General features: G+C 42.7%; 4 protein-coding genes and 1 long non-coding RNA gene across 7 annotated transcripts; 3 read left to right on the forward strand and 2 right to left on the reverse strand.

Moving 5' to 3' along the window:
* Positions 1-6564: 6564 nt before the first annotated feature.
* LOC130371053 (uncharacterized) lies at positions 6565-8347 on the forward strand. The gene is made up of 2 exons (XM_056576680.1): positions 6565-7822; positions 7935-8347. The coding sequence occupies exons 1-2, from the start codon at positions 7159-7161 to the stop codon at positions 8345-8347; spliced, it is 1077 nt and encodes a 358-aa protein (XP_056432655.1). The 5' UTR covers positions 6565-7158.
* A 1305-nt stretch (positions 8348-9652) lies between these two features.
* On the reverse strand, positions 9653-11882 carry LOC130371277 (uncharacterized). The gene is made up of 4 exons (XR_008893167.1): positions 11707-11882; positions 11106-11171; positions 10933-10969; positions 9653-9870 (listed from the first exon to the last, which is right to left on the reverse strand). It is a non-coding gene; the product is annotated as an uncharacterized LOC130371277 (long non-coding RNA).
* A 17089-nt stretch (positions 11883-28971) lies between these two features.
* Positions 28972-31963, forward strand: LOC130371271 (uncharacterized). 2 transcript variants are annotated; one of them, XM_056576992.1, is made up of 3 exons: positions 28972-29156; positions 29756-29818; positions 30339-31963. In XM_056576992.1, exon 3 carries the CDS (start codon positions 30863-30865, stop codon positions 31706-31708), a length of 846 nt encoding a protein of 281 aa, XP_056432967.1. In that variant the 5' UTR covers positions 28972-29156; positions 29756-29818; positions 30339-30862; the 3' UTR covers positions 31709-31963. The 2 variants fall into 2 exon arrangements, with proteins under 2 accessions (XP_056432967.1, XP_056432966.1); XM_056576991.1 differs by having other exon boundaries at positions 29756-31963.
* A 12375-nt stretch (positions 31964-44338) lies between these two features.
* LOC130371262 (UDP-glucuronosyltransferase 2B15-like) lies at positions 44339-47460 on the forward strand. 2 transcript variants are annotated; one of them, XM_056576980.1, is made up of 2 exons: positions 44339-44441; positions 45332-47460. In XM_056576980.1, exon 2 carries the CDS (start codon positions 45341-45343, stop codon positions 46940-46942), a length of 1602 nt encoding a protein of 533 aa, XP_056432955.1. In that variant the 5' UTR covers positions 44339-44441; positions 45332-45340; the 3' UTR covers positions 46943-47460. The 2 variants fall into 2 exon arrangements, with proteins under 2 accessions (XP_056432955.1, XP_056432956.1); XM_056576981.1 differs by lacking the exon at positions 44339-44441 and adding an exon at positions 44502-44648.
* Positions 47461-49026: 1566 nt separating this feature from the next.
* On the reverse strand, positions 49027-52193 carry LOC130371054 (asialoglycoprotein receptor 1-like). Its single transcript, XM_056576681.1, has 4 exons — positions 51329-52193; positions 51006-51157; positions 50138-50265; positions 49027-49741 (listed from the first exon to the last, which is right to left on the reverse strand). The coding sequence occupies exons 1-4, from the start codon at positions 52191-52193 to the stop codon at positions 49573-49575; spliced, it is 1314 nt and encodes a 437-aa protein (XP_056432656.1). The 3' UTR covers positions 49027-49572.
* Between the last annotated feature and the right edge of the window lie 3667 nt (positions 52194-55860).

Genomic DNA, 55860 nt, shown 5'->3' on the forward strand with positions numbered 1-55860 from the left:
CTCGGAGTCGGACGACTTGTTAGTCACAAGTTTGCTCATTATTTCAACAATCTCGTTTTGTATCTGTGGGCTGATATAGCGTGCATTCTGTGGGATTGTTTTCGTTATCCTTGTCAGTTCTGGATCTTTGAGCATTGTGTACTCGAAGAGAGAAAAGAACAGCCCCATGGAACTATTTTCATCTAGCATTATCTCCACGTAATGGCAATTGATTCAACACTAAATACTCCAGCATATCAATTACGGCTGACACGTAATATCTGTTGAGCGCCAGTTGCTCTGAATTTACGAGTTGAAATCTCTTTCCCTGTCTGTCTACGTTTTTCAGAATATCTCCAAATTGCTTCACATGCTAAATGTTCTTTTGAAGCTGCATGCTTTTTAAGCCCTTGCCTGTTTCAATTGCATGTTTCCAATCATTAAATCCCTTAATGGAGAAGGTTGCGTCCAATGATACCAATTTGAATTTCCTGCAGGCATAACAAAATGCAGCGTCCTTTTCCACCGAATACTCAAGACAGTCCCTGTTTAAATACCAGCTAGAGGAAAATGATAGTTTTTTTGCACCAAACATTTTGACTGGATATTTCTTCAACACAACCTGTTTTGGTTTGTCCGTGCCAAGTTCACTCACACCCACTGTTCCGGCAGTTGTGGCCCAAATACTGCCCCAGTCGCGGTCGCACTTGACCGGCTGCTGGTAGCCTCCGCACCGTGGCCGCTGCGGCTGCAGGTCCTGCCAGGCCCAGGATCGGGCTCCACGACGGAGCTACTAGCAACGGGCTCAGGCTCAGATTGTCGTCCAGGATCTACTCCAACGACAACATCAGGAGACGTCGGTGTTATATCCGATTTGGCAGAGGAGACTGTTGGTGGGCTTTTCAACCACTTATGAGTATCCATGATGATGAACTAGAAATTAAAGTAAGCTAGCGAAAACTCATCCAGCTTCACTTTTCAAAAATGCGCGGTAACTGTTAGCGGCTACATTGACGTAGTTACGTAGGCCTACGTAGAATATATCAGGAGATTTAATAGTCCGCCAAAGATGTTGACATCGCTTAGCAACCGAAGACGCTGGAGTTGACAAGTTACCGGACTACTTGCGGAGTGATACCAAAGACGCCATTAGAGGCAAAAAATCCTCTGTTTACTTTGACAGTGATCAATTATGCTTGGCAACGGCGAATTATCAAATATAATTCACCGCTGGAAGTTGTGAAGGGCCCATGCAAGTGAACGGAGCGTTAATAATATAAATAATAACAATTTTCTCTTTTTGAGATCTGTACCACAAGCATTGTGGGGGGCGGGCCCAGCCCCCTATGGCCTGCCCATAGCGACGGGCCTGGCCCTGACCCATCATTGTGAATTGTATTCTTAAGTGGGATGGCCTTCTTTGTCCACCAAGGGCCTCATTACAGAAAATTCCTAATTCTGAAATCCTATCCTATCTTGAGATAGGAAGGCATTTAGGGGTTTTGATATTACAGAAGGAGGTTTTCTAACTTAACTTCAGAAGAAATCCTATCTTATCTTAAGATAGGAATTTAGCCATTACAGAACTATCCTAAGTTAGGAATTTCTTAAGTAAGGATCCCTAAATTAGGTGGCCATACACCCTGTCCTAAATTCAAAATAACTGTCAATAACAGAAGAAAATTGTAGCAGCACTGCTAGTAGGTCTGTATGACAATGAAGACGAGGAACATCACAGCAGAAATGTGATGGCTAAAAGGCTACAGAGACCGCATAATGATTTATTATATTTGCATTTATTTCATTTTATCGCCTCCAAAGACATTTCATTTTAAATTTGGTGGAAGAATTATTTTACTACTTTATTACTACCTCTTCTTGTTCTCTGTACCAATACCCGCCATGACCGTAGTACTAGTGCTACTAGCTTGCCGTCATTAACAAAGATCCTCAACAGTCTCTGTTAACGTTAAAAGTAACTCATTCTATCAATCTCATGCACACTCTGAGAAGCAGACATAACCTGACGATTGCCGATCAAAAAATCTGATCGAAAGAACAGTTAGGATTACCTAAATTAAGATAAAATAGGAAAAAAAAAACGCATGTAGACGCTTTCTTCAGTTGGCTGTTTTTAGCCGATTCAATCAAAACGCTATAAACTTGGAACGAAGGGGGCAGTGGTTATGGTAAAAACTAAATCGCTATTTTAAACCACTTAAAAGGCTAGAAGTAGCCCGACACTTCTTTGGTAGTAAAATAAGGGTCTTAACATATAAAACGAGGATTGACGAACACAGCGATTGTGACATCCGTCAGCAACACGCAAGCTATAGTTGAAGACCCTTATTTTACTACTTCTAGCCTTTTAAGTGGTTTAAAATAGCGATTTAGTTTTTACCATAACCACTGCACCCTTCGTTTCAAGTTTATAGCGTTTTGATAGAATCGGCTAAAATCAGCCAACTGAAGAAAGCGTCTATATGCGTTTTTTATGCTCCAAAACAAACGTTTCAACTAGTTATCATACAAAACATATCCCAAATCCATTTTAGACCGGAATTACCCTTTAATAGATTCAGATGAATAAGGGCAGGCTACTGTATGTGAAAATAACATCCTTGCAAACTTGAAACCATACGAATGACTAATTTATTATTTGTAACAACTTATCTTAAAGGGATACACAGAAATGTGTCACATTATCACTTTTTCAGCTGTGTTTTGTGTTCCTTCAAAAAACAATCCCCAAGAAAGTATAACAAATAATAACAATAATAATAATAAAAAAGTGTCACATTACATGTGCAACCCTACTCAGTGAACTTTTTCCACTCTGCCATAGCCTTTTTGTAGGAAGAAGTCGTATCACAGTCGTGGATGGCGTCCAAGAGGACTTCGGTCTGCAGCACAGAAAGGAGTGTTGCGATGCATTTAGGATGCGTGATATGAAAGGCATAATAACATGCCATGAGATACATCACACAGTCATAGATGTCCTCTTTTGCGAAGACTAGAACAGGCATTGTTCCAATGGCCAGGATGCAGGTCGTTTCGCAGACAACGACGACAGGGCTGGAGAGCGGTCTGGTCTGAAGAAAGGTGTTGGGTCTTCTGTAGACTGACAAACACACAAAGAGGAAATATGCTCACCATTTTACTCTTTGTATCGTACGGTAAAATAATTTTTAAATTTTAAAATTCTTATATAGATGCACAATTTTCTTACCTCAAGGACGTGAAGCATAGCCTCACTAGCATGTCCTAACCTCTTGGGTGGAACCACAGGTGATGGGAACATGTCTGGCAAAGCCTTCAGCATGGTGAGTGACTGCTTTGCTTTTAAAAACAAAAATTGTCTCCTTGTTTTCCTGCAGCCAGTTATTAAACAAACATTAATACTTTTATGGAATTATCCATTATCAGTCGGTATTCATTTAACCTTTATTTATACTCAGAGAGAGATCAAATGAGAGGTGACCCTCATTTGTAATTATGTCGAGTCATTCACCTTTGTCCAGCAGTGGAGGCCTTATGACTTTTTTGAACACTCCATAAAACTGAGCCTTTGCATAAAAGTCCCCCCACCGGGTCTTCATTTCAGTTATGAAGTGGGAGTTCCCTCGATTGAGGATCCGCTGGAGTTCATCCATTAGCTAACACACAGACAGACATAAGATAAAGAAATAATACAAATTATAATAAAAATCTGTCTATAAAACTATCTATGACAGTGAAAATATGGGGACCAAAACTAAAAAATGTAATTGACAAATAGGTAAAAAAAACATTATAGAATCTTTCCAGACTGAGTTCTGTAAGAACAACCTGAAGGAATCAAAACATCAAACCGCTTAGCTGAACCCCCTGATATAAAAAAAAGCATGTACCAAGGACTGTCATTGACAGAGCTGGCTTCAAAGCAGAGACTATGCTCATAAATCATAATATACATCTGTAAATCTAGGCAATTTTTTTTATCTGATTCCATATTGTAACACTATTTGCGATTTGGTCTAGTGTTAACCAGGCTTAAGAAGAATATAGGGCTTTATACATTCAATAGATTTGCTTACATGATCCAGTTCTCTGAAGCAGGGATAAGCTTGAAGGATCTTGGTAGGCCTGTCCTGCTCCTTAGAGACATCAGAGTTAATAAAGGCCCGCCTTGCGTGGAATTCAAGGTCCAGGAGCTGAGAAAAATCCTTCTTGTTGGGTCTGGCCTTGGTTTTGTACATCGCCTGTAAACTTTTATAATGTCTTGCCTGGTTCTGTAGGCTCTCAGTAGTTTCTGATGCTAGAAAACATAAACCTCACCAATTAACATTTAAATGTAGACCACTATTACCATTTCTAGACATTACAGTTTAAATGGGGTATTAACAAACAAACACCCATAGTGATTAAAATAGGACAATAACATATGAGTAATCCAGAACAAAAAGGGTTCAAAACAGCATGATGACATTGTAGAATATTCCTAAAAATATGGAATTGTCCCTTGTTAAATATATAATTAGAAGTGGCATTAATACTGAAACACAATCCACTGTTTCAATTTGTGTACTTACAATGCAACTGTTCAAACTCTTGGGAGCTGGAACTGGATGGTGGTGATCTCGTCAAGATCAAAGATGGTGTCGGTGGACATCTCCTGGCTTCCTTGAAAGCAAAGGCTCCGTGGCCTCTTTCTTGAAGGAGTCGCCCCCTGCTTCTTTTTGGGGGTTTTCACATTCTGGACCCTTTTCAAAAGCTGTTTCTTCACAGATTCCTGACAAGACAGACACACAACAGTTTGTATAATAAATCACATTAAACAAAGTCGTATCTAGAAATTAAGCCAAACCAGCAGATGCACGTTGCCTACATTGAACTAGATGAAACACCTCCCATTTTAATGGCAAAATGTTTGTATATTTACTGCCATGCAGTGGAAAACAATGCTGCATCTTACCCACATGTTGGGATACCTGAATAGTGACTTACCCACTCAGCTCCAGTGATCGCAGATCGTTCCCGAAGCATTGGGTAGTAGTCAATGAGACGCTTAGCCATTACAGTGAGTTCACGGCTGCATGGATACTAAAAGCCATCACCTGCTGCTCTCTTAATATAAATCATGCTTGTTACTGTATTCCTGATTAATCGACAGCGAAGCTCTTTGGAAGCATATATTCTCCCTCTTCTCCAGTACGCTGTTTTTCAAAAAATGTGCTTCTTGCTTGCTCCAATTCTGTGTCTGTGTAAATAACATACTGTGGGCTGACAAGCTGTACAATTCTGCTTGCACCATGTTGGGGGCTTGGAGAGCGGAGGGAGGTGGAGGGAGAGGGAAAGGAAACTGATGAGGTGGGAGTGGGACTGAAATCACTGGTCCCAGAGGAGGTGCCTGATGCGCACAAGTCTGATTCCTGACCCTGTATAAAAGATGCATTTATTTTAACAGTACACTGTGACAACAACCAAACAACAACAAAAAACTCAATTGCTAAAACCATCATTACCTTATCTTCAGCATGAATGAGTCTCCAAATGGTTCTTCTTCTTAAGAAGTGCTCTGGCCCAGGAAAGAGATCACACAAGTCCTCCTTAGAGAGGCTGGGCAGCATGTCTGTACTTATATTAGCAGCTGAAAATCACATTTAACAACAAAGTAAATATTTAGCAACAAATACATAGTTTATACAGGCAAACTGATTGATATGCTGATTGACATAATCTTTCCATTCGTTATGGTCCATTATGCCGGCAGCCAGCACCCAGCTCTCGCGCTGCATCGGTTCTGATATATTTTTTCCGCAAGCAATTCGGACACATATATCACAATCGTTTTTCATTGATTTTGCGGTGGTCACTAATAGCAATGAATGCCCTTTGAGTCGGTTTTGGTGAAAAAAATATGAATATTAATGAATAATCATGACACGCAAATGTCTCACCTCTGATGGCTAACAGTGTCCATCACTGTAATAAACACAATTAAACTTCCAAAGACACAGGGGGGGAGGAGCGAGAGAGCGGGCGAGCGAGCGTTGGAGAGAGAGAGAGAGATCGATCTCTTAGCCAAGAAAGATAAGTTGAGGAAGAAATGGTTGGATTGAACATTCACTCCCGTCGTGCCCCGGCCCGGGCACCGTGACCTTGGGCACTGCGGAACAGGCACTGTCATGCCATATTTGTACCGGCTGCCAAATTTGTACCGGGCCCGTCATCCATACGTAATCCATTCCAAACCTGCCTGGCAACAGATGATCGCGTCGTCCGTTGCCCGGCAACGGACGATCGCGTCGAATGACGTGAAAGGTTCACGAACATTCGCGAACCTTCAAGCTTGTTCATTCGCACTTGTCCGTTATCTGTATTGTGCTATTTTGTCCTTGACCTGCTATAAACACTCAAGTTACTAGCTAAATTTGATTAAACAATTGAATACAATACAAATGTTATCTAGCGATCCGGTTTCTGTATTATGTTTTGGCAACATGAGCGCGAATGTTTTTTGAAACCCGCTTTAAACACTCAGTTTACTAGCTAAATTTGATTAAACATTTAAATACAATACAAATATAAAGTAAAAACAAGTGTTATCTAGCGATCCGTTATCTGTATTATGTTATTTCGTCTTTGGCAACATGAGCGCGAATGTTTTTTGAAACCTGCCCGGCAACGGACAACTCTTACGTAATCAGTTGTCCGTTGCCTGGCAACGGACAACTCTTACGTAATCAGTTGTCCGTTGCATGGCAACGGACAACTGTTGACGTGCCCGGTACAAATTTGGCAGCCGGTACAAATTTGGCATGACAGCACCGCGACCGTGGCCACGGCACTCCCGCCGTGCCCTGTGAACGAATGAAAAAATGGCCTGGGAACCGTGGGCACCGCGGCCCGGGAACCGCGTGCACCGTGAGCGCGGCCACGGCACTCCAGCTTCTCCCGCCGTGCCCCGTCAATAGGGACTTTAAGCAGCGACGGTAGAGGGACGGCTAAGGCGTCCGCGAACATTCCAACGAGTTGCCGTAGTTGTGGTAATCCACTATCACTAAGCAACATTGTAACTGTCAACGGCTACTTCTTGCAGACATCTTTCTGTATTTCGTATTCTGTATTCGTCCACCTGATCCGACGTTAAAGGTTTTTTTAAACTAAAAGTATCTAAAAGTATTGTATTAGGTCATTATGTCTCTTAAAATGGCCCGAGAGCATTTGATATTTGCGTTGGATGACAACTTAATTACGGACGAGGAGTTTGTATTACTCTACGAAGAGAACCGGTCCAGCAATTTAGACTTGCCATACAACGATTATAGACCCTTTAATCTGGTCAAAATGAAGGACGATGAATGCCTTGCGGAGTTCCGGGTAAGAAAAGCAGACATACCACTGCTGGTGGAGGCTCTCGGCATACCCACCGAGTTCGTCTGCGAGCAGAGAAGTGTGGTGGATGGCACAGAGGCGCTGTGCATGTTACTGAAGAGGTTGGCATACCCATGCCGTTACAGCGACATGATGCAGCGATTTGGGCAGCGACCAGTACCAGTCTTGTGTATGGCAACGAATTGCGTGCTGGATTTCTTATATGATATTCACCATCACAGAATTACTGAGTGGAACAACAGTATTTTGAATCCAGTTGCTTTGCAAACATATGCGGACTGCATCCAGCAGATGGGCGCACCACTGGACAATTGTTTTGGCTTTATTGACGGCACAGTACGACCTATCGCCAGACCGGGATTAAACCAACGGGTGTTGTACAATGGCCACAAAAGGGTACACATCCTAAAATTCCAGGCAGTTGCCATCCCAAATGGCCTAATCGCCAATCTGCATGGTCGAGTAGGTAAGTTAGGTCTTATGTGACAACGTGTTACATGGGGGGGGGGGGGTCACATTTAGGTCTACTCCTATTGCTGAGTTTGATGTGATACATGTTTACCTATTTTGTATTGCAGAGGGAAGGAAACATGATTCTGGCCTTTTAGCAGACTCTGGTTTGCTACCTGTGCTGGAAGAGCATGCAGTGTCCCCTGCGGGACATCCAATGTGCCTATATGGAGATCCGGCATATCCACTGCGTGTCCACCTCCAGGCCCCATTTAGAAATGTCAATCTCACTCCCCAGATGATGGCATTCAACAAAGGCATGAGTGAAGTGAGAGTGTCTGTAGAGTGGATGTTTGGAGACATCGCAAACTATTTTAAGTTCATGGACTTTAAGAAAATTTTAAAAATTGGGTTGAGTAGTGTAGGTAAACTGTACATTGTATCTGCTTTGTTACGAAATGCACTCACTTGCCTGTATGGTAATCAAACATCACATTTTTTAAAATTGGATCCTCCACACATTCGGGACTATTTTGCATGAGTATGTATGTATATAGTATGTAATGATAAGATATAGGTTACCTTAGGACAGGGTTCCCCAATTAGTTTTTCCAGAGGGCCAAATTTGGTCAAACATGCCATGCCAAGGGCCGAAATGTCGTTTCATTTTTCTAATTCGCCATTTTTATGTGCAAATTTAGCTTTAATTATAATTACTGTTTTTGCGATAATGCAGGAGGGCTAGATCAATTAGGTTTAAATAGCATCCAGCTTCGACTGGAGGGCTTCAATCGCTTCGTACATGTCAGCAACAGTGTGGTTCTTGCCTTGTAGCTGCAGGTTAAGGTGATTCAGATGAGACATGATGTCACAAAAAATTAACATCTGCCAACACCTTGGCGTCAGCCCGCCAGAAATTCGCGGGCTTTTGGGCTCTGCAGGCTGGATAAAAATGACACACGTTCATCACGCAGGTCGCACACCCTCTCCAACACACGGCCTTTACTCAGCCAGCGAACATCGTTGTGCAGCAACAGATCTTTGTGTTCAGCTGACATTTCCTCGGCACCTGCTTTCATAGCTCCACAACTTTTGTTTAGATTTTTTCCTCTTGATTTAAGATTTCACCAGCCATGTGAATTGCACATTGTTTAATGAACTCTGCATCAGCAAAGGGCTTCTTAGCTTTATCAAGCATCCAGAAAACATGCAATGAAGCAGCTGTTGCGCTCTCTTGTGCCGATGCCGTTTTGCATATGGTTAAAACTGACCGCTTGTATGATGTCAACATGCTTGCAATCTTTGGTTTGCGTTGCTCAGATTTTTCTGGGAAACTTCCATTAAAGCTGGCAGCATGCAAACAGTTTGTGTCAGGTTGTCCGATTTAATGACAGCCACCCTCTGCTTGCATATTAAGCATGTCGGCTTTGCGTTGGCATGGTCCGGTAAAGAAAAGCAATACTCATCGGTCCATTCAGTTTTAAACTGGCGGTTCTCCTGGTTGACCTTCCTTTTCATGGCAAATGACATGTTTCTTTCATCAATTTTCAATCCGTTGATTTTTGGATAGCGGGAAAGTGACGCACGAAGCACGTTATTACGTCAGCACGCAGTAACGTCAACGGTCAAGTGGATGGTGTGGGCTGAGGGGAAAATATAGCAGACCGCGCAAATAAAAAAAAAAAAAAAAAAAAAAAATTTTTTTTTTTTTTTTTTGGAGATGACATGTGACATGTGGGTCTGCGCGGGCCGGACATTTTGCTCTTGCGGGCCGGATCTGGCCCGCGGGCCGCTAATTGGGGTTCACTGCCTTAGGATATAATGTAAATAGTATGTAATGATAAAATATAGGTTACCTTAGGATATAATGTATATAGTATGTAATGATAAGGTATATGTTACCTTATCTCACCTTAAAAAAAAAAGAGCAATGTCCAGACATGTGTGTACAGTGCATTATATTCTGTTTTATTTATTCACCAGTCATCTAAAAATGATTTGCTTATATTATTATTTAATTGATGTAATTTTTTTATTTGGTGAGTATGCTCCAGTCCAGGTTCACTGCAAGAGAAAAAAAAACAAGATTTGTAAGACATGACAAGACAAAGTTTTCACAAGTAGAGTTCACATAAAATGTAATAACATTGCTTTCATTAGAAGCACAGCACAGACTCTACATAGCTAGTGCTTTAGGCATTACCTCTTAGATCATTTACTTAATTTTTCAATAACAGCAAGCAACGCTTGCCCTTGCTGCTGCTGCTGCTGCAGGAGCATGGCCTGGGTAGCCTGCATTTGAGCCTGCTGTTGCTGCATCATCTGCATCATTTCTAGCATCTGCTGCTGTGCCTGTTGTGCCCTCCTCGCTTGCTCCTCCATCTCTAGTTTTTTTTAAATCAAGCTCTTTCTCTTTTAGCGCTCTATCAATTGCGCTTCTCTCCCTCAAAAATGCAAGGGTGTCATTTCCACTTCTCCTATGCTTCCTGCAATCCTCTCCATCCTCACTCAGCCTCCTTTTCGTTTGGCCCATCCTCTCCATGGCCGTCTTCCTAGCCTCCTCTGCTTTGGCCCTGTCTGCCTCTATTTTTCCTCTGTTTTCATTCACTCCTCTTGTCTCTTCAGCTGCCTTCTCCTTCTCCGTTACCTCCTCAATTAATTGATCTATTTCTGTCATGATTATTGAGGTCCCTGAACTCCTCTCATCTCTGTTGTTCTTTTTAATGAATTTGTCCTGGATCAGGGCAAACCTCTCCCTCACAGACCTCTGAGACACCCTAAATAAAAGGTCCAGGGAACTATTCAGACGGTCTGCGATTGCAGACCAGGCCTTCCCCTTGTCCACACTCCCCTTCTTAAATCGGTATGGCTCCGACACTATCACTTCTCTGGCAAGAAAAGTGTCGTGCCTCTCTGTCCATTCCATGGGGGCACTAGATACATTTGGGCAACTAGTTAGCCAAGCTTCAACATATGACCAACTACACAGTTTTGGATATAAAATAGGTAATAGTTAAGATACCGGTGTTGTTAAATAGTTCTAATCAAAACTGTTGAGAATAGCCTATTTGTTAGCTACAACGTTCGCCAACGTTAGCCTGGCTAACTAACGTTAAGGTTACTTACTGTGTTCTAGCATCTTCTTGGGCAACGGAGGACATATCTATGAACAAACATGAAAATCTGTCAAATTAGCGGGTATCTTTAACAAATATACTAATAATCCATAAAGCTGCTAACGGTAGAATCAAATAAACACGAAATGACAGTATTACATACGATAAAAAACGTATAATTACCTGCTTGAAATGTAACGTAGTATTGAATACGGCAAACCAGTCGCTCTCCCGTAGTAGACAGTTGGGCTACAACGGCCAGAAATGTAAACATAGAATTGGCGTGCGCAAAGTGTCACTCGAACGCCGTAGCCGTCCCTTCAACCGTCGTTGCTTAAAGTCCCTAATGAATGAATGGCACGGGAACTGCAGGCCCTGCGACCCGGGCAACACGGGCCCCGCGAAAAGAGATTGCGCGCAGAGGTCTGATTAGGGCTATATATTTGTATTTGAAATGCAACGGTCTTTTCGCTCAGAGCAGCTGGAACTGAACAACAGCAAGAGGAAGGAGGAAAACGGGCTATAAAACAAAATTAGTTTTTTTTCCATCGGCCATACTCTAGCTAGCTAGTTTAGCATGCTAACTAGGGGTACGCAACTTGTTGCCCTCTCCCCCATAGTGCACTTTTTAAATAGTTAAAATGTCCGTCGTGTAACTGTTTGTAACTGTGCAATCCCTTAATAACCTTGCTATCCAACTTTCCAATTCAAATACATGTTATCTGGCTAAGGAGAGGTACAGGTTTAAACAAATATATATAATTAATATGCAAGTATACAATACCTTTCAATACTGCGGTTGTTATATGATCCATGCCCGGGTGTATAGCATCTCTTCCATCATCGTCCATGGCGTAGTTAAAACTAACAAGATTGAATCGCGGTCGCGCAGCTTGAACGGCTTCTGCTTCTGACTGGAGTCTGGCGAAAAGAAAGCCAGCCAGCCGCGTGCTAAAGCTAGCTACGTCCACCTGACCTTATTCCCGCACTTTCCCATTGGATGGTACCATTTCATAAAGGGGGGTTGCGAGACATTTGAAATATTGTTAATATAGAGAATTTGATTAACTGATGCAGTCATGGGTGAAATTACCTATATTTGAATATGCACTCGTTCCACAGGTTATTCTACTATTTTATGGCGAATATATCTATATATAGAAAACACTTGACTCACTTGCCTCCCCTATATTGCTAGATAATGTGATAAACGTCCGCATTATATAGTTGTTGCCGTAATTTTACGATGTTTTTTCCACCCTTTTCATGGTCTGCATTACGAGTGTCTCACTTTTGTTTGGGTTTGTTGAAGTACGAGATGCTTTGGCGGTGCGTTATCTGCTGCGTTTTTATTACTTTTTCACTAAAACAGTTATTGAGCCATGTCAATCGACTGCACAGTCGCAGCCCCGATTTCAGGTTGCTTTGTGGTGTCGACGGATGCAGTGAGGAATATAGAGTGTACAACTCATTTTATCATCATGTACAGAGAAGACACTCTAGCCACTAGTGATGGGCAAAATTATTCTTTCCCGGGAACTAGTTCTTTCAGTTCGGTTCACTATAACGATTCGTTCGTTTGATTCGTTCGTTTTGATTCGTTCGTTACGTCAGATTACGTCATTTGACGGGGAATCTCACAGGTGTCTCCCCCCCCGCGAGACAGCCCTGAGCTAAATTTAAGCGTCTTCTAGGCTCTACACCCCGTGAAAATAGACAAGATATACTATATAGTATATCCAAACGTCCTACCAATATTTATACCACTTGCTTTACTCTCTATGTGTCATTCATGGTTTTATATTTAAGCAATAGATCACGCCAGGCTGTGGTATGTGCTCATTATACCACTGTTAAGGGGCGTTGTCCGGCCCCGACGCGCAGCGGAGGGCCGGCGACCCCCTTCACAGTGGTATAATGAGCACATGCCACTGACTGAAGTGATCTATTGCTTTTATACAATGGTTACTGTTATGGCGAAACGAAAGTCATAGACACACTACATTTAAAAAGAAACCAAGAAAGTCAAAATAGCCGTTTTTATTAAAGAATACAAAAAAGTAGTCCCTCCTGGCTGCCGCTATGCATCGACGGTCGCTATGCAACACACTTTAGCGTCCCTCCGAGAGAAGGCTCCGATAGAGCGGTTCGCCGGCAATTTATTTATTTACGCCGATTTTAGGCTTCAGTGAACTGTGAACTGTGCTATTGCTTTTATACAACTGTTAAAATTATGGCAAAATGACTCCACACACACACTAGTAAAAATACGGTTTGACATTTTATTTACAATAATTAACATTTTAACTTCGACACTAAACAAGTTTATAGGCTACTATTTGCCTATTCGTTTATATTAATTTGTACGTTGTATTTGAGATGTATTTGAGGAGAGACGAGACGGGGCAGAGAGGGTCGCCTGGCAGTTGATACATGAACCCTCTTGTGCTCTCCCTATTTTTCCCTTGAGGATCATTGTGGTTCTTAGTATGTTCGTTGAACGTTAGTGTGGCATATTTTAGACCATTTTCGTCAGATTTCACGGTGAAAGGACGGTTTCAGCTGTCGATTGCCCTCGTTTCCCCTCCGCCCGAAGTGCAGTTGAACGTCAAACCAAACTTTGTCCACAAGCCCCTCCGCTGTGCCAGGATCAAGTGATTTCTTCATGGCTTTTAAGTCTTCTTCACAAATCGCCAAGTGGTGGACTGTGGTGTCTAGTCCCTTCTTCCTCATAGTTTTTACCACGCCAGTGAAGACATTGTTGCTGGTAGTGAAGTCTGTTTTTGATGAGACACCAGGACAAACTGAGCGGTGGGTCGTTAATGTAGCGGTTGATGCCAGCCCGGAGACCGATGAAACTGCTTAATCCGTAGGTTTGCCCTTTCCTGTTTCTGACAGTTGCATAAAAATCTCTTAAAATGCAATTTAAGCGCTCCTTTGAGATTGTGGAAAAGTTTATATCAACATCTTTGGCAGCACACCACTCTTCTAAGCATTTTACTGCCCACCTCGTTTGCTTGACAGTGTTCGACTCGTTTCGCTCTTTTTCTAATTGGTCGACTTCCTCTTTTCTTAGCTCTGCGTGCCGTGAATTATTTTGCTCTTTTTCCGGGGAAAGCTGCCGAAGCCACTCATCGGTTGTGAGGCCTTCCCGGAGGTCGAAGGATATATTTCCCCGCTGGTGAATCCCCTCCTCCATGGTCAAGTTAAATCTCTGTGTGATAGTTTCTTACGATACTTTGTAACGGTTTCCTCTTCAAGGCGCGGAGTGATACTTTCACAAAATGATCGGGCGTCATAGCAGTTGTGTATACGCTAATTATACAACAGTTGGGAACCAATCAGATCGCTGGATTTAGGTCCCCCATTGTATAATTATGTATATATTTTTTTACTATACATTTAATTCTTCATTATTCAGACATTACAGAACTATCATGGTCATAAATAAAAAATTAAACTGCAGTTTAATTTCTTTGTTTGCTCTTGAATTGACGTAGAATGGAGCAAAGAATCCTGGGATTGGGAAATGCGTTCATCCAATAAACAGATGGAGGTCAAGTCCATTTTCAGAAATGTAGGGAGATATATGAGTGGCCCCACATCGAATGGTATGACCAAAGATACATCAGACAGAGAGCCCGCAAATTTGAGCAAAATATGTTCGACAGTGGAAGGATTTACGTGGTTGCTTGCTTGTAGTGGCACTCATGGAAGGCTGAATTTTCCCGGTGGCGGTCGAAACGCCAGCCGGAATTGAGCTGCCAAGACGCACTGAATCGAACTGCACCCCGCGGTGGAAACGAGGGGGGATAAAACAAAAAAAGAGAAATTCTGTAGCATTGGCCTATACGACGCAGTTCGACCATTTCACATGCTGTAATAGCTAGCTACTAGCTACCACCAAGCTACCACCCAGACATCCTCCTGGCTCGCAGACATCAATTGCACCAAACAAAAAACGCAAGCATTAGTTTCTTTATTTTCCTTCAGTGACCCTAACATCTTGAACGATAGTTTGGAATGACTATGTCTCCCTTATTTTAACTTATTCCCCGCCGTCTTCCCGTTTTAATATTTATCCTGTAGGCCTAAATATTTAACTATCCCGTATTTTAATAGCCTAATCTCCACATTTACTCTACAATAGGACCTGCAGTGCAAGAAAATTAGGCTGGCCTAAGAGATGAGGCCGGTTCCTGCATCCCTTGCTGGTATGTCTGTTTTACAGGTCTAATTGGTTTGCTCCAAAGGCGATTTCTCTGAGACTGCAAGGGAAGCTTGGCTTCCTCTTAAATATAATAGTCAAATATGTACTGTTGTGTCAACATTTAAATTACTAAAATTGCGTTAGAAACACATTCATCTTGAAGACTAGTTAGAATCAGCTATTTTTCGACGGTATGTAATGTAAAAGTGGGCTGGTCTGGACCCCGGGCTATATGGAAAATATAAATATGTATGCTTGGAAAATATAAATATGTAATTTTTATATTTAAAAAATGTAACATAACAAACATATTGGGGAAAAAACATTTAATCGAACAATGAACTAATAAAACATAGAATCAAATTAGATTCAATCAATTTCCATTTAAAAACATTATTTGCTTGGCCTTTTCAGGCTTGAGCCTGCTCCGCCGCTGGGAGATGACCATCCCCATCTTGCTGAAGACCCTCTCGGATGGAACAGATGTTGCCAAAACGCACAACCTTGCCAGCATGAGCTGCGTCAACCGTGGGTAAACCAACTGACGGCTCTTCCACCAGGCCAGCGGGTTGGATGAGTGAGGCAACATGGGCTCCTCAAGGTAGGAGTGCATCTCCAGCGTCGCTTCAGCTTCATTTGATGAGTTCTCCCCAGACACCAGACAGGCGACTTCATCGTCGAATTCTCCCCAGAAGCTGCTCTCCTTGACTGAGGCCCCTGCTGCTGCTTCTGCAGCCTCTGCAGCCTGCTCTGGGTGGGAGTTCAACACCTGCGCAGCAGAACGAGTGAGGCGCTCTACCACCTCAGAGGCAGCTTGGCTTGTTGAAAAGGCTCTTTTCTTGAACCTTGGGTCCAGAAGTGCTGCTTCAGCTAGGTGGGCTTCCTGCTCAAGCCTGTGGAAACGGTGGGCCCAGCTCATTGTTGAGGACTCTCAACATTGCTTCCACCTCTGTTTGGCTGAACTGGTTTGACCTGAGGTGGCACTCTGTGACTCTCTGTAGCCCCTTCACCAGAAGAATGACCTTTGAGGCTGTCACATACCTGCAGTGGGGAAATGTATAGTTTTGTTAATAGTTTAATTATTTTAGTTTTTTGGTTAAAGGGACACTGTGTAAAAATTACTCCCATCTAGTGGTACAATTGTATATTGCATTCAAACTAATAGTGCTCGCTTGTCCAAAAACTACGGTGGGCAGTATGTGCCAAGAAGCTGTGACATGACACCTACTACCTCATCGAGTCATTCGAGTGATGATGATGAGGTTCGTTATTTTTAACAAACTTCAAACGGCATTGAATCATTAGTGTAAGATAGTGAATTATTTCAGTCATCATTCACGATAGTCATTATTTGAACAATGTTACGAAAACGTAACTCATTGTTCCGAAGGGCCGTTTGTCCGATAAGTCAAACAAGAGGCGCATTAGGCCGACGGTTTAATATGCCGAATAGGCCTACATATAAAGAGTTGTGTATCGCTTTCTCTCTCTGGACCGGCGGCGACATAATGGATGTCTTATCTCTATCGGGGATTTTAAATTTGATTTTAATGAAAGCACAGCAGGAGAGAGCTTTTCTCTGCCTGCTCCTTCAATTAAGAAGGAGGAGGACAGCGCAGCAACGTCAATTTCTCGTCAGATCTTTATATTTACCCTATATGCTCCGCCGCAAACAAGAGGAATTTGGATGTGAGTCCGCAGCCAAGACTGGTGGGAGAGAGTGGTCTTACGGGAATTTAGTGACCAGGAATCCTCGAAGGTCCAATTGCACACTACTGCAGCTGCCATCTCTCTAAGTTAAGAAGTATTTTAACGTTCAGCCTGCAAAAGTACTAGTAGTAGCCTACTCATTTACAGTTATCTCGGACGCGCGCGGACACCTCATTAATAAACACCCATGTCCCGTCGCTTAGCAACCGGACACGCTTACCGGACTACTTTTACGGAGTGATAACAAAGACGTGAATCAGGCAATAAATCCACTTTCCTTGACAGCGGTGAAGTTCGGTGTGCTTAAAAGTACCGACGGAGCTCAGTGAACTACTGCGGCTGCTCTAAGTTAAACCCCAATCTATGCGGAATAAGTGTATACATGGCGATTTAAAACGGACTACACCACCTATTCTATTCGGCATAGAATCTATGGTTGCGTCCCATTTCTACCCCTTACCCCTCCGCCTTACCCCTCCCCCTTGGTTTGAAGGGGTAAGGGTGTCCCAATTCTCATTTTGGTTAAGGGGTAGGGCGAAGACAAAAGGCTACGTAGCCCTTGAAACGAAGCCAAAACGTAGCTTGAAACGAAGCTATCCAATGACCACACTTCAAAGGGAGGGCTTCGAGGAAAATCCGGCCGAAAATGCATTTTTACTAGTTGTTATCATTCGGACTCATGATGTAAAGTTGACTGTATATTCAGCTCGAAGTCATACACGGACAATGCGATCTCTGAGCTCGATATAAAACATGACATAACGGTAAATAACCGTTGAACTATACATACAAGATTTTAGCGCGCTCTAGTGGCCAAGCGAAATCACGATCATCATCAACAGCATCATTATCAACAGCAGCGATGGCTCAAACAAAGGAAATGCACAAATGTAAGTATTTTCAGCACTTTAATTACGGCAGACAGGTGTAATAAAACTATTTTCGATCGGTTTTTAATTGTGAAGTTAGTTTTGAATCACTAGTGAAGTTTGTTTTGATTCACTAGTCAAGTTTGTTTTGAATCACTAGAAGCCGATGCTAATTTGTTCCGTTATCGCTATTTGTTGAGATAGATATCCGATAACCCTTGACATGACATGTTAAGGTTTCAAGTAAAATTTGTGTGCAGTGGATTTGCTTACTACTACTATTCCTTGGTTGATTATACCGGCGCACTGCTTTGATATCGGTAAAGCTGCCAGCTAGGCTACCTCGCTCGCCTGTCAAACTGAAGATTTCCTTTCCACTTTTACCTCAGGGACACCACAGGAGACCAGACACCTCATTAATTTCAGGTCGACCAGGGACAATGAGTTTCTCAAGTCAAAAATGATCGCCCGAAAACAGTGGGAGTGAGTCTTACGTTGTTCAATCTTTTCATTCTTGCGTCTGTTTTCTACTTTGGTATTTCTGTGTTGAGCTCAATAGCCCACTGAATGTCTGTGTCGTTATACTGTACGTTGGCTGTGATGTAGGCTTTTTCTGGAAGAAATGGGGATGGAGGGAAAAGTTACAACGCAACAGGCTTCTAAGAAGTGGGAAAACCTCAAAAAGAAGTACAAGGTATGTGTCTAGTTTGAAATAAACAATTACCAATTGCCTAATGAATGTATCAACCAAACGAGACCATTGTTTTTGTTGTAATTGAGTATTTGCGTGTGTGTGTGTGTGTGTGTGTGTGTGTGTGTGTGTGTGTGTGTGTGTGTGTGTGTGTCTGTTTGTTCTTTCAGGATTTGAGAACTCCCAAAACTGGGTCGGGGACGGAAAGTGGGGAGGTGACTGTGGCGACGTGGCAGTATTACGATTTGATGCATGAGGTTCTTGGTGCCCGGCCAGCAATCGACCCACCAGTCCCTGTGTCCTCGATTCAAGAAGACCCCATGGTTATCCTCATGGTGAGGGTGATGTGGTTTCATGAATTTCACTAACTGCTATTCAATCAGCACCGCTAAATCTGAGGCCATGACTTTTAGCAGGAAACCGGTGGATTGCTTACTCCGGGTAGGAAATGAGTCCTTAGCCCAAGTGAAGGAGTTCAAGTACCTCGGGGTCTTGTTCGCGAGTGAGGGTACTATGGAGCGTGAGATTGGCCGGAGAATCGGAGCAGCGGGGGCGGTATTGCGTTCGCTTTACCGCACCGTTGTAACGAAAAGAGAGCTGAGCCGCAAGGCAAAGCTCTCGATCTACCGGTCGATCTTCGTTCCTATCCTCACCTATGGTCATGAGGGCTGGGTGATGACCGAAAGGACGAGATCGCGGGTACAAGCGGCCGAGATGAGTTTTCTCAGAAGGGTGGCTGGCGTCTCCCTTAGGGATAGGGTGAGAAGCTCAGCCATCCGTGAGGAACTCGGATTAGAGCCGCTGCTCCTTTACTTAGAAAGGAGTCAGCTGAGGTGGTTCGGGCATCTGGTAAGGATGCCCACTGGGCGCCTTCCTTGGGAGGTGTTTCAGGCACGTCCAGTGGGGAGGAGACCTCGGGGAAGACCCAGGACTAGGTGGAGAGATTATATCTCAACACTGGCCTGGGAACGCCTCGGGATCCCCCCATCAGAGCTGGTCAATGTGGCCCGGGAAAGGGAAGTCTGGGGCCCCCTGCTTGAGCTGCTCCCCCCGCGACCCGACCCCGGATAAGCGGATGACGATGAGGATGAGGATGAGGGCTATTCAATCATGTTTCATGAGATATTAGCTGAACATTTCTAAAGAAAATGACTTCTAACAACTGACTTGCATTGTTTCTTTAGGAGATGGTGGAGCCCTACAACCAAGCACCCCCGACAGCAGCCAGCACCCCAGTACACCCGCCGACCACATCAATCATGCGAAGGAGGTCCAAAACAGTTGCAGAACTCCTGGCTGAGGAGGCACTTCAGGAGCAGAGGCGCCATGAAGAGAGTGAGGCCAAGACAGATCGCTTTCTTGATCTCTTTGAGAGGATGGTCAACAAATTATAATTATTGATTTTTGTTGTTCCTATGTTTTTTGTATGCTATTTATTATTCCTATTTATTATTGTATATATTTCTATTTATTGCTATTTATTATTCCTATTTATTAATGTTATGTTTCTATTTATTGCTATTTATTAATTTATTATTCCTATTTATTATTGTTATTATTGTATATATTTATTGCTATTTATAAATGTATTCTATTTATTATTCCTATTTATTATTGTTATATATATTTCTATTTATTAATTTATTATACCTATTTATTATTGTTATTATTGTATATATTTATTGCTATTTATAAATGTATGCTATTTATTATTCCTATTTATTATTGTTATATATATTTCTAATTTTAAAGTTACTTGTTGAACAATTAAATGTTCTTGTTTACAAAAGTTTTTTCTATGTGTGATAAATGCTACAAGAAGCAGATAGTTTTAAAACATTTATCAATGAGTTTTAAAACAACTATCAATCAACAAATAAATAACACAGTATGAACATAATCATCAGGATAAACTTGTAAGGGAACATAAACCAACAGGTAACTGTAGAAAAACTATTTACAAGTGATAATTCACTATTCTGTCAGTTGTAGCGTGCTGCGGGTGCTGGACTGGATGCCTGGATAACCGGCCAGAACCCCATCACCATTTTAATATGATGTACATGTATTTACCTGTATGCCAATTGTGGCACCCATTGCACTCCTGACCATCCCTGGAAGAAGGGATCCCCTACACTGCGTTTCTTCTCAAGATTTCTTCCTTGCTGATTCAAGGGAGTTTTTTCTTGCCCGTGTTGGGGCATGGGTAAAGGGGGGTGTCACAAATATTTGGCCTGTTAAGCCCTTTGAGACTGTAATGGTGATTAAGGGCTATACAAATAAAATTGAATTTAATTGAATTGATAAGTAATATAAAAACCAACAAGAAAAACTATTTACAAGTGATAAGTAAGCGTAATAAAGACCAACAAGAAAAACTATTTACAAGTGATAAGTAAGCGTAATAAAAACCAACAAGAAAAACTATTTACAAGTGATAAGTAAGCGTAATAAAAACCAACAAGAAAAACTATTTACAAGTGATAATATTAAGCGTAATAAAAACCAACAAGAAAAACTATTTACAAGTGATAAGTAGGCGTAATAAAAACCAACAGGTAACTGTAGAAAAAAATATTTACAAGTGATAACATTTAAAATTCATGAGACTTGGGCAGCCAGTGAGTCTCGGATAGCAAATCCTGGTGTTTCATTTAGTCCCATTGGTTCTTGAGGGGGATGGGGGTCAAGGTCATCCCTGGCAATGTCTGCATCAGGATCCAGTGTGTCTCCATTGTTTAAGCACACATTGTGCAAGAAGGCACAGGAAGCAATGACCTGGGGGGCAAAGGTAGGCTTGACTTCAAGCGCCCGGAAAAGGGTTGACCTCCACCTTGTCTTCATCATCCCGAAGGCCCGCTCTATTACAGAACGCGCCAGAGTGGATTGGCGGTAATTAAAGCGCTGCTGCACCCGCCCAATCACCGGCTCTTTGTAGGGAGTCAACAGACATACGGGCGTCTGGAGGCAGGGGTACCCACCATCACCCAAGAGCATGTAACCCGGCGGTGGATACCTGGCAGTCAAATAAAAGGGACTGTTTTTCATTACCCTTGTGTCATGGACAGACCCTGGGTAGCCCACAAAAATGTCCCCTTTGCATCACATATGGCCTGCATGTTAATTGAATAGAAATTCTTATAATTTAGATAGTCTAAACGATGTTGTTGTGGTGGCTTGATCCTAATATGGGTTCCGTCTATCGCCCCGACAACATTTACAAAAGCAGGGGTCCCTGATAGATCGGCAAACCCTTGCCCTACTGCTTTCAGCTCCTCATAGGCCTTTGGGAAGGAGATCACCCTGTTCAAATTGTTCCATATACTCTGTGCCACCCGGTGTATTACTCTGTGCACAGTTGCCTTTGGTACACTGAAGACACTGGATACCACCCGGTATGACAGTCCATGGGCAAGCCAATAGACGTAGATCAGGATTTCAAATTGATTCCCCCAACCATGATCTTGCCCCCTGTCCAGGAGCCTCTGCAGGCTGTTCATGGCACGTCTGGACAGGCGAAAGTCTTGCCACAGTTCAGCCCCCTCATCGCGCCATATCCGCAGGATGGGCACAGTCGCATCCACCCTGCAGTACATAGGTGGACGATCCGCCTGGAGAAACAAAAAGACTGATGTTCAAACTGGGGTCGAGATGATGCGTCATGAAATGTCAAAGCCTCGCCAGATGAACCACCAAAGTGGTTCGATCAAATAATTTGAGAATTCATAAATCATTTGTCTAAGATTTTCATATCGCGGGACAGCACAACGTAATTTCGCCTGTGAATCCTACTCGATACGGAGCTTCGCTGGGGAGGAGCCGACACCTACTTGACACACGCCCCGATGCCTCGACGCAAACCATTACATCACTATTTAAAACCACTTGATGATAACATTTCCTAACTCACCCGGCACTGACAAAAATAAATTAACACATACATGGTTAAAAAACAGATCGTATACAAACACATACGAGAGCTAGCCTACATTTCCAGCTGAGCCGGCTGGTTAACTGATAGTCCTATTTCATACAATGAAAAAATAAAGAAGTTATACGTACCATCATTTGATTCGTCAGCAGACGTATGCGTCGGTGGTACATTCGTCGCCTCCGGTGTCTTTGTTTAGCAGCAGACAGGCGTAGAAACAGAAAAATGACCAAGGCAACCGACATTATAACCGGTGAGGACGGCATCATGAATGAATAATTAATGCGACTCAATTGCCGCCTTTGAGAGGGGTCTGTGCGCGTGGAACTCAACTGTATTTCCTTCTGAACACCCACTGATCGTAACTAATATGAATTAACGTTTTAACATTATTTAGGATCTTCATGCTCTTCCACCGGCACATTTTACGTGTTTCCATTGGTAATTGTCTACTTTTAATAAAGAAACCAAATGCAATATGTTCTTGTACTGTTGTGCTTTGATATAGTGGTCAGTTAGAATGAAGATCAAGATTTTTGTAGCCTATCAACAAATTATTCACGACAAGACACGTCTGTGAGGCAACGCAACGTATGCTTGATCTGAAACATGCCTACTCGTGGCCTCTGTTGACATAGCAGTCAGCTGTCCGCAGTCAGCGACGATGAAGCCACGTAATGGAGGGGCGTCCCATTTCCTAGGGGAACGTTTTACCCCTCTGTATTGAGGGGCAAGGGGAAGGGGTAAGGGGGAGGGGTAAGGGGAAGGGGTAAGGGGTAGAAATGGGATTGGGCCTATGCCGAACAGATAATTGTATTCCGAATGAGGCGTATACATGACCATTTTTCCGCATAGAAATCTATGCGGCATAGATGTGTCCATGTAAACGCGGCTACTGTATCAGTGTTCCACTGTTGTGCCGCCTATGTAATGAATTGCACAACCAGGCAATGACAAAAGCTTGTACTTTAGACAGTGACATCGACTTACCTGTCGAGAAGAAAGCAGGCAACATCGGCATCCCTTTCAAAATCTTTCTCCTTCATCAGCTCTTTCCACCTTGGAAAAGCGACTCAGATGTTTACCCTCCTTTTCTGTATTCGCTGGTCACGTTGCATTTTTAACGCTCTTTTTCGTTTTCTTGCCGACGATGATTCCTTCTCCTGTGGCGTGGCATAACTATGGTCTTTCAAAAAAATGCGGTGCATTTTCAAATTTGCCGGTAAAACTCGTCTCGCTAAACTAAGCTCTGTTCCACCGTCACGCTGGCTCAGAGTGAAAACGCGTTTGCAATTCCTGTACGACGTAGTGCTTTTTGTCCCTCTCGGCAGCTCATAGACTGGAAGAAAATGGAAGCTTCCATGAAGCTTACCCGTCCTATGTAACCATATTGATATTAATATTAATTATTCTTCGCTCAGGAGGATAAGTGAGATTTTTGGCAGCGATAATTTTACACCAATGAGGACTTATTTATGAATGAATATGTTGATTTGAGGTAATAAATTACTCAAAATATTACAGTGTCCCTTTAATGTAAATAGTTGATTAGTAGTTTTGTAAATAGTTTAGTTATTTTAGTTAAATAATAATAATAATAATACATTTAATTTAGAGGCGCCTTTCAAGACACCCAAGGTCACCTTACAGAGCATATAGTCATCATTCAAAACTATGTAAAACAGACTAGGAATAAAAGGAAAACAGAGGTTAAACATGAATAATAATAATAATTAATAACACTCAAAGACGCCTAAAGTGAAGGGGGGACCTCACTAACCACCACCAATATGTAGCACCCAGTTGGGTGATGCACGGCAGCCAATTGGTGCCAGAACGCTCACTACACACCAGCTTGAGGTGGAGAGTTAGGGATGAGGTGGAGAGTGAGGGAAAAGAACACCCACATTTAAACATTATCACCCACATTTAAACACTATGGGTTAGTTAGTTAATGTAAATAGTTAAGTAGCATATTCATCATTAATTTTGTAAATAGTTTAGTTGGTTAGTTAATGTAAATAGTTCTTTAGTAGTATAGTTATTTTTAACTGTTTTATCTCTTTTAATCTATATATTTATTTATTACTTGATGAACTTACTTATCAGCGCTGACTTCTCTGGTGACGTCCTCAAATGGACTCAGCACCTCACAGACCCTTGCAACCTCCAACCATTCTTCTTCGGTCAATGTAACCATTTTGGGGTTGACCAGTGCCAGAGTGGCTATAACCCCATCCTTTAGCTTATAGACTTGCTCAAGCATGTAGAACGTGGAGTTCCACCGGGTCGGACACTCTTGGATCAGCTTGAGGTCGGGGAGGTCCATCTGCTTCAGGGTGTCGTGGAGTTTTTTAGCAGATGTGCAGCTCTTGTGGAAGTACTCCACGATCGTCTTCACTTTACCAACAGTGGCAGAGATGACCTTCAGACCACATTTCACCACCAGGTTCAGAGTGTGGGCAAAGCATGGTTGCAGAGCTGCCAACTCTCACGGTTTCACCGTGTGACACACTCTTTTGCCTGTTTACACACGCACACACGCCACACATCCAATTTCTCACGGCAAAAAAAAAAAAAAGACGCGTTCGTTCCTTTCCAAACTACCCGACGGTAGATGGCGCTGTTGAGCGCCACTGAACCTGCATCCGAAGTTAGCGACAGAAGAATAGTGAGACGGCGGGAAAAACTACCTCGAGAAGTCAGATGGGAATGTAAACTCTCATCTGAGACGTTACTTACAAGGTATGTTACAATGAAATGCATTTCAATTGAGAACTCACTCTCTTAAACTTTAAATCTTGAAATTATTTGTTTGTGTGTGTGCGTGTCTGTGGACTTGATTTAGTGTGGTGACCTTAACATAAATAATAGGCTACAAGAAATGTGTGCAATAGAAGTAGGCATGTTCTTATAACTGAGAGTAGAGTTATTAAACCAACATGATCGCCATTTTAATTCTTTAAGGTTTCAAAGATGTCCCGTAAGAGACCTTTGACAGGACAAAAGCGAAACCTTTTATTTTATTTAAAGAAGCAGCCAAGTGAAAAAAGACAGAGAAACACATTGACAGAACAGCCAGAACAGCCAGAACCACTGACAGGACAACAGACAGAGGAGCAACACACGGGACAGAGGGAGCAGGAGACAGGTCAGCTAGAGCTACAGCCAGGACAGACTGACAAACATGCAGAGGAGCAACAGACAGGACAAATAGAAGCACATGCAGAGAGGAGCCACAAACAGGACAAATAGAAGCACATGCAGAGGAGCCACAGACAGGACAAATAGAAGCACATGCAGAGGAGCCACAGACAGGACAAATAGAAGCACATGCAGAGGAGCAACAGACAGGACAAATAGCACGACCAACAGAGCAGATGGAAGAAGACACAGAGGGACAGACAGAAGGGTCTCCCCCAATCCAACACCAGGGCCAGAAGAGTCGTGCTCTGGCTGGAGCATCAACATATAGATCCATTTTCAAAAATGAGTGGACCTCTTCATGGCCATTTATTACGAGAGGGACCCTCATCACACACTACTGGTGTGCAGTGTCCCGAATTGAAAACTCCTGTTGCCATCAGGGTGTGACAGATGTAGTGCGCCACATAAAAACCAAAAGCCACCAAGAAAAGCAACGGGCTCTCCAGTCCTCAGCCACAATATCACAATATGCAATGCCCATTCCCTCTGTTGGGGGCATGTCTGCACAAGATGCTAAGGTATGATATGTGTAATGGTCAAGGTTCAGTCAAGAGTTGTGTGTTATAGTTGATCACGGTAAAGTCATGGTTGATAGTTCTGACTAATTTGTGTTTTGTGGTGTAGTACAGTAGAATTTTCTTAATTTGAGATCTTAGTTGCTGAATGTGTTTTTTACCTGTGGCCAATTATTGCAGGTGATTTGAAATAAATGATGGTCTTTTGGGTTAGGGCTAATCATTTTTAATTTCTTACAGACAAGAAGAGCTGAGGTCAAAATGACAGCTGGGTTGGGAGTTCACAACATCCCCCTAGCCTTTGCGGACCACCTAGGGCCTCTCCTAAAAGAATGTTTCGGAGATTCGAAGACAGCACAGGAGTACAGGTGTGCTAGGACAAAGTCATCCTGCATTACCAATGAAGCAATAGCGCCATATTTCACACAGGGGCTTGTGAAGGAGATGAAAAAAGCCCCCTATACCCTTGTTACAGATGGGTCAAATGACACTGGTATTTCCCAAACTATTTGAGATTTTTCTCCTTGGACCTTCAGCTATGTCTTTGCGTCACATAATGTAACCAATATTGCCCATCTCCAGTGAGCCGCCCCTATCAATGGCTTGGGGCCTACCCACAAACCACCAAAATGCAGGTACAACATGGGTTCAACATCCAATTAAATACAATTCTCTCAAATCTGAGCCTGCGTTGTCAGGGGTACCCGCGACAAAATCTCACTCCAAGGTTTTTTGAAAAGTTGGCAGCTCTGCGGTTGGTGAGTCCAGCCTGGCAATTTGACCATGAGGATCATATTTTTTGCATTGTCTGTCGCACATGCCACAATTTTTTCCTCAATTCCCCACTCAATGACAATCTTTCTCATGAATTCAGCCATGTTTGCAGCTGTATGGCGTTCCGTGAACTCAGTACAGTACAGCAGGCAAGAGACCATTTCAAAGTCGTGAATGAAATGTGCAGTCACAGCGAGGAAGCTGGTTGTGGTACGAGAGGTCCAGCCGTCCGTCGTCAAATAGATTGCTGTTGCCTTACTAACCTTGTCCATAACCTTCACTTTGGTTTTTTCGTAAAGACTCGGCATGATGATCTTCGAGATGGTCTTTGTAGGATCAATAATATTTCTAATGTGAAGCTTCAGCTTGACGCTCCGTTTTCCCTTCGACGCATACCGCATCCAATATCCACGATAATAATCCACCGGACCACGACGTGATGTTTTAAAGGGTTTACTTGTCCAACGCAAAATACATAAAACAATCCTTTTCCACAATGAGGTTCTAATTAGAGGTACGAGAACGAGAGAGAAATTGAGAGGTCAAAAAACTGTGTGGCTCCAAGCTTATTTTCCTGACCGTAAGACCGGTAGTTAAAAACCAACTGTCACACACACACCAACTGTCACACTTCAAAATAAAGTGATTAAATGTGCGCGTACACCGAAAACCTTGCAAGTGAATTACAAAATAAAATGCTATGCATTCGAAATTAACACAATTAACTATTATTATATTTACTATTATTTCACTTATGAAAATCCAACTGTCATTGTAAAATATGAATTTAAATAAAGCGAATAGGCATTTAGGCGCCTACAGTCTTCCTGCTGGGCGGGACATACCAAGGATGGAGGGCCTTGGTATATGCCCTGAAGCCTGTGTCCTCCACCATGGAAAAGGGCTGGAGGTCTTTTAGCATCAGGGCATCATCAACTGACCTTTGCTGCATTGGTGGCATTGGCTTTTGAATAAAATCAGTCAACCGGGTCTGTCCTCCATACAGGCGTGTTCCTGAAGGTGGTGCTGAGGCTTGTGGTGCAGGGTTTGCAGCAGGAGTAGGAGCAGCAGCAGGAGTAGCAGGAGCAGCAGCAGGAGCAGCAGCAAGAGCAGCAGCAGAAGCAGCAGGAGCAGCAGTGCCCCTGCCCTCCTGTCCCCTCTGCTCCAAAGTTAGCCTTGCATGCAATGTAGGATGCATAGTCCTCAGGTGGCGGTAGAGGTTGGCGGTCGAGCCTCCTTTAAAAGAGATTTTCTTTTTGCAGACCTTGCATGACAGGGCATCATTGACGCAAATAAAGTCGTTCCACGCAGCACTTCTTTTTCGTGTCGGATTCATCTTTCTTTGTTGAAGGTCAAAATGACTGCCCTCTGCCCTATACTCACGTTAAACCATTAAGGGTTTGTGTGTGAGGGGGGGGGGGTGGTGGTGGTTTGAGGGTTGTCGTGTGTAATTTATAGTCATGTAATCAAACAATGGCAATTACATTTTGAGTTAACAAAAATTTGTAGTTATTATTTGCGTGTTAAAGTTATATAAATCACGACCCCCCCCCTCTTTCTCTTTTAAGTTCGGCGCCGAACAACTCGGACCATACCAAGTGTGACGGGATATTGTTGGTCATGAAATGATGGAATAAATGTTCAACATGCATGCATGTAGCCTACTACTTTGACTTTCTAATGTTCTGGCGAAATTACCCAGGTTAAGTGCCCATACGTGCCTTTTTTTCATAAATATCCTTAATACATAAAGCGGTGCAGTAAGAATTAAATGACGTCTTCAAAGTAGCTCAGTGCACCATAAATATTAGACCAAACGAGACTCGTAATGGTAGGTAAAACAATACCTTATTAAAGCATGCAATCGTGTTGTAGAACAAAATAAAAAATAAAACGTATGAAGTGCTTGCATGATATTGAAGCCTACAACGATCATTAGTTAACTTGTGTTGCGGACGTACCACCTTGTCATTTGTTTACCCAGGTGCCATAGCAACACCATTGCTACCTCTCATTGGCTGAATCTTTGAGAACGTTGTAGACTCAATCAATATAAGATCGCGGTGAGATGAAGCTCTAGTCGTTTGTATATTTTATTTACGTGACCATCTTTTTTTTTTTTCTTTTTTTTTAAAGAATCAAAGAACCAGTTCTTCTTGTTTTGGTGAATCAGTTCTTGTCGTTCACGTTCGGGATTTGTTCGTTGTGAACGAATCGTTCGCGACCGACTCATCCCTACTAGCCACCTTCTTGAAGGCACCAGACCAGACGAGGGTCACCGAGCAGATGAACAGCGACTGGAGGAAAGTCAACTACAGCTGCAACAAGTAAGTGGCTAGCTACGATTTTTACAGCGTCGTGACTCGTGACACGTTCATTTTATGAGAAATGCATGTGGAAATTGTAGGTTGAAATTAGGGGTACAATATTAGATTTGTATGATACTGAGTAACATTACGGTTAGCCAATATAGATCTGCGACAATCAGTTATAATTAAGCCATTAGCCCAGGTAATCAAACTATAAAGGTGGTCGAAATCTGTGAACTTTACCATAAGTGTTAGCAATTATGCAATTATTATTTAGTTTACTAACAAATGTTAAAACATATATAGTTAATGTTAAACTGAAGAAGCAAAAGCACACGTTTGTTCTAATCGATGGTTCTAATCCATGACATTAAATCATTTTATTTTATCTGCTGAACTACAAAACAAAAACTGGTTTTAATCGTAATAAAAGAAGTTTCCCGTTAAACGGGGACCATTTAAGAAAGAAAATCTTGCTTTTGTTTCTTACAAATAAATTAACAGTCAATAATTTCCTCAATAATAAGAGGAGTTTCTTATTTTATAGCTGAAAAAAACATTGTAAATCCATATTAACCTCTAATTACTACATTAATATCTATATATATATTTTTTAGGATCTGACGACACATGCCACTGCCTTTGTGATAAATGCCCGAGCCAAGCATCGTTTGTCACAGGTACAATGCTTCCCTAAAAATGTGTTTGAACAGAACAAAACATTTTGTTATTTACACAGTTAAAGACCTACTTCACCGGCGGAAATATGAAGGTGTATAGAACTCTGAGATCCTATGTCGTATAAATGTGCACCTTTATACTAGAACATCCTAGCCTGAGAAAAGGAGTAAAGAGTGTTTTATGGTCTCACTGTCTAACCCTACATAAAAAAAAAGTAAAATATAGGGGTAGGATTAATAGGACAGCTGGGCCAAGGGAAGACTGAGGGAAGAAAAATCGAATTCATTATATTATAATAGCGATTTTATAATGATAAAACGCCGGTTCTGTATGGGTGAAGTATTCCTTTTTAAGCAAAGCAGTTTACAGTGGTGATACAGTGGTGATACCTCATGTTAATTACTATTTTATCAGCAAATCTGTATATCAAAAGTAGCAGTGGTGATCATGATGATGTGTTCCAACCTCTGACATTAATGACATGACTCTCTCTCTCTTTCTATTTTATCTCATTTTCAGAAAGACATGAATGACATTGTTGCTGGGGTACAGCAGTATCAATCATCACTATTGGACAACTCCGGAAGCAGGTGAAGGACGTGGTAAAAAAGCATTCAGATAGCACAACAAGTCAACTTGAAAATGATGCAATGGATATATTTGACAATTTCATTGACCCCTTTGCTAATATTGCAACAACATTTAGACAGACAGCGTCATTAGGAAGCAGTTCAGCTGTGTGGATGCAGAGGAAATTCCAATTGCTCCCACCATAATTAGAAAGAAACTTGGAGGATCCAGTGAATGTCTCATCAAAGACAAAGTATTTTATTATGTACCATTAGTTAAAAGTCTAGAGCAGTTATTATCCCATCCAAGGGTTTTGACTGATTGAAAAGGGACCCTCTCCTGGAACCGTCACCTTATCGTGGTGGAGAGGTTTGCGTGTCCCTGTGAACCTGAGAGCTGTGTTGTCTGGAGCCTTGTGCTCCTGGTAGGGTCTCTCATGGCAGAGTGGTCTCAGGTGAGGGGCCAGACTAAGAATGGTTCAAAAAACTCCAATGAAGAACGAAAAAAGAGGAGATGTGACCCGGCCCGGAGGAAGCCCGGGGCCCCCGTCTGGAGCCAGGCCCAGACGGAGGGCTCGATGGCGAGCGCCTGGTGGCCGGGTTTGCCACGGAGCCCGGTCGGGCACAGCCCGAACAAACTACGTGGCACCCCCCCTCTCTTCATCCCATGGGCCCACCACCTGTGGGAAGACCCGTTGGGGTCGGGTGCGCAGCCACATGGGTGGCAGCGAAGGTCAGGGGTCTCGACGGACCAGACCCGGGCGGCAGAAGCTGGCTCTGGGGACGTGGAACGTCACCTCGCTGTGGGGAAAGGAACCGGAGCTTGTGAGGGAGGTGGAGCGCTATCAGTTAGATCTGGTGGGGCTTACCTCCACGCACAGTCTCAGCTCTGGTACCGTACTCCTGGATAAGGGTTGGACTCTATTCTTCTCCGGAGTTGCCGAGGGCGTGAGGCGCCGGGCGGGTGTGGGGATACTCATAAATCCCCGGCTGAGCGCCGCGGTGTTGGAGTTTACCCCGGTAGACGAGAGGGTCGCCTCCCTGCGCCTAAGGGTTGTAGGGGGGAAAACTCTGACTGTTGTTTGTGCGTATGCACCAAACAGCAGCTCAGAGTACTCAGCCTTCTTGGAGACCCTGAATGGAGTCCTGTATGGGGCTCCAGTAGGGGACTCCGTAGTTCTGCTGGGAGACTTCAACGCCCACGTGGGCAACGATGGAGACACCTGGAGAGGCGTGGTGGGGAGGAATGGCCTCCCTGATCTAATCATTTTAAACTTCAACAGACACCCGCCTTCAAGTGAGTTAACGTTTGTCAATTGATTAGGTCCAGACTCTCTGTACAAATGAAATGAAGTGAAGTACGAGAGTCTGGTAGAACCAGGCTAACTTTGATCGGAATGTCACCTGGAATGTCACCCGCGAAAAGACCGGTGACTCTGCTGCCACCCATGGCGTGAGTGGTGTATTGCATGTCATGCATTGCCCGCGACGTTCGCGTATGCTGTGTAGACTATGAAAGGAAGCGCGTCGCTCGCATCACTCGCGTCGTTTACGCGCGTTGCTCGCGTCGACTATGTAAGGGCCCTTAAAGTGGCAGGAACCGGTTCGTCAGCGGCAGGGTTAACTTCAGTGACGGGCTAATCCGGCTGATACATGCATCTTTAGCTTTGGGTAGCTTAGCATTTGGCATTGAGTGAACTTGTTGATTCACTTTGGCCGACACTGTGCCAGTGAGACACAGCTGGAACTGTCTCTCTCTTGTCCAGCTTCGGGAAGGATACAGTGTAGCTTTGATCATCTTCATGTGTATTTGTCTGAGTTAGCTCAGCAAACTCACCCATCGGCACTGTATCTTGGAGGAGTCCTTTATATTTTTCTAATGCTGCTAGTCTCGTTTCAAATAAAGCCACTGTCTGTCGCAGTTTGGTGCAGTCTGGGCATTTCCCAATCTCCGTGCCTGAGATATCTGAGTACGGAGGCATGTTGGCGCGAGGAAAGTCCAAGCCTTTTGCTGCGGTCTGATCCGGGAGTAAGATATATAAATAAAAAGTGCCAAAATGTATTGTTGAATCGAGCGATGGAGGTCGACGGAAACAAACTACATTTTGTTAAGTATTATGATCATGAAATAAAATAAAATAAAGTAGATCTGAACGATGAATTAAGTCGTTTTTTCCAATGCCTAGTGGAGCTTCGGGAAACATGACCTCTCTCTCTGCTGCCTCCTCGCCTCACACCGTAAATCAATGAGACCAACTCAATACGAAGCCGGTATGAAACTAAAACTGATTCTGAATCAAGCTTAAATGATATCGAAATTCCCTGTGTAGATTTGTTAAATGGTTTGAACTAAGATAAACGGTTGAAAAATTGATTTAGTTACGTCTTAAACAGTTGAATTACCAGAGTTGGGCTCTGCCGTCCTCCAATTGACTCTCATGTTAAAAAAAAAGATAATATTTTAAAAGTAGAATATCTTAAAAAGTATTAAGTATCTGAAAAAAAAAGAGAAAAATAATCTGAAAAGAAGCGCGCGATTCCAAGCTTTAATGAATATTTAAAAAAAATAATGGAGGTGAAAAATTGAGGAAGGATATATATATGTATTTGTATTTTTTTGTATTTATTTATTTAAAGGACAGTGCACATTGATTAACATTTCTGTAAATGCGCCAGTGTTAGCCAGCAGGCTAATTTTCAACTGTAGTCCTTTGGCAAGATGTTATACTAGGCACATGGTGGCTGAAAATAAAATAACAAATTAAATCACACAGCAATTGATATACAGTAATAAAACATAATGCAATGGAATGGCTCCATTAAAACATAAGACATATAACCATACAGCCATACAACCCTTAGGGGATCAATATAGAGGCAGACAAACATTAATGTATTATGAGAGGTGCTCACATTTTTGTATGGTCAAAAGCCAGCCCTTAAGATGGTGTGTGAATGTATGGTGTGAGGTGGAGTTTCTAATGTCCACTGGCAATTGGTTCCATAGTTTAGATGCTCTCACAGAAAAGCATAGTTGGCCAAAGGAACTGGACCTAAGAGGGACTACACAGTCCCCTCTTAAGGCAGACCTTGTGGTTCTGCTGCTGGATGACTTCTGCTGTATAAAAGTGCAGAGTGGTGGAGGAGCCTTCCCATTAAGGATCTTAAAGATTAGGCTAAATCACTGTGTTTTAAAATATTTTCCCAACTGAGTAAGTTATATTTGTTAAGAATCTTACAGTGGTGATGTAAGTTTGTAGAGAATAATAAATAAAGAAAGAATAAAACGTATGAAGAACAATAGTTGAGCTCTGCATGCAGCACTTACCTAATTAACTGTAAGTTAATGTAAATATGTATACCTAGCCAATAAACGTCTAAACATACATGAATGAGTGGTACTCATCGTTTGCCGGCACCACTGGGCTTCACTCAATTCAGCTCTTTAGCTGAATTAACCCTAACCCTTCAGCTCTCTAGCGTCAGCGGACCTGTTCTGTTACTTATGTTGCCAGGGATGTTTTTGTTGATTGCGGAGGCTGTTGTCTAAGGTTTATTACCAATTGCAGGCCTACTTAATGTGTTTTTTTAAGGTGCATAAACTGTTGAGAGGTGAATAAACTATTTCTGACATATCAGAGGTGGGTTAACTGCATTTATTTACGTTTAGCCTCCACGACTGCCTTCCGCCTTTTATTTTCGTCTTTGTGTGTGTGGCTGCGTAAACTGTGTGCATAGGGCTACTACCACAGCCTCGACAACAACAAGAACAACATATTGTTGCTAGAAATAATTAATAATTAGCGTAATAATATAAAGAAAGATGTGTTTCGTTTTTGATAGCATTTCTGCTGTGTTTGACTATGAGGTCACCACTGAGTTAAAATATTTCTCAATCGGTAGTGCCCCCCCCGCTGTTGACTCATGCCCCTCCAGTAGATCTGCTCTGGCGCCGACTCTGCCCCTCCAGTTGCAGGCAGAGTTTGGTGACTGGCCTTTCAAAGACACAAGTCTTCATCTTTATTTTCACTGTCCTCAATGTCCTTTGGAATTTTGGAGGACATCTTTAATTCTTCCAAGACTCCAGGACCCTCGCGGGGCTAAATTGATCGCCATCACAATGTCTCCTACTTGCAATCCTCTTCTGACTGTTGTCCATTTTTGTCTTTCCTTTAACAAGTGAAGGTATTCTTTTGTCCATCTCTTCCAAAAGAGATCAGACGGATACTAATCTTGTTTCCAGCTATGCTTGATTTAGCAGGGGTTGACACTAAGGTTTCAAAAACTTGCACTTGCCCTTCGTGCAAATGCAGGTCATGTTTGACTTGCCCGAATGTCATGTTCACTTGCCCAAATAAATATTGAACAATTATGAGTATAATTGAACAGAAATGAACAATCGAGTCATGAAACACATGAAAATAGTTAATTTTTTTACTCGCATGTGAGGGTTAACCCTATAAACAACATACAGAACCATCAAAAACGTCAACATAATGTACAAGGTGTACTTAATCCTCCTCTGACGACACCAGTTCTTGAACCCCTGCTTGACTTGTAGGTCGTCTTTTCCTCTTCGATGAGACCCACCAACGCTGCACTGCACCATCAGCATCAAATGCGTCCTCAGGTGGACCCATGAAGCTGAGGAACATCAGCCTCTGGAGCTGGGTGTTGGTCAGCCTGGATCTCTGATCCGATTTGATCCGCTTCATAGAGGAAAATCCTCTCTCACACCCTGCAGTGCTCACTGGAAGGACAAGATACACCTCCATCAGTTTTTTTTTTTTTAATGATTTCAAAACAGGGGCACTACATCTGACTGTGCCATTACTTCTTGTAATTAAGAATTTTCAACATACCACACTGCAGGATGCCAAAAAGATCTCACTGATGGTACTGTGAGTCTGACTCTTTGCATACGACTTGTAGAGTGCAAAGTCTGCTTCTGCCTCCTCACAGCTGGTCCTAGCCCTCTGGAGGAGTTTGTTGTAATGCTGTGCCACCTTTTTGAACTGGTCCTTCCCGAAGGCCGCAAGGTCCAGTCTGGATGTAGGCCAACGGGAAGGATCCAGCACCGCAAACCGGGAGACCACACTGTCCTCCTGCAGGTCCTTCAGCCTCGAGGTGTGTGGTGTGTGTGATTATGGAGTCTGTTAAGAGTAGAGCAGGGTTTTTTATTATTATTATTATTATTTTTTATATTTAATAAAAGTGGTTTTATAAGTGCACATAAAACACTGGTTGATTTATTTACTGTATTATTTGATTGACGTTTTATTAGCCATCAAATTTTTAAGTGAAACATTACTTTCTCATTACGAGAAGTGTTGTGGTCCCCACTTTGTGGAGTATCACTCCCTTGTAGGTCCCTGTCCGCTCCACATCCTGGGCCACCTTTGCCATCTCCGGGCCCATGGTGGATTTGAGCCCCACCAGTTCAAGAAAGCACCTGAAAGATAAAAAGAGATGGTATTTTTTTTAATTCAGGATTGCAGTGCTAAATAAATACGATTGGCTTGGAATTAATCTGTAAGAAGCATTGATTTAAACATAAATACCTCTCTTGGCTGTCCAGGGCTTGACAGACAGTCAGGTCATCTCTCTGAAAGGCCTGACTCACCACAGAGAGGTGCTCCAGGACATCACACATAAAATGGATGAAGAGAACACTTTCATGATCAGGGAGAAGGGACAGAACCTTCTTTGCCCGCCCAGCCACTGAAGGAGATGGTTTTGGGGAGCGGTCAGGACTGGCCATGTCCTCAAAGTGAGCCACCAAGACTCGGTGGCTGTTACACACGATCTGAAACAATAGTTAAGTCAAAGATGTTCATATTCGTTCGTAAGTTGAACAGCCAGGTAAATGCCAAATGCAACTTGTGACATAAGCATATAATGATTAAATAATGGTTTGTTTAATACCTTTATGGCACGATCGACAGCCATCGAGCACCACAGAGTGTAGTGGGCCTCAGGACCTTCTCCTCCAGTGCCTCAGCGATTTCATGAAGCTCCCTTATGGCTTTAGGGGAGAAGTGGTATTGGTCATACAGATGAACCAACACCTCCTGTAAATTGGCCATCTTGGGGTGTTCCTTAATCGCCCCCACCACACCCAGCTCCAGTCTGTGGGCTGTGCAATGAATGGATACCAAATGCTCCACTTCTTGTTTGAGTCGGGCTGCCACTCCCGATTTGGATCCCAGGTTGACTGTAGCGCCATCACTGCCAAACCCAACCAGCCTGGCCTTCCAGTCCCTCACCCCTGCCTCCTCCATGCCTACAATAGAAGCACATTATTTCTGGACATGAAAAACGGTACATGTGACTTTTTTACTAGATAGCCTTTACATAAGTTACTTTACAAAGAATATCAAATACTTCACTGCTACACAAATGTACTCACAGGTTTCAACAGCCTCCAAGACACCCGCTGCATGAGCATGTCGAACTTCATGGATCCCCACGTAAATATTCTTGGGTCCCCCTGCAGCCAAGAGCCTTTAAATACCACTTCATTCTCCATCTTGGCAGTATCTGTGGCTCCATCAATCATGATGGAGAGATAGGTTGCTTGGTTGATGGTCTCCATTTGCTTCTCCCGCTCCATCTCATAAATCCCTCCAAGGAATCTAATTAAATAAGAATAACATTTACATAGACTGTTTTATCCAAAGTCGTTGGATATCTATTTATATTCTAAATGTTTTGATTGATGCTATTAAGCAGAATTAATTATGAATGTTTAAATAAATAAATACAATTTATTTATATGGTATATGTATAAGTAATGATGAATTGCTATCAGATATTTAGTCTATCAATATATATTTTTAGAACAAATAAATTGCTCGTGTTATTGCTGTTATAGCAATCCGACACCTTGCCGCCTGTTATGGCAACCAGGGCACGGAGGTGGGGGAATTCGGTGAACGGCTGCTCTCTTTTTGCCACATAATATGTAATGTGCATATTATTCAACATCTTCTCCAAGAGTTTTTCCTCCATTCGGAGAACACCCCTCATGACCGGAGGCATCGGTGCGTTACCTCCAAGTGATGCCCGTTGATGCGCGCTCTCACATAGGAGATGACGCTTACTCTGGCCGTGTGATTTCAAAATAGGATGTCTAAATGACTGGCATCCATTAAACAATGATGATGTTCTGTAAATACAATTAAATTCCAGTAAATGTTTATGACAGCTTAATACTTTGGCTATGTTTACCCGTAGTTGTAAAATAGAAGTCTTACCTGTCGGCGATGGCAGGGAACTCAATGCACACTTTGCATAGGAGAACAACATTTTCTGAATTGTGCTGCACCCATGGAAATTCCACGTTCCAGTCGTCAACAAATTTACGTTTACGATTTAATTCGTATATTTTCGGATTGCTTGGTATGCCTACTGCTGAAGCGTGAACGGGCGTGAACGGGCACACCTAACGGTCACATCGTGTCATCACGTGATTTCGGTCCACCATTCCAACCTATTATCGCCCAGTTATATGTAGACCGGCATGCTTTTATCTGGATTTTATGCACTTGTACGTAACTAAATGTCCAAGGTAATAGCAAAGATATGTATTTTTAAAACGTTCACGTTTCTTGTAGGCCTAACTGAAGAACCACAATCACATTTATAGCGGGATCAGGCATGATATAAAGCCTACGTGATTAAGGGAGGTATTATAGTAGCCTATTCCATATTTATTTGGGACTGATTAGAGCTCACTGACTTCCTTTTATCTGCAGCTTACATTTTTATTACTCTGAAATCACTTTCTGGTCAGTAGATGAACAGCACCAAGACGGCAATTACAGACAGAGACCTTTTCTTCGCTTTATTATCTCATTTGTTGGACAACCTTAAACCCGACCAGGTGCCTGACAAAAGAAGGAATAACGATAGGCCTACTAAACACTATGAGACTGATTAGTTTAGCTCCGATTTCAGCACCGACCAACAGGTAGCCAGCGTAACTGCCCGCACACACCCGCAGGCTGCTGGAGAGGAGGAAGAGAGAGAGGGCGCTGCTGCTGGCTGCCGCACGCGCGAACAATTGCAAATATAACAATTTTGTGTGATTTGGCGGAAAAAACGGTTGTTTTGCCGTTTTTAAAAAAACGTCAATAAATAGCCTTTTTAATAACAAACCCTCAAAAATCCGCTTGCACATTCGGGCAACCAGAAAAAATCTCAATTTGCCCAAATATTTTTTTTAGTTGCTCCAGGCAAGTGGGCAACCGTTAGTGTCAATGGCTGTGTAGGAGTTTTTCTTTTGGAATAGAGCAGGAGGAAAAGCAGGATGGCACTTAAGAAGGAGAATATGATTAGATGTTAGTACTTCAACATTACATTCATCTTCAGAGACATTGGTGATGGGGAGACTGTTTAGAATGGATTCTACTTCACAGAAAAGTGTTCACTCAAACCTTCATCACTCAGCATTTGTTCTTTGGTAATGGAGTGTAAAATTTGCCTTACCATATGGATCAGCTTCTCCCCGACCCCATCATGGTGTGAGGCTGCAGGTGGATTAAAGGTCCACTGGAATCCATTCTGGAGAATTGTGTTCAGAATTATTTTGCAAATTCTTTCCAAAATAGAGCATTTATGTGGATTTTGGATTTATTTATCCTTTCAGGGAAAAAATTCTAAAAGATGCGACTGAGCTTTTCTTTTGCAAGCACTTTTCCATATAGCAGGTCTGAACATCGCTGACAAAGAAAAAGGTAGCATGAATTATAGGAAGGGGCCTTGGCAGCATGCAGTGCTCATAATCATTATTTTCTGGCAAAATGTCATCATTTTAGGCCATCACCAGTTTAGCCCCTGATAGTTAACTTATTTTGCATTCCAGTCGTCAACAAATTTACGTCATCTTTTTGGGCCATCACAAGTTAGCTAACTTATTTTGCATTCTTAAACATTGCTCTTGTTGCTATAAAACCAATATTTAGTAACTAAGTCAACTAAGCAAAACGTCAATATTTTACCTTTGACCCCTCTACACACCTTAAGGCACAAAATTCCAGAGGTGGAAAGAGTACTAAAATATTTTACTCAAGTACAAGTACTGTTACTCTGTTGAAATTGTACTCAAGTACGAGTAAATTTACCGGACAAAAAATCTACTCAAGTAAAAGTAAAAAGTAAATAATTTAAAATGTACTTTAAGTAAAAGTAAAAAGTTACTTTTTTACAATCAGTGTTTTCTGCCTCTACTGTGATGTGCAAAAGCCCACCTGGGAAATCGAAAGCCCACCTGGCAAATTCCCATTGTCATTGTGACACAGCACACAGTGCTCAGTCACTGCACACAACAAAATTGCATTTATGCCTCACCCATGCAAGGGAGCAGCCCCAAATGGCAAAATGACTACTCACGGTAAAATCATTTCCAAAACACATTTCTTTTTATTTAAAAAAGTGCTACATAAACTACATAGTGCTACATTCAGCAAAAAGTGCTTTTGCACTGACTGTGGTTTCATTTCAGTTTCAACTCGCCAATAAACATTCCACAGAAACATCTAACATCTTAACAGAACATCTTCAATATTGTATTACAGTATTAGCAGTACCATACACAGTTTTCGGGATATGGCTAGCTTGTTGTCAGTTTAAACCTGGAAAGGCACGAGAAACATGACTTACCTCAACGTGCTTTCGGAGATTCGACGTCGAATTCTTGTAAGCTGATATGTTGGACCTCTTCGGCACACATAGTTTACATTGCATGATATAGCTTTCTCCATGTTTCTCCACGAAGCTGAACATGTTTTCAAGATAGGGCCAGGGGTGCACTAGGTTAGAGGATGAACGGCTCGTGTTGGTCTCCTCTGAAGTAGCAGGTGAATCTCCATCGTCTGCCTCCATGTCAGCCATCATCGTTTGAGTGAGAGACAGATCGTACGCGCCAACACTCTTTATAAAAGAACTAGGTTCTAGGCTAGAATTCTAGAGCTGCCGGCGCGCAGGGGCACAACGTTCCGTTTTTTACATCCCATAATTCATTACCAGAACACGTTTTTTTTGTTTCAGTGAGATCTTTTTTTACTCAGTAACGTAAAATGTACCGAAGTACATTACTCCAAAGAAAATGTACTTAAGTAAAAGTAAAATTACACATTTTAAAAAGTAGTTAAAAAAGTACAAGTACACAAAAAAGCTACTCAATTACAGTAACGCGAGTAATGTAATTCGTTACTTTCCACCTCTGCAAAATTCCATCTCAATCCTAGAAGAAATGTGGAACTTGAAACTACCCGCTGTTATATGCCCATTTACTCTGCTGTTGGAGGCCACAGCCCCTTTTCCTGCCCTTTTGAGATAGCTATAGAGGCCAAAATGTATACGCAGGTTTCCCGGTGACCCGGGAACAACATTCCTGAGATTGGAGTTCTAGCGCTAACAGAAAAAAGTTTTCCCAAATGGGCTGTCTTTTTGACAAAGGCTCGAGCCTCGAAGATGCAAAACTTATGGTCATCTATGTCATTTCACGTAAAATAAAAACAGAGTTTTCTTCTTGTTAGCAATGCTTCATATAGTAGGTCTGAAGATCACTTCAATTGCTTGAACACATTCTGCAAAATTTGGCTCATTGTGTCAAAACTCAACACACAAGCAAATAAGACACAACACTGGGAAATAAACCATTCACATCTATGTCAAATTGAAACTCGGCTATCGAAACCTAACAATTCTTTCTAAAAATGGCACACTGATGTCAAAATTATTATTTTTTATTATTATTTACTTGTTTGAAATAAAAACTTTTTCAATTCAAAATGATACACACTTGCATCATATGAATACACTTTCAGATCAGCAGCAACACACTGGTCTACTTTATATAAAACACTGCAGTCTTTCATGTTCACTGTTTTTATTCAGTTTCACAGAGGGCACGTTTTCACCACAACCAAAAGATCAAATATTAAATACTGTACATTGCAGTACTGTACATTACAGTGCAGTAAATACAGCTTGAGCAAAAATAAAACAAATAAACCCTACTGTACTGTAAAACACAGAAAAACACATGTGTGTGGGTGGGCTTATGGATCCTGCCGTCTGTTGGGGTCTGGCCATAGGCTATCATCAACACCACAAGCAATGTTTTCTCCCGCTAGGCATCGGGGAAAATATTGCCTTGTATGCCGAATCCATCCATGGATTGACCCTAAGTCGATGTCTCCGCAGGCCTGTTCCATTGCCTGCAGAAGAGGCATGCGAGCATGTGGTTGGCGGTCATATACGCGCCATCTCCAAGCCGAAAAAAATTATTCTATGGGGTTTAGAAATGGTGTGTAAGGGGGCAAGTATAGGACTTCAAATTGATGATGGTTGGTGAACCAGTTGCGGACCAGAGCAGCCCGATGGAAACTAACATTATCCCAGACAACAACAAACCTGGGCTGCTCTGGTCCGTCCTGTACAGCTGCATCGTGAAGTGAATCCAGAAATGTTATCATATGTTTGGTATTGAAGGGACCTAGTTTTTTGCTTGATGGTGCAGTAGCCCTTGAAGGCTTATTGCAGCACACAATGAGATATTTCCCCCGCGCTGCCCCGGGACTTGCACAATTGCCCTATGGCCAATCATGTTACGACCCCATCGTCTTGTTTTGCTGAGGTTGATTCCAGCGTCAATGAAAATAAATTCATGAGGCTGTGCAGCTCCATCCATCTCCAAAATGCTCTGTAACAAAACAAAATACATGTAATACATATTTTGGATGGCATTGCTCAAAACACTCAACTACTGTACTACACATACACAACCCCCACCCCATCAAACTTGGTTCTTCTCTGAATGTATATATGTGGTACTGATACGATGGCACATATTCAGCTGTAACTGGATGACACCAATACTGTATTGTAAATGTAAAGGACTGTAACACTTACCTGTACATATTCACGTCAAAGTATTTTGACCCTGACACTGTTCCTCTCAAATGGGACAATTGCTTCATTGTAATCTGGTGCTTTACCAAGATGAGTCTGATAGTGGAACTGCTTACTCGCTCTATGTTATTGAATACTTCTCTATTTGCAAGTATTTGTTGCTGTAGCTGGTTGAGACGGATGGATTGTTTGCTCTGACCAGGTCCACAATGGCAACTTCCTGCTGTTGGGTGAACAGGCGTTGGCGTCCGCCCCCAGAAGGACTTCTAGTCATTCTATAGAAAAAAGCAACCACAAAATGTTACTGTATTGGTTTGCTTCTTTTTTTTACAGAACTGTATATACTGTACTTTACTGTATATACCATAGAAAGTACTGAAACATCTCAATGTAGGTAATCACAGTCTGTCACAAAACTACCACTTTATTTAAAAAAGGAGCATTAGCCACCCTGCAATACAGTACATGTGATATGGTAAAGTACTGCAAATACTCTAGATACAGTCTGAGTAGAGTAGAATCAGTAGAGAGTTGAAGACATACCTGTTTTCCAGTCAGAATGTCCTCATTATGGATGAAACTATGAAACGGCTTAGATTAGGGTGGACTCTCTGCCCAGCTTCCCTCGAAGCCAGACCATGGTTTATGACATGGTCCACCAAAGTTGCTCTAATGTCATCGGAAATAATGTTCCATGCACGGCCTCTTCCACCACGTCCTCCTCTATGTCTATGTCTCTGTCCTCCTCTTCCTCCTCTACCTTTGCCTCTTGCTCTTCCTGCATCTATGCTTGCAAAGTTTTCAAAATGGCTTAACTGAGGCCTTTTTGTAGCTGGCTGATTGGTGTTCAGTTTTGGAAGAAAGTGTTTTCAGGTGTGTATGTAAGTATTTTCAATTAACCAATGTGTTTAGGAATAGATGTGTTTTCCCAATGGTACAATGAGACGTAATTTTTGAATTAAGTGTCTTATGTATGAAATAGTGTGTAGTGTGCAGGAGCAAGTGTGTTGCAGCAAGGAGCAAGTGTGTTGCACAATTGCAACTAAAGTGCAAAGCAGCGCTTTTGTTTAAGGAATGGTTACATGTGTTTAAGGTATAGAAACAAAAACTTCAAGTTGTGTTACTTTGGTCTAAGCATGTGTCTATAGTGTTCAAGCAATTGAAAAAAACTGCAAACAGAGTTTGTTAAGTAAAAGGTAGCATGAATCATAGTAAGGTGCCTGGGCGCCATGCAGTGCACATTTTCTTTATTTTATTTTATTTTCACCTTTTTGGGCCATCACCAGTTTGCACCCCTATATTACGAATAGTATGCCTCATCATAATATTTTGGATATGATTCATATATATATGATCAGATCATCAGGGGGATTCTCCAATAATCGTATGACCGTGAATGCGGGGTTCTGAATTAGACTTTGTGTCGTCTGTGAGGACTGGGCCTTGCCTGGCACAAACCAAACGCTGGAATGCTTTTCCAAAACTCTGGTGGTCTGAGCGTTACGGCGTTGACCAAAGGAGCCCCTGTGGCAAAGGAAGAACAACCGCTAAAAATGAATTATATAAATTCTGTAATCGTCCGAGAGCGAGAAGGTCGCCAGTGAAGCGGGGGTATACAAACAGAATGAATGGCAAGCAGATGGGTTCCAGCGAGAGCCTGAGCTGCTTCACCGGGGCTTGTATACACAAACAAAGCAATCAGAACAAAACACATGTCATGACTTCCCCACTACCTCGTCTTTAAGGCAAAGTATTCCTGACGGTTTTAGAGTCAGGGTGTACACAAACAGACATTGTGTGTGTGTGTGTGTGTGTGTGTGTGTGTGTGCGTGTGCGTGTGCGTGTGTGTGAGAGAGGGTAGAGCAACAAGCATGAGTTTTTATACTTGAACCATCTCTCCGCCCCTCCGACGGCACACACACATACAACCCTCCCCCCCAACCTCCCTTGTCCTGTCTCTCTCTCTCTCTCTCTCTCTCTCTCTCTCTCTCTCTCTCTCTCACAATATGCCTCTCCCCCATTATGCAACTCAACACCACACAGTAGGGCTCCCTCCCACCCACCGTCAGCCTATTGCGAGACAGGAACACTACGGGGGAAGGCTGCCTACTTCTCACCACCGCTTAGATTTAAGGTAAGCCACCGTTCTTAAAGTTCTTAGACTCTACCTTCAGTGGATCTGGAAATAAGCCATGCTCTTGTTGACCACAGCCCGTGTATTGGACGTTCGTTTCTCTGACATCAGGTTTTGGAGGGAAAACAGGATATGCGCAATAACGGGTGCATGCAAGTCCAAAGGAGGCATTGCTTTCAGCCTAGCGGCGGGTAGATTAACTCAGTGGTATGAGGCCTTTTGCGTGACTGAGGCTGATTTTTATCTGGTGTGCTGGAGATTGCTGGCACCACAAACCGTCCTGTTTGTTTAATTTTTGATCTTGAAAAACACTGTAACAAATCTGTACACAGTATGTCTGTATTTAAAGCTCACAAAGTTGGGCTAACTTTCCTTAATATTCAGAGTAATACTCTATAGTATTAACTGAGTTAAATGTGAGTTTACCTAGTTTATTTCAGCAAATAATTGTATATTTAAGTGTACTGCCTTTTTGTGCTATGATTATATTTAAATTTTTATTTTATCATTGTATTTATATTATTTGCAATCATCAGTTTACTTTTATTAGTTACTATTCAGCTTGTATGTAATGATTAACTATGGCTGTAATGGTCATATGAGGGCATTTCCTTTGTTATCAAGATAGTCTACAATTGAACAGCCGGCTGGAGATTCAAGGCTTCTTAAAGGAGACATATTACACCACCAGGTGTGAGTGTGATTAGCCTTACAAGCCGCAGATTTTCGAAACGGCTTGTAAGGCTAATCACACTCACACCTGGTGGTATAATATGTCTCCTTTAAGGAAACAGTATCATTAACTAGACTAGAATCTCCTGAAGCACACAGCTAGCAAGACAGTTTCAGCTTAAAATAAGCATTGCATTCTTTATTTTCTCAATCCCCAGAGTTGGATTATGGGGCTCCTTCCAGGGTTTAGCTGTGTGGTTCTCCCCATGGCGCTGGCCCTCCTGTCTGCTGCTAGTGTCCAGGGTGGTAAAGTCCTGGTGTTCCCAGTGGACGGCAGCCATTGGATCAACATGAACCTGCTGATCGAGGGTCTCCACGGCAGGGGTCACGAGGTCACGGTGGTCCGCACGTCAACCAGCTGGTACATCAAGGAGCAGTCCCCCCACTACACCTCCATCACCATCTCCCTGTCTGAAGCCATGAACCTGGAAAACCAGGACTTCTTCGTGGAGTTCCTGTCCAAGATGCTGGCCCTCCAGAAAGAGGGAGCGACCGTGTTGGCCTTTGTCTCCTTCTACAGCCAGATGCTGACAACGCTGTCCGGTATTCACCACCAGGCTTGCCAGGTCGCCGTGAAGATGTTCGAAGACAAGGCGTTGATGCAGAGCCTGCGAGACGCCCAGTATGACGTGGTCCTGATGGATCCAGGTCTGCCCATCGGGGTTCTCTTGGCTCATGAGCTCAAACTCCCCACAGTTTTTAACGTTCGGTGGATCACCAGCGGAGAGGGACACTTTGTGGTCGCGCCCTCGCCCGTTTCTTACGTTCCCACTAGCGGTTGTGCAGTGACGGACAAGATGACCTTCCCGGAGAGGGTCAAAAACATGTTCCATTTCATGCTGAACATAGTCATCGATAAAATGGTGGTGAGCCCTCACTACAATCTACTGGCCGAGAAGTATCTAGAACCTGGGACCAATTTCTACCAACTCCTACAGGGAGCGCACATCTGGCTCATGAGGGTGGACTTTGTCTTTGAGTTCCCCAGACCTACCATGCCAAACATCATCTACGTTGGCGGCTTCCAGTGTAAACCCTCAAAGCCTCTGCCTGCTGATCTGGAGGACTTCGTCCAGAGCTCAGGGGAACACGGTGTGATCGTGATGTCACTGGGTTCCTTGGTCAAAGGCCTGCCCGTTGAGATCACCAACCAGATTGCCACTGCCTTCGCACAGCTTCCCCAGAAGGTCATCTGGAGGCTCCCCGGAGAGCCGCCGAGCACCTTGGGAAACAACACCATGCTGGTGAAATGGTTGCCTCAGAACGACCTTCTCGGCCACCCCAAGGTCAAAGCGTTTGTCGCCCACGGGGGGACCAACGGCATCTATGAGGCCTTATACCACAAGGTGCCCATCGTGGGCATACCCCTGCTTTTCGACCAGTTTGAGAACATCTTGAGGCTGGAAGTGCGCGGTGCTGCTAAGGGAGTGGACGTCACCAAACTCACCAGCCAGAACTTTGTCGAAACACTACAAGAGGTTCTACATGATCCTTCCTACAGGGACAGCATGAAGCGGTTGTCGGACCTCCACCGGGACAAGCCCATGCACCCTCTGGACACTGCCCTCTTTTGGATAGAGTTTGTAATGCGGAACAAGGGAGCCGCCCACTTGTGTACTGAGTCCTATAAATTGCCTTGGTACTCGTATCATTCATTGGACGTTATGTGCCTGCTGGTGGCTGTGCTGTTCCTGTTGGTAGCGGTCATAGTTCTCTCAATTTATTATATTTGTTCTAAACTGTGCAGGAGAAAGCAGAAGCTAGAGTGATATGTTTGGCTGTTTAACTGTTTGTAGGAGGCGAGCATCCAAAAAACGGATGCCATGTGTATTCTGATAGATCGTGGTCATCAACCTTTTTAAGCCCAAGATCTCTGACCTCGACCTGTGTGAAAGGCAAGATCTACCTATTGAAGACTTGAGAAAAAACAACAGACAGCGCAGAATGTATTTCCAATTAAAGGCCTTTTATTGAGTCTAATTGTATGAATTACATATAATTCTTTGCTCAGCTTTTTTTAATGCAATCTATCAAAACTAACTGAAAACAAAGATAAAGCCATGTGCCCTATTTCCCATTTATAATATTGTACAACTGTACCACAACACACACAAATTCTACAGACTTGCAGTGGACAGATATTGAAGTGTAATTAACAGTTTTGCTTACCCAATAACCACATGGAAGTTAACAAATGTATGCTTCACATTTTAGAAAGTGGAACTGTAATGCGTATTAATAAAATTCTCAGTGCAATTAAGTAAGCGCCATGTCCCATCTAAAGCAGCATCACCTCGCAACGCCATCTAAAGGCAAAACTCTGGCAGTCATGTTACTCAAATTAGTGTGATGGCTGTGACTGAATACTGTCAGTGAGTGCCTTGAAGTCTGGCTCATACTTACAGACAGCCAGCCTGAGTCAGTGAGGTGTCGGTCTGTAAGGCGGCTCCTGTACTTTGATTTGATTATTTTCATTTGTGAAAACGCCATTTCACAAAGATGAGTAGATCCAAAGTAGGCTCTCACTATTAGTGCACATGCAGTGAGGAGAGGATACTTCTCTTTGCTGACCAGTCCCCAAAAGTCACTGTCCCTTGATCTGTTTTTCAGCACTTTGACATTTTGCAAATCAACCATCTCCATGTCAACTCCACTTGGCAAAGCAAATACCTGCTGGAATCTGTCTGCTACCTGTTCTATACCAATGAGCAGAAATGGGTTTGTGAGGAGTGCAACAATATCTTCCATGACGTCTAACTCAACAAAACTCAGATTTAACTCAGTTGTCACTTTGTCCAGCTCGGCACAGTTCTGCTCAGGGTTAAAAAAAACTTTTATTTTAATGGCGTGTAACATTTTCTCCAAGTTTGGGAAGTGGGTCAGCCTCTTGTTCTTTAGGTGTGTGGTCCAAACACCCAGCTTGGCCTTGAACCTATTCACTGCACAACTCATGTGGGGCAGGTGTCTGTCTTTTCCCTGCAGCTCGTTGTTGAGTGTGTTAAGTTTTGCCGTTAGGTCTGTCAAAAACCCCAGATCCAGTATCCACGCATCATCGGACAGTTCCTCGTGCTCCTCGTTCCTTGTTGACAAAAAAGTCTTTATCTCAGGCAGCAAGTCAACAATTCGCTGCAACACTTTGCCGCGACTCAACCCCCGGACTTCAGCGTGGAGAAGTAGGTCTCCGTGTGCGGCATCGAGCTCATCCAATAACGCCTTGAATAAGCGGTGCTGAAGCGCTTTCGCTCTAATCGAGTTTATCAGTTTGACCACCAGTGTCATGACATGGGAAAAGTTCAAGACTTTCCCAACCAAGGCCTGTTGATGGATAACAGTGATAATCCATGAATGCAGGAAATTTGGGGTCATTACGGCACAGCGCTATGAAACCTGCCCCACACCTCGCATTGCCGGGGCCCCATCAGTAGTAATGGCAACTAGTTTATTAATGGGGATGCCGTTTTCGTCGATATACTTTTTTTACTCCTGGTAAATGGCCTCCAGAGAGTGAGAGAGATGTGCTTGCAAAATGTATTATGAAAATGATTTTTTTATTTTAAAATTATTTTCGGGATCTACATGGGAAGCCTCAAAGATCGACCTGTCGATCGCGATCGACGGGTTGGCGACCAATGGTTTAGATGATCTGTTTCATCGATCATCTTAGTCACGTTAGTGAGTGAAATGTCAGAATATCTGCTCTGGTTGACTGCATCTCTTCCCTTATTAGCTCAGGGAATCCATCTTGCCTCCGAGTCACATTTGCACACACATTGTTGTCCTAACTCCACAACAGGTACAACAGAAAGCAGCAATTCTCAATGGCTGAATAACTCAGAGTTGGAGGAGGTTTTTTTTGGGGTTGTTTAGTATGTCGATCTTGCTCTCTTTTGCTCTCTCCTATTCCGACATAATCTTTAAATGGACAGCCGTAACCTCTGATAAGCCAATGGGATGATTGAATAACAAATACACAGTAAACATGGCCAGGGACGTTTGACCCACACAGGTTTCAGGGGTAGAGTTTGTATTGTTGAACAGTGTATACCATGTATTCCAGTCAACATAACAGGATTTATTTTTCAGTTGTTTAAAAACTCAAACCTAAAGAAAGTAACTACTACCTACAAAACTAGAAAGTACAATCTAAATAGTTAAATTCACAGATGAGGATTATTTTATTTATTTTTTTGATAAAGGCGGTTTGGCTCCAAATATATTCGGAGAATTGAATCTTTTGCCATATCTATTAAACTGTGGAAAAGCCTTTCCCAATCTCATTATAAGTTGAATAATTACCCATAGACATGAGTCAGGCAATTTTCTGTTAATCTTTCTATAACAAAAAATCACCTTGTAGGTTTCAACCTTTGGATGCAAAGCCCACAAAAGTCCCCTAACATCAAACACTCTTCTCACAAATCCACCGGTATTTATAATCACAAGAGCCATCCATCCAGGAGGATAGATCTTCCTCTTTGTTGTCAATGTGTCCGCAGTCTTCTCCATGAGGGTTCTCAGAGCTCCAATCATCAGGTTCTGTTCCGGTGCCGGCTCGGATCAGCCAGAACCTACAGGGAACAATAAGCAATACGCTGTAGGACAGGATTTGACAGTACGAGGCATTTATAGAGCACGTTTACAACACAAATCGACAGGACAATCATTGAAATATAAAAAATAGTAATTATTAACTTATATCTACAATTATAGGGCAGAGTAGTGCAGCCTAACCTTTAGGCCTAGTCACCCATGAGCCAGATGCTCAACCATAAACATTAACAAAGGTTAAAGTGCCAATACATTTTTGAAATGGGACACTAGAACACATTGTGCCGTAGACGCTTGACTCAGACTTCTAAATACTGCCTGTATAACTGGGCATCTCACTTTCTTTTGTTTCATATTTGTTTCGACCAATCACTTGCTAGAGGGGGGGATCTGTAAACGCGGGAGTTTTAACTTACTGTAGATCTGGGGAGAGGAGGCTACCGTCCACCCACACCCACCGGCCCTCCTCCTCGGTGTCTGAGACCCCGATCCACAGCCTGGCTACCCTCTGCTCGGGCCTCCGACTGGCAGCCACAACAAAAGACTGAGGAAGGAGACAGAGAGGGGAAAACACATGGATTTAGATCTGTAAAAAAACAAGGCATACAATAGGGTGGACCTGTGGATTACAAGGGAAACCGCTTATGTTTACAAGAATGAAAACCTGCATCCTGTTGTGTCTGCTTCTAACTTGCAGAAGACTTGATCTGATCTGGATAAAGGACTTGGTAAAGAATTATAGTTTTTTTTAGGATGCAGTAGTATTCGATTCTGCTCGAATTCTGTATCAACATGTGAATGTTATTAGACAGTAAGCCCCAAAATAACCTTTTTTCTGTGAAAGACTATGCGGTTTGGGTCTCACAAAGTGTTAGGGAACATTTCTGTGTTCTTATTTTACTAAAATGTAAAAAGATGGTTACATGTGGGGAATTCTCTGTAAAATAAACAAGAAGTCCGGCAAAACCCTGGAGTAGTAGTTTTCAATCGGTTGTGTGTGTGTGTGTGTGTGTGTGTGTGTGTGTGTGTGTGTGTGTGTGTGTGTGTGTGTGTGTGTGTGTGTGTGTGTGTGTGTGTGTGTGTGTGTGTGTGTGTGTGTGTGTGTGTGTGTGTGTGTGTGTGTGTGAGTGATGTGAGCATCAGGGTAGACACTTTTTCAAATGTATTTTAATGGTTAATCAAGATCACATCTGGTGGCCAAATAGGGGCCGTTACATTTTGTAGATATAAGAGACCTCTTCAACCCCCCCCCCGCCCCCCCACGCCCTCGTTGTCGCTTTATACCTGCTCCTGCTTGGTGTTGACGACCAGGAGGTCGCCCCCTTGTGTCCGGCACCAGGCCCTGCTGGCCGGCCAGGTGAGCGTGCGGGACGAGAAGTAGTAGCACGTGGTCTGGAAAAGCCGCCAGTCCTCAGGACAGTTGTTACATACCCGCTCTTTGCAGAAAAGGATGAGAAAAAAAATCAATATAACGTAAATGCGCTGTCTATTTGGACATTGATTAGGCATGTTCATCAATAATATCATCAATATTGGATACACGTGTATTAGCTGACTGCCCACCCTAAACAGATATATTTTGGGAGGGAATTCTGCCATATAGCTACCATTTGTATTACTATTGACGACGGGGCAGTAGCGGTCCAGAGAGCGATACTCTTCCTCCATTGCGCGTAAGTCCACCAACATGGACTCCCTCTCCCCTGTTCTGCCCGTCTCTTTCCCCCTCGCATCTCGCCCCAGCAGGGCGCTCAGGTTGCGGTTCCGTTCTTGCAGCTCGGCGATGATGGAGTCTTCGACCTCCGGTTGTGCCTCACCATCTCCCCTGAGGATCGCATCTTCCTCCGCAATCCTCGCGGTGAGGTTCTCGATTTGTGCGCCGATTTCGGAGTTTAGTTGCACAAGTTCTTCCCTTTGGTCGTTGGCATGAAACAGCTCCTCCCGTAGAAAGGTGTTGCTGTCGGATAAGTTGAGCATTTGGGCTTCCAGCTCCGAGGTACTGAGGAGCAGAGAGGAGATGGTCTGGGACGAGGTCATGCTCATGTTTTCTAGAGCCGCGATGTACACCACCATCTGTCCGTGGTCTCGGAGCAGTGTGTCATAGGATGAGGTTTGTCTGGTCTGTTGGTCCTGAAGTTGGACGATGGATGAGGACAAGGCCCGGTTCTTGATCGTGAGGCGGGCAGATGTTTGGTTGAGCTGTGTGCTCTGTTCCATAAGCCAGGTGTTGTTCTGCTGCAGGTGTTCGTTCTGTTCTCTGAGTTGGAGGTTGGCTTTGGTGGTGATGAGGTGGTGGTCACTCAGATTCTGAAGTTCCAAGAGAAGATCCTCCCTCCCTGGCTGGTTCTCCGACTTATGGTCTGAACAAAACACAGGTTCTAGTGTTATCGACTGCACCCCAATGATAAAACGTTCTAAATTGATTGGAGATAAGATATTACAGTCAATAGCTGTTTTGGTAGTTGCAGGCATATTAGGCTACCCATATTAATTTGACCTGTCCTAGGATACCTGTCCTCTGAATCAAATTAAAATCAATCTCTATTTTTTTCGATGACTTCTATATGAACTTTGATCATGCTTACTCACACAACATGGATAGAGCGACGCAGACGAGCAGCAGCGACCCGCAGACCGCAGACAGCGTCCTGACCGCGGCGGGAGGTCCGGGGCACAGCGCCTTCTGGTGGACTCGCTTACCACCAGGGGAACCTGGAGACGCACAAAGATTAGGATCCAGGATGATTCGACGCCTACTGTTTAACCAAATAAATAAATAACTTCATACAAAATAATTATGGTCATACTTATTCCCTTTATAAATGTAATGATGTTAGTTTTTATTACTATTATCAACATTTGTCGATTACTATTAGGCTACTATTAGGCTAAGTTGAATTATAATTCTTATTATGATTCTTATTATCATACACTAATGTAAATATCCACTAATAAGCGACAGTTGGGTTTCTTAAATGAGCAGGTAGCTATAGTTCTCGGTCCTTCAGTGGAGTGTTACCCCTCACCTGTGTGTGGGTCATGCTTGAAGGGGTTGATGGGACCCGACGACCTGCCGTTGAAACCCGGGATCCACTGCTGGCCCACCATCTTATCTCAGCCCTTCAGGACTACAAATCAGGCATACAAATCAGGTTCTAACAACACTAAAGGTATTACATATAGAACTTTAAGAATCGCTCATGTCTGCAGGCTATTGAAATACATAGTATATTACTACCAGCCGGCTGAGTATAAGTACTTAATAACTAATTTCGTTATGTTAGATGTTTAGCCATCAGGTAGGCCTACCAGCAACTCATCCTTCCTTCATGTAGGTTTACATTAGCATACCTGTAGCAAACTGAATTAAGGTGTGCATATATACGCACTCACATACATATATATATATATATAGAGAGAGAGAGAGAGAGAGAGAGAGAGAGAGAGAGAGAGAGAGAGAGAGAGAGAGAGAGAGAGAGAGAGAGATCAGCTTCTTAAACAGATGTAAAATAAAACAAAATACACATAATTTAGAAAGCGAAGGACTCACGTAGAGCTTGTACCTGTTGGCCTAAATGGAATTCTTGTTGTCCAGGTGAAACAAATGGCGGATAAATCAAGGAAAGTTATTGAGTTGTGGTTCCTTAAGGTTCAGACTGGGGAGTGGAGAGAGCTTGGGAAACAGAGGAGCTGTGGTGTGTCTCTTCTGATCTCCTTTAGACCTCTATAAGCCCTGTATCACAGACAGAGACACACACAAAGCTTAGTCTTTCATGTGGTCGTCTTATCTGCTCTGAAACAATGTGTGCTAATACCGAGAGGAACGAGGTGGTGGAGAAAGAGGGTCCAGCCCAGAGGAGGTGTGGGGGACTAGCCCTCCATTGTAATGGATCATTCAATGGATATGAGGCTGTTATATATCTACATTCATATGGTGACCTATTGCGTTTGTTCATTGATTCAGGCTTACATATTTCATTCATTACGATAACATTAATGAATTGAAGCCTGATCCCTTCCTTAAGGATTTAAATTGTTTATTATAGCCTATTATTCTTAGGCTGCATTGACGTTCAATTAAATACAAGATAGCTGTTCTGCCACCAGATGGCAGTAGGGTTTTCTTTAATGGTGCAGGCCTTCTATATCCAGGGGGTTTCATGGAGATGTTATGGTGGAAGGTTGGGGGTTAAGGATTGTCTTGATAAGATAGAGGAAGCTACAGGATGCAATAAATAACTTCCGTAGATAAAAAGCCATGACGCCAATAAACTCCGAAGGATCTCAACCCTGTGTGAAAAAGTGACCCGTAAATACTAATTTGTGTATCCTTTAATATTCATGCTTTAATTCTCGCAAAATAGGCAACTTATTGCCTTAATCATCCTGGCATGTTTGTTGGCAATTTGGATTCAAACTTCAGGTCAACGCTAAGTGTGGCTGCAGGAACCGCAGTCACAGGGAGAGAACCGGAGCAGATAACAGGCTGTTCTCTCAGAACTGAGACGAACACTACTGATTGTGGCGTGGAGGGAAGTTTGTGTCAACAGACGCTTCCTCGGCCAACAATAATTCCCCTTTTCCATCGACAGTACCAGCTCAACTCGCGGGTTGCAGAGAGGGTCCGGCCGGGGGTGTGCTGGTTGATTAGCAGCGCGTTGCTTGCTGAATGGTGCTGCGTGTTGCTGAACAGAGAGGGCTGGCACATAGAGTGGCTGCCACCACGACCACTTGATCACTTAACACTTTAATATACCTCATTACTTATTATTACCACTATTTTGGTTTCTGTACTATTATTACTAACTTTATTTTAATATTTTGTTTTTACTTATCTCTATTTACTTTATCTTAGCTGTTAAGGAACCAATCTTATGATTTTTCTCTTGTGTACCTGTAACATAAGATTTTATAAAATAAACTCTAAAAAGTGATGCTAATATAAGATAATATCCCATGAAATGATTATAAATAAAATCGTTATAATATATTACTTAAAGAAATCAAAAACCGTTAAGTCGGTTTCCCCTAGTCTACCCATGGTTTAAGATATGTTAATGAAGTGTGTTTTGAAAACTTTGAATGCAGAAAGAGCGAGAGAGAGAGAGAGAGAGTGTGTGTGTGTGTGTGTGTGTGTGTGTGTGTGTGTGTGTGTGTGTGTGTGTGTGTGTGTGTGTGTGTGTGTGTGTGTGTGTGTGTGAGAGAGAGAGAGAGAGAGAGAGAGAGAGAGAGAGAGAGAGAGAGAGAGAGAGAGAGAGAGAGAGAGAGAGAGAGAGAGAGAGAGAGAGAGAGAGAGAGAGAGAGAGAGAGAGAGAGAGTGTGTGTGTATGTATCTCTGTGTAAGTGTGTCTCTTATGGTTGCATTCTGTGTAAATTACTCACTTAATTAGTTCATCTTGAAACAGGAGACCTGGCACATCTTTCTGTTACACTATCCTCTATTATCAACATGTCCCCTAAAGTCTCTTTATCTGATCTTTACAACTCTTCCTCTTACACTCTGACCACACACACACACACACACACACACACACACACACACACACACACACACACACACACACACACACACACACACACACACACACACACACACACACACACACACACACACACACAAACAATGTGTGTCTGTGTGTATACATAGATCTATCAGATCTATGTATATTTCATTTCTAAATGATTATGACATATCATTTGCAGCATTAAAAACTAATGTTAGAATAAGACAAGACAAAATAAGGAAGATGTTAGGACAAGAAGGTATTCTACAATGATGGTTTTGTAGCCCATACTTTAATGATTATGTTACACAGCAGAATTGATCTAACTGAGATCAGATCGATCAGTACCAATATGGATATCATGAGCAGACTATCTGCCTATAAACAAATGTCATTAAAATGTTCATATTGATACAATCCCTATTATTTATATTCTTATTATCATGAGTTATCTAGTTATCGGGGTCATTGGACCGGCCCATCTTCAACCATCCACTCAAATGTAATTTAATTCGCTTACTCCAACATTATTGTACTTGTTCAATCAAGCTATTTATTTCCTTGATTCATTGAAACATTATTTTTTTAAGGGGGCATCCATACTGGTTAAGGAGTTGGACTGGTAACCGGAGGGT

The sequence above is a fragment of the Gadus chalcogrammus genome, chromosome 18, assembly GCF_026213295.1.
Source record: "Gadus chalcogrammus isolate NIFS_2021 chromosome 18, NIFS_Gcha_1.0, whole genome shotgun sequence".
In the NCBI taxonomy this organism is placed as follows: domain Eukaryota; kingdom Metazoa; phylum Chordata; class Actinopteri; order Gadiformes; family Gadidae; genus Gadus; species Gadus chalcogrammus.

Excerpts from the sequence above, each read along its gene's own strand:
- LOC130371053 (XM_056576680.1), top strand. The coding sequence starts at position 7,159 with ATGTCTCTTAAAATGGCCCGAGAGCATTTGATATTTGCGTTGGATGAC. Across the intron at positions 7,823-7,934 it reads CAATCTGCATGGTCGAGTAG|AGGGAAGGAAACATGATTCT; the intron begins GTAAGTTAGGTC and ends TTTGTATTGCAG.
- LOC130371271 (XM_056576991.1), top strand. The coding sequence starts at position 30,863 with ATGGTTCAAAAAACTCCAATGAAGAACGAAAAAAGAGGAGATGTGACC.
- LOC130371262 (XM_056576980.1), top strand. The coding sequence starts at position 45,341 with ATGGGGCTCCTTCCAGGGTTTAGCTGTGTGGTTCTCCCCATGGCGCTG.
- LOC130371054 (XM_056576681.1), bottom strand. The coding sequence starts at position 52,193 with ATGCCTGCAACTACCAAAACAGCTATTGACTGTAATATCTTATCTCCA. Across the intron at positions 51,158-51,328 it reads CGTCAATAGTAATACAAATG|AGCGGGTATGTAACAACTGT; the intron begins GTAGCTATATGG and ends TTTTCTGCAAAG. Across the intron at positions 49,742-50,137 it reads CTCCTCTCCCCAGATCTACA|GTTCTGGCTGATCCGAGCCG; the intron begins GTAAGTTAAAAC and ends TGTTCCCTGTAG.